The sequence below is a fragment of the Dioscorea cayenensis genome, chromosome 7 (genome assembly GCF_009730915.1).
Source record: "Dioscorea cayenensis subsp. rotundata cultivar TDr96_F1 chromosome 7, TDr96_F1_v2_PseudoChromosome.rev07_lg8_w22 25.fasta, whole genome shotgun sequence".
Lineage (NCBI taxonomy): Eukaryota > Viridiplantae > Streptophyta > Magnoliopsida > Dioscoreales > Dioscoreaceae > Dioscorea > Dioscorea cayenensis.
The window spans coordinates 25,636,883-25,708,971 of record NC_052477.1 but is presented as its reverse complement, the minus strand read 5'-3'; the positions used below and the strand labels follow the sequence as shown (position 1 = coordinate 25,708,971).

At 34.3% G+C, this 72,089-nt stretch overlaps 4 protein-coding genes across 5 annotated transcripts; 2 read left to right on the top strand and 2 right to left on the bottom strand.

Moving 5' to 3' along the window:
* Nucleotides 1-7,043: 7,043 nt before the first annotated feature.
* LOC120265240 lies at nucleotides 7,044-8,203 on the bottom strand. Its single transcript, XM_039273121.1, has 3 exons — nucleotides 8,067-8,203; nucleotides 7,492-7,837; nucleotides 7,044-7,376 (listed from the first exon to the last, which is right to left on the bottom strand). Exons 1-3 carry the CDS (start codon nucleotides 8,201-8,203, stop codon nucleotides 7,044-7,046), a joined length of 816 nt encoding a protein of 271 aa, XP_039129055.1.
* Nucleotides 8,204-17,108: 8,905 nt separating this feature from the next.
* LOC120264833 (histone-lysine N-methyltransferase, H3 lysine-9 specific SUVH1-like) lies at nucleotides 17,109-28,944 on the top strand. 2 transcript variants are annotated; one of them, XM_039272691.1, is made up of 4 exons: nucleotides 17,109-17,294; nucleotides 17,860-20,336; nucleotides 20,917-21,082; nucleotides 28,666-28,944. In XM_039272691.1, exon 2 carries the CDS (start codon nucleotides 18,023-18,025, stop codon nucleotides 20,279-20,281), a length of 2,259 nt encoding a protein of 752 aa, XP_039128625.1. In that variant the 5' UTR covers nucleotides 17,109-17,294; nucleotides 17,860-18,022; the 3' UTR covers nucleotides 20,282-20,336; nucleotides 20,917-21,082; nucleotides 28,666-28,944. The 2 variants fall into 2 exon arrangements, with proteins under 2 accessions (XP_039128625.1, XP_039128624.1); XM_039272690.1 differs by lacking the exon at nucleotides 28,666-28,944 and having other exon boundaries at nucleotides 20,917-21,824.
* Nucleotides 28,945-31,430: 2,486 nt separating this feature from the next.
* LOC120265239 (oligopeptide transporter 5-like) lies at nucleotides 31,431-34,307 on the bottom strand. Its single transcript, XM_039273120.1, has 6 exons — nucleotides 33,783-34,307; nucleotides 33,489-33,586; nucleotides 32,783-33,355; nucleotides 32,402-32,660; nucleotides 32,133-32,315; nucleotides 31,431-32,051 (listed from the first exon to the last, which is right to left on the bottom strand). Exons 1-6 carry the CDS (start codon nucleotides 34,305-34,307, stop codon nucleotides 31,431-31,433), a joined length of 2,259 nt encoding a protein of 752 aa, XP_039129054.1.
* Nucleotides 34,308-41,688: 7,381 nt separating this feature from the next.
* On the top strand, nucleotides 41,689-47,419 carry LOC120265238. Its single transcript, XM_039273119.1, has 8 exons — nucleotides 41,689-41,813; nucleotides 43,229-43,247; nucleotides 43,710-43,751; nucleotides 44,887-44,937; nucleotides 45,012-45,123; nucleotides 45,606-45,654; nucleotides 45,739-45,834; nucleotides 46,977-47,419. Exons 1-8 carry the CDS (start codon nucleotides 41,689-41,691, stop codon nucleotides 47,089-47,091), a joined length of 609 nt encoding a protein of 202 aa, XP_039129053.1. The 3' UTR covers nucleotides 47,092-47,419.
* Nucleotides 47,420-72,089: the final 24,670 nt, after the last annotated feature.

Genomic DNA, 72,089 nt, shown 5'->3' with positions numbered 1-72,089 from the left:
ATGGATAGTATTAATAGTGTGTCTTGTTCACTTTGTTTAAATATATATATATATATATATATGCATATATAATAACAATGATAAACAATCATTTGCCCCAACTATTAAGGATCGGTAACATGAGCTCTTCTTTTTTGTGTTGCTCTATCCACTACCAAAACCTAGATAAATCAATCAATTTTTCTAACTATATTTGAATATTACTTAGATTAATTGGGATGTTTCTTCTTTGGTTCATTGCCACACATAAACCTAAGTAACCCAAGCTTGAGGAATCAATTACTACGGTCAAATGAAGTCTTGATTTCACTACTAGAAACTCTACTCAGTTCGGTGTGATAATAACTTTGGACATAAAAGAGGGTTAACTCTTGGGTTTGAAGGTGCCTTTGCAAATGGATGATACTGAAAGAATCATCTCCTAGGTGTTTGTCAACTTTGTTCCCTTCATTTAAATGTTATATAGAAATTTGTGATTTATCCACTAATAATATAAAAAAAATTATATTTCATACAATTAGGCTTTCTAGGAAGTATATGACGATTATGAATCATTTTTGCCAATATAATAATCATATAGCTATTTATTCTAATTAAAATTGCCGGCTTAAACAAAATCTATACCAGTCAACAACTTCGCAGATTGGTTTGATGGTGTTATGGATATTTTCACAAATATAATTCCTTGAGACCTTATTAATTAATTTAATAAAGAGTTAATTTAAAAAACTAAAAACCTCAACTACTTTTACTATCAGGCAAAATCTGGCGTTTGCCAGCTCCAGGTTCCCTGATCCTCCGAACCACCATCAAATGGTAGCATGGCTGACGTTTCCCCTTTTTCGGCGCTTCACAAGTCCATCCTCCTTAGTCCTCAGTCCTTAGGTCTATGGCCTCTATTCTAGAGTCCCTTTTTTTAGTTTGTTCTGTTTTTAGTTTTGCTTTTGTTTGGTTTCTTTGATCCCATGTTTCATCTCTAGTTAGCCAAGGGCTTTGTTTTCTCTTTTTTTGGTTGTAGTCATGTCATGTCTGTTCAGTTTCTTCTTTCACTTCCTTAAAATTAATTCGTGGTTTATCCACTTTTCAAAAAAATTAAAAAAACTTTTACTACCTTGTATTTTATTTTTTTCATAAAAGTGATTACCATAAAATTAAGTATTTATCATAGAGTTTTTTGAAATTTAATTTCTTTTCTTTTCTTTTCTTTTCTTTTCTTTTTTTTTTTTTATTTTTTGAAACAACCGCCTCCATAAAAAGAGTTCGAGACAATTAATTGGTAAAGGATTATAGGGTTATTCTTTTTCATCTTGTTTCCTTGCTAGTTAGAGGTTTTTCTTTTTTCCTTTTTTTAAATGAATTTTTTATTTTTTTATTTCTTTCTTTTATTTTAATGCTTCTATGTTTGTTTGTTATGCACTACTTATGTTGTTTATCACTCAGCAGTTAAAATGATTGATCAAGTTTTTTTTTTTTTTGAAATGGATGACAAACGTCTGTCTCTATGGTACATGAGTATGAGTTGCAACATCACCTATGAGTTAAATCCTTCAACAAGGATTCAAACCCTCACCATGCCGCATATCGCACAAGAGATTTATTTTTGATACCACTAACCACTTGAACCAAGTGGCTTTGACCATTTGCTAAGAGTTTATGGTTCCATTTTGAGCACATTTCGGACTCAAGTAATGCCTCAGTTCGTTAAAGAATCTATGGGGTACTTGGAGACATGGCATTCATCCTCTACTCAAAGAGTTGGAACTTTGTGGCCAAAAAATTATCTAAAATATTTTCGAGAATGAAATGCTCATTTTTTTTTCAATTTAAAGTTCCACAACCTATCTCAATTATAATTAAGGTTAATCACATGCTTTTACTTTGAGTGGCTACAACTCTCGATGAGAAAGACAAAAGCTAGATGGTTCGATTAATTCAGTGAAAAGAAGTCTAAACTTTATGTCCATATGACTAGTGCAATTGATCTTAGAGAGCATATGTGCGGGCTAGGAATCACCAAATCAGAGCTAATTCCATTAATTGAACTTGATTCTGTCTCCTTAGGAGAAGCTCCTTATCCCTAGGGCATCTGTATCAGTATCTACGCGTGTGTTGCTGTGTGGATTGGTGTAGGGCAAAGATGGGGAAGGCGAAAGGGGCCATGGCCCCCTTGATTTTGGTTGTTTTCTTAATTATATATATATATATATATATATATTACATACTACATATTAATGCATATAATATAAAAAAATATTTGTGAAAATTTATTATTATTTTTTTAAATATTTATGAATTGATTTATATCTTTTTTTTTTTTTTACAAAAAGTTTATTGTTCGGCCAGTCAATTTTCTCATAAATTAACATAAAATATCTATAAATATTATAGTTTTAGACAAACATATTTGTAAAATTTTATTTTTTTAGCCTTTTGACATTTAATAAATAGGTTATATGCTACCAAAAAATGTTCTAAAAATTTACTGTTGGGCAACTTGATTTCCTATAAATTAGTATAATACATTATTAACATATATATAGTAGACAAATATTTATGAAAATCTATTATTAATTTTCCACCTACAATTTTTACTTGTCCTCTAAAAAAATAATTGTCCTTCTAAAATTTTTTTTTACCCCTTAAAATAAATTTCCTGGTTCCACCGCATAAGTGGTGGAGCTAGGATTTCAATCTTTGGATCCAAACTAAAATCAAATATATTATACACATAATTCTTTTAGTATAATTTATCTCTTATATATTACTGTTGTATGAAAAGTTTTAAAAATTTTATTACATATGGCATTTCATAAATAAAAGCATAGACAATATGCACAAAAAGAAATCTAAATATGAGAATAAATAACAAAATCAGTACCTTAAAGTGTACACGACCTTCGACCTTTTCTCAAGAAAATAAAATCTTCATGTACATATTTTGAGTCAAAAGTTTTGACAATTTCTCTCTCAAGCTTTGTTTTTTTTTTTAAAAAAAAAAAAAATCATCAATGAAAGTATATTTTCATTGATGAAAATTACATTTTCAAAATTGATCAATAAGAAATATAATATCCACCAGCTATGATCCATTCACAAATAGTGTACAATAGTATCAAACACTGCTAAATAATGTCACACAGTAATATTATATAGTATTCAAATTAGCAATATTCATTGAATCATCATTCAACGATTGTAATAAAACATATTTAGTAAACAATGTATTTGTGTATGTAGATGACCAAAACCCAATTATATATATAGTTTTTTATTTTGTCAAGGATAGAAAAACTTAACACGATCTATGAATGGAATTTTATTTTTTTGTTTTAATATATACAGTTATCCATTTTTTTAAAGGAAAGAAAACCTTATCATTGACTACGAAAGACATTTTTTTTTTGTTTTCATTTTGATAAAAGTGGTTGAACCACAGTCTATTGGTTGCATTTGGTACATGGGAAAGTAATAAAATGGATTTTTCTAAAATTAATTTTTTTTTTCATTTTTAGGGTTTTCTTAAACACATAAATATTTAAATAAGAAATATTTAAATAATTATAATTATAAAAATAAGTCATATTTTTATAATGTATTATTATTTTAAAACATTTTATTTATAAAATACTATTTATTATTACTATTATCATTATTTAATATAAAATTAAAAACTTTTTATACATTTAAAACAAATTATTTTTATGTTATTATTATTTATTATTTAAAATATTTTATTTAAATATTTAATATTAAAAACATTTTATACATTCAAAAATATTTTATTATTATTTTAATATTAAAAATTGATTGACAAGTAGAATAACAAAAGTGTATTTCTGTCGTTATGCCAAAAGATTTCCAAGAATATTTTTTAATGCCAAACACATAAATATTACTTTCCCATCAATTTAATCAATTTTTTTCCAAAACATATCTAACAAGAAAATGTTATTTTCTCATAAATTACTTTCCCATCAATCAAATTCCATCATAACATTCCTATGATAAAGCAACACGCAACTTACACAACTTTGAAGTAGCTCAATAGGTTAAACTTGAGAAGGCATATAATGTAATGATCCCCTTCCTTTTGTTACCTATCATCACCAGAAGACCATGAATGGCTTCATCTTGAAAACTTACGAGATAGCCAACAAATTATTATTTGCAACTATCAATGATCAAGTGATCTATTGGTAATTGGATCCCTACACTCTTTCACAAGTGGTGAGAGTTCGAATCACCGGTGAGGGCGCATTACTGGAAGTGTGAGTAATGGTTGTATATGGTGGTTCCAACACCCAGGTGTACAATGTACGCGGACCCTACCCCCATTTACTCCGTTGAGCCTTGTGCATGCCCCCATTTAGGATGGCGACGGGGCTGGGCGGGGATGGGGCACACCTCTACCATCCCGGCTCCGGATGGCAATGGAGAGGGGCACGCCTTTACCATCCCCCGCCCCGCTCTGCCCCATCCTTTTTTTTTATTTATAAATCGCCCATCCCCGCCCCCGCCCTATCCTACTCATAGTTACAAATAAGTAACTAAAATTCCTAAAAACATTTTTAAAATAGATTTTTTTTATAAAACATATACTTATAAAAACAAGTTCATAAGAAATTTATTGAAATTTAAAAAAAAAATTCATTTACCCCTACATTATATAATATTTATAATAAGTTAAGTTAATAGCGGGGTGGGGCGGGCGGGGCATGGATCGGGTCGGAAGATATAGGTCGGTTCAGTTTTTTGCCATCCCTACCCCCATTTACTATTTTTCACACAAATTGAAGATAAAAATAGACATAACCTAATTTAAAAACATTCTTCCAATATAATAATAATAACAACAACAGTTTTTTTGCCATTTTAGATTTTTTTTATGTTGGTGATTATTTTTTAATAAAATTGAAGAAATCATTTTTTAAAAAAAATAACAGAGTCTTGCAAGATAGAAAGGTGCTGATTATCTTTTTCATATAGTATGAATCGGAAAAGATTTATCATCAGTAATTATGATATAGTTTATATATTAATAAAAAATTGTTGGATAAATATGAAAAATATAGGTTAGATTATATATATATATATATATATATATATATATATATATATATATATATATATATATATATATATATATTACCAATGTTACAATAATTATTTTATTTATATATAAAAGAAGAGGAAAAAAACTCAGACTCAAACAATAAAAAGGCTTATACAACATCAATGTAGGCTTCACAATAAGGTAGCGTTTGGATTGGGGAATGAGAATGGGAATGGGAATGAAAACTTTGGGTAGGGGATGGGAATGAAAACTTTAGGTAGGAGGATGGGAATGAAAACTTTGTTTGGTTGGGGGAGAAATTTATTGGGAATGTAAAAAGTTAGATGAGAATGAATGAGAATATTACTATTATACCCTTGGTATAAAAATAATGTTTATAATTCACAAAATGGGTTTATTTTTTTAATATTTAAAATTAACTATAATCATTATAATTAATTATTAAATTATGTAATTAACTATAGCCGTTATAATTATATATTATAATTATGTATTAAATTATGTAATTAACTATAGTCATTATAATTAAATTTTAAAATATGTATTTATCATTCAATTAATACAACCATATGAACACAAAATCCAATCAAACAAACCACAAAATTCATAATTCATAATTCATAAGTCTTATAATTATATATTAAAATATATAATTCATTTTATAATTATCTATTAAATTATATATTATAATTACATATTATCATAATTCATTTAATTAAAAAAAATTCATATGAAATATTATCAATCTCATTTTGTTCAAATTTGTTTCACACACTCATTAAAAAAACACAAAATACAATCAAACAAAACAAAATCCCATCCAAGTAAAATTCTAATATTAAATTTGGTCCCTGTACACTATTCCAGTTAAACCTTAATCTAACAAACCAAAACACAAGTATTAAGCTAAACAGACCAAACATTCATTCATAACATCATCCAAAGTATTAAGGTAAAATATATAATTCATCTTGTTCCTTGACAATTATCAACCAAACACAAGTATTAAGATAAACAAACCATCATCTTGTTCCACCTACAGGTGCCACATAGAAACACACAAAAAAAACAAAACATTCATTCATAACATCATCCAAAGTATTTTTATGTAAATACCAAAATATGAAGAGAAGTTCCCTTCAAACACTACTACATCATTGACTTGTTACCAAATGCCAATTCCTTGCTTCCATTTCTACGTCGAGAGGTGATATTCGCTTTTTGTTCCTCCTTACTGTATAAAAGATCAAATTAAAATAAAAAAATAATAAAAAAAGTCAGTTAGGAAACATAAAAACAAGCATAAAAAATGTGATTAACTATAGCTATTATAGCTTTGATGATACAAAATTCACGTGACAATCATCAGTTTGTGCATGAAAACTTCATCATTAGAACCCACTATTATAGTTTGATGAAATAACAAGGTGCTGAGAGCTTTAAAAAAATGAATTGCATAATATATAAAAAAAACTATGTGAATGAAATATCAATTGAAAGGCAAGTTGCATGGAAATTTTAATTCATGGAATTGCTTCTAGTCATATACAAGAGATATGAAATTAATGATAAGAAACTTATGAAAGGCAATACGACATGCTTACCAGGTTGATTTACACCACGGGAGGAATATACGGCATTTTGGCTAAATATATGCGACAAAACCGTAATTTCTTGTCATTTGGAAGGTCCCAGAACACCTTAAGTTGATCCTCATCTTTTGCCAACGCTTGCAACATGATTAGTGCCTCATCGTCATTAAGTCCTTCAATATTAAAAAAAGTACTTGACTTAGTAATTTTTTTCTTTCCTTCAATTTCTAGCCTAGCTTCTTCTCTAATAGTTGCAATTTCAAGATTATGCGACAAAGTGCATCGAGCATGTCGAGATGCGGATTACGCATTTCTTGTTGCCGCATCAGCCAAGATTTTAAATTCTGGACCAACCATTTCTACAAAACTGCGAAAATTTACTGAAATTTGGTCCATAGTTGATTCTGTTGGAATTCCTTTTCTTTTTCTTTGTGTAGATGTCTTTGAGTCACATCTTTGCTCGATTCCATAGGTGTTGCCAATGGAGTTTCATCATTTTCTTGAGAAGGCATAGAAAATTCCTCAATAGACACTTGAGAAAAACCCACATCCTCCTCGAAAATATTATCGTCCTCATTTTCCACCTGTCTTGCCTCATCTCCGATATCAGCCCTTGCATTGCCATAAGCCCTATCTTTTGTAAAAACTGCAACAAGATAATTGAAAAATGGAAAAGACTTCCCATACAAACCAGCAGCTTCCTTATGTGCCTGTGTTACATGAATACCATACAAACCATGAATATCAATTATAAGAACGAAAAATTAATACCATAAATAACATGTATAGTTCATAAGAAAAATTACTCAAAATAATTATTTATACCTTGACATATTCATCATATGCACTTTTCTCACACATGATGGTACTACGTTCATAGTTCCAATCAAACCCACTAACACGTAAGATATCAACAATTGCAGTAGTTTTAGTTCTCAATAATTTTACCCGGGATTCAATATTCGGCACAGCTTTCAACATGGTCTGTGGAATTTTGTCTTTTATCATTTTTTCCAACTGAAGGAGATATCCACCTCGAAACCCATTTTCAGCCCTCCAAATGGGATTGACAGAAAGCTCAACCAAGGCATCAATTAGAGCCTTGTCTTCTTCTGCCGTCCAGTATCGTTTATTTTGTCCACGACCCCTTTGTTGAGATTCTGAGTCCATACTATACAAAAACATAAAATAAATAAAGTAATAAGGTAGATGATATCATTTGGGAAATTAAGAACCAATATAAAATATATGGCACACAAATACAAAATATCTCAAACATGTTTGGCATATATAATATTAAAATGTACGAATACAATACCAAAGGAAAAAGTTTTGCATTAAAGCATTCAAAGTACATAAATAGCTAATGAATCACTTGGCTTGATCGCCAAGTGTTGAACATGTCCACAGCCATTTGATTCCTTAATTCAGTCCACTCATTTGTTGGTTCAACAGCTGTGATATTACCAATTTCATCTTCTATGTTTTCTTCCAAAGATAGAGTGCCCACTTCATCTTCTGCAGGGTCTTCAATCATCTCCTTTCTAATGAAATTATGTAGCAAGCAACACACATTGATAATACGCCGTTGGGTGGCTATGCTGTAAAAGCTTGGACTAGCTAGAATTTTCCACCTAATTTTTAAGAGGCCAAAAGTCCTCTCGATTACATTTCTAGCACTGGCATGTTTCATATTAAAAAATTCTTCTGGAGTTACTGGTTGATGGCCATCACTCCAAGAACTCAAATGATATCGTTGACCTCGAAAAGGTGCAAGAAATCCTGGGCAATTTGCATATCCCGAATCGACCAAATAATAGAAACCTAATAAGAAAATATATTTGTATTACATAATATTTTTTTGTGAGATTAATTTAATAAACTTATAGAAATTTTGTATACCATTTGGGACCTTTTAGTCCATTAGGTTTTCGTAATAGCGTCCCCTAAGAACTCAGCCATCATGTGCGTAACCCTCCCATCCGGACAAGACATATATAAATTGCATGTCGTGATCGCAAAACACCGAAAGTACATTAGTGGTTATTTCAGATTTCCTTGTTCTATATCGTGGTCGATCAACTCTAGGCACATTCACTCGGATATGTGTACCATCCAATGCTCCAAGGCAATTCTAGGTTAAAAAAAAAAAGTTATCACTTACACTATGTCCACTAATAATAAAATGAAATAACAAAAATAGACGAATGTTGTTACCTTGAACCACTTCCACCTATGATCATTTGAATTTTCATTGAGAGGTTCAGGCTTCTTAAGTAGAACACCATGGCATAGAATAATTGATTTTAAAACAGCATGGAAATGTCGACTAACTGTTTCGGCAGATCGCAAGAAGTCAAATTTAATTATTCTATTTTTTACATGATGTGCTATAATGTTTAGAAACATTGCAACCATCTCCTCAACTAATACATTTTTCGTGCCCCGTAACCCACCGTTGGTGGTTAGCAATCGACATAATTTATGAAAACATTGACGATCCATGCGCAGTTTGTCAATGCACTTAATGTCGCTTTCGTAAACCACCCTGTTCAAGTAATCATATTGTTTACGACGTCTACTTGATGATGACTCAATCTCGCATTGAATCATTCTACCTCTATTGTTGCTTTCCACGTTTGCACAAGTAGCAATCATGATGTTCAAAACATAAAAGTAGCACATATAGATAGCAAAATATAGCCGGAGCTCCTCAATCTCATCCATTTCTGGAAAATGAATTACACATGGATTGTATAAGCATCTCATACAATAATGTCTACAAATTATTATGCATATGTTGTTATTTTCTGCTTTATTAATTAATATATGAACAAACAATAAATGTCTGACAAGTTCTATGCCTATGTTGTTATGTTCTGTTGTTTTATTGAATACATCATGGACATGTTCTCCAAAAAAGTCAGAATACTGTAAAAAACATTAATTTAATAAAAACATTGCTTTGTTGTTGGCAAAACATTGTTTGCAATCCAAAAGAACTAGAGTACTTCAGAAACAATAAATTATGGAGAAAGATTTTTGTAAAAAAAAAGGTAACAATTAATCATGAAAATCATTCTCGAAGCATTCTTCAACTTGAAAATTTGGCTTGAAGTAATATAAATATTAATACAATTTCACCAAAGTGATGCAGACATGCATTTTCAATGAATTTCATAAATATAGTATTAATATTATTTAAATATTGAGTTCGATGGAGCAAATAAAAATATATAGACCAAAAATAAATCTTCCCACCCACTTCAAATTTGGTCCATAATTGCTTTAAAGTTGATAAAAAAAAAGCAATGTGACATTTTAAAAAAAATAATTTGCTTTGCTGATCTTGACTTTTGTTGGAGTTCAAAAAGAAAAATGAAAGTTCCTGGTCATTTATATGGATGGGCATTTACTAGCTCAAGTCTTCCATTATGCAAACAAAAGCATCAAAATCGGTAGAAACAATTCCTACCATCAGTCAACTCGTAGGAATTGTTGAAGGTTCGACGTCACACACACACCATCGTGAGAACATCAGTCAAATGTTTGGTGCCATGCTCGATAGATATGCAGGGAAGATACACAAGGATCATGATGCAAGTATTACCTTGATGTTTGCGTACCAGAGAAAAAGCGATTGAAGTTGCTGAAGGTTTAGACCTCACAAATCCACGCGCTCCTTTGTTGATGATGATCAATAATGGTTGATCTGTGCAGACCTCCAAGATTAACGCATTCCTTTGTCAATCACAAATTCTCAGCTGGTGAAATTCTTTAGATGGGAGGAGGAGAAAGGGTTTGTTGGATGGAGAGGAAAGGAGAAAGAAAAGATCTGAAAAATATTAATAAGGGGCAATATGGACTTTTAAAGGTGCTAGAATGGCCATTACCCCCAATATTGGGGGGTAATGAGTATTACCTTCCCCAAGTGACTTCTTAGCCCCTCTCAAAGGTAATCAAGTTGCTCAATGGATACCCAAACATGGGTATCCATTGGGATTAGTAAACATCCCCCTCTAGAGGGGGATGATTACTTGCATCCAAACGGGCTGTTACATTAGTGATGTTTTCGATTAATAATAATAATAATAATAATAATAATAATAATAATAATAATAATAATAATAGTAATAGTAATAATTTCTAGGTTCATTAGTGATGTTTTGGAAATAAACATTATTGAAATAAACATTACGAAGAAATAACATACTAACTATATATATATATTTTGAAAATACTAACTCTATTTCAAACAAATGTTGTTTTAGCTAATTACTTTTCCAATGTTCTTATAATACCAATTTCTCCAACTTCACCAATTTTTTATAATACCAAGAAATTATTTATTACTTTTCCCAATTATTTGTTTTTATAATACCAAGAAAGTATTTATTATGAGCTCTAAGCAATTTTATATATCCAAAATTTATTAATCGAACCTACACATATGTATCAAGTACTAATATAATTTTAAATAAAAAGACTATGCATTAATAGAATAAATAGTCCAAAAAGGGGCAATTTAATCCCATAATTAAATTTTTATAAGATTTTAAGAGATTTATCAATTTTCTTATCTTTGGGCAGTACTCACTGCAACAACTTACTTATTTGAGAATAGAGGGTGTAACATTTTTTTCAACCTCATTTTTATTTAATGAAAGATTTTTACAATTTTAAAACAATTATGAGAAATTAAGCCAATGACCTCTTAATTTATTGGCACAAATTTTCTCAGATGTTCATGTCCTTGCTGAAAAGATAGGCTCTTGACATGGACTGTCCACAGTTCATAGTAAAAAAAAAAAAATTGATGTTCTAAGAAAGAGAATTTTAATAAAGTACTCTCTCTGATCCTTTTAATTGTTCTATTTTAAAAGGTTTACTCGATCATTTTCACATTTCTATTTACAAAATTAAAGAAGCATTAAATATATATTTTTTAAATCTATTCTATATATTGGATGTATATGTATAACTTTTAATAAATCATGTCCAACTAACACTTTTTATTTAATAAGGGTAATTTTGAAAAATTAACTCAATTTTTTATAAATTTTATATTATCAATTAATTTTAATTCATTTTTTTAGGAAAAATTACCTAAAAGTCCCTGGATAGTTTCAAACTTCCATTGCAGTCCCTCTGACAATTGCATTTCCCATTAGATCCCTCCTTTTTTAATCCAAATTCTTTTCAGCCCTTTGTGTTACTTCCGTCAGTTAAAGGGAAGTAAAATGTCACAAATGCCCATGTACCCATATGAGATGGAAAAAAACAAAAGAGACAATTTTCCCTTCAAGTCACATCACAATTAATGAAAAGTATGGTCATATCTTCCAATGAAGCTTTTTTGTCAGAAAAGAGAAGATATTTCACTCATCCTTCTCATTCTTGCCATTTTTGTTGAACTTCTCCTTATTCATCTTGGTTTGTTTGCCGAAACTTCAACTTCGTCTTTTCCATCTTGTTAGTTAGTAGGTTAAAGTGAAGATATTTACACGTAAGATGTTGTTGTTGTTGTTGGTGGTGGTGGTGGTGTTGTTGTTGTTGTTGTTGTTATTCTTCTTCTTCTTCTTCTTCTTCTTCATCGCCTTCTTCATCTTTTTCTCCATCTTCTTCTCCATCTTCTTCATATTCATCTTCATCTTCTTCTTTTTCTTTTTCTTCTCCTTCTTCTTCTTCTCCATCTTCATCATCATCATCATCGTCGTCGTCGTCGTCGTCGTCATCTTCTTCTTCTTCTTCTTCTTCTTCTTCTTCTTCTTCGTCTTGTTTGTGTTATTTTACATGTTTTTGCGTCTGGAATATAACAAGCTTTTTCACTTTTGTCATTCTTTTGTGGATGTGGATTCTTACAAGCTTTTTGAAATTTCATGTAACTGTCATTAACAATGGAAACATTTTCCGCCATAGCGCGATATAAAGGAGAAGGACGTGTGCTTCAATTCACTGTCTTAAATTCATGGGAGTCAGTTATGGGTGAGATATGTGCGCATTGAGCCCTAAATATTTCTTAAGTGAGAGTGAAGCATACAAAACATTTTGCCTAATTGAGTCGGACGCGGATTTTCAACGCATATGTCATATATACTATAGTTTCAACAAATTTGTTGTGGACATCATAATCGAGGAAGTGAGTGTGCCTGCAAATGGAAACTCGGTCTCCTGAATCCCATTGTAATACAACAATCACTGCTATTGCTGGTTACTTGTCTTTTATGTGTTCCTATGTTCTAGATGTCAGTACTGTGAATGACAATCATTTCCTGTGTATTAATATAACTTATTGTCAATTATTCATGGTTTTTGTGTACTCTACAAGCTTCCTGTTTATTATTCTAATTTCCCGTGTATGATATATGTTTTCCATGTAGAATATTTGTTTCCTATGTAAAATATTTGTTTCGTGTGTATTATTATTGATTCGTGTGTATTTTGCAATTTTTTTTTCAATACAGAGAATCCTTATCAAGTAGCATGAACCCCAATGGTAATAGTTTTCTCTCCTAACATAATTTTTCTGGGCATTTTGACTTTACATTTATAAAAAAATGATAAAATTTGGGTGCTCGTAAGGTGCGCTGTTTCAGAATGCAATGACAAGTGCATGCTTTGAAAGAGGGAAATGTAGGCACATTTCAACTAAAGACAATTTAATTAACTCACATTTGCGGTGGAGACATTGGTACGACAGCGCATCCAAAAGTAAGCAAGAAGTGGGTTTCTAAACTTATCATGTAGAAATTGAAAGAACAACCATTATATAGAGTTATTGACATATCATATGTGTCATCTAGTTTCGGGATTGTTCTTGCAGAAGATGGGAAGTACATGGCCAACCGTACAAGCATGCATGTGCCACGATCATTCAAACAGACACAAATGTCCATTTTTATGTATACAATTAATTTACAGTTGAATGGTATTATCGGGTGTATGCCAACCTAATATCCTCGATTTTTTGACAGTGACAAGGCATTTGACGACAAGTAGGAGCTTTGAATTCGGCCGCCAATATCAAAAAAATGGTCCGACCATCCAAGAAGGAATAGAATCGAGTCACAAGCCTTCGATGTCTGCTATTTACATTGTAGCTGGTGCCATCAAGCTGGACATAATCGTAGATTTATCTAATGTAGTCATGGCGGACTAAACATTCTATCCATAATGGTAACGTAATTTATTTGCTTTTACCGTTGTAATGTTTAGTTCCTGTCTGATATAAGCATGAATTATGTTTGTTTTGTTGTTGTTGTTGTTGTTGTTGTGTAGTTTTCTTTTTACTTGTGTATTAAATTTGTTTCCTGTGTATATATTTAGAGTACTATGTATTATTTTCGTTTCATATGTAGAAAACCGGCTTCCTGTGGTGTGCTTTAGTTTGCTATGTACTATATCAGTTTCCTATGTGTTATTTCGAGTTGGTGTGTATTATTTACATTTCTTGTGTATCTTTAACTTTTCCTATTTAGTAAATTATATTGATCTGCATTATTTTCTGTGTACATTTTTTATTTAAGGTTGATTTTGTAATTAATCATGATACTGCAATGTTTTTTTATTCACAAAGAACACACACAAGTACATATATGAAAACTAAAGTTATGAAAATGTTATTGTTCACATGAATATGGAATACATCAACATTATGACCGTTTTGAAACGGCTTCATTGTTTTCAGCAGCTTTTTTTTTGCTGTCGATCTCCTAACCATCAACAACTCTCTTTGTCACTAGCTAACACAAGTTCGAAGAATTACAAAGCAAACACACAACAAATACAATGTTGTTAAAACACTACACATTAATTATTTATGTTTTCCTGTGTATTGTCCATATTTTCCTGCTTAACATTCCATTTGATGTGCATCATTTGTTGAGTACATTTCGGATTTATGACTGATTTTGTAATTACAAAAAAAAATGACAAGTAATAATAAGGATACTGAAGTTCTTGCAATGTTAATGTTTACATTAGGTACTGATGTCAAAGCCCTACAGATTTATCTCAGGTTTGACGTTTAAGTCTACCGTTGTCTCCTCCATCATGTATAACACACTATTAAAATTAAGAAAAGCTTAATTTATACAGTTAGTATCCATTATGTATAACACACCATTAAAATTAAGAAAAAATTAATTAAAAATAGTTAGTAAACATGTATATATATATTGCATAAACCAATTTTTAAAAATTATAAAAAAAACCAAATTACAAATTCAATAATTCTTCAAAATTGTAGAAAAACTTAATATATTTTTGTATTTTTCTCTATGAATAACGATCTAATTAGATATGCAATGAATTTTTTTTATAAAGTTGAATAAATCATAATTTCATTTATAAAAAATTATAACAAAAAAAAAAACAACAAGGTAGCATGACAAGAAAAAAGCAAAGAAATTGGGATAAATCATTAAGGCTGTGTTTGATTGGCAACATGGAAAATGGATGGAAAAAAAAAAAATTCCATTGAATATTTTTCCATGGAAAAATTTTCCGTGGAAAATGAAAAATAGTTGTTTGAATGGCATTATTTTCTAGCTAGAAAATTAAAAAATTTCGATTAAAAATTCTTATTTTGTTGTTTGATTGCTCTCATTTTCCACGGAAAATGTAACATTTTCCGTGGAAAAAACATTATTTGTTGTTTGATTGCATCAATTTTACCCTGGAAGTCACATTTTCCATGGAATTTTTATTTTTTTATTTTTTTTTTTGTGGATAAACCACAAATGCATTAAACAGAGGGAGCAAATACAAAGTACAAAAGGCAAACAGCTGGAAAATTTTCTCCATGGAAATTGTATATATCCATATATATATATATATATATATATCATCCATATATATATGCACAGTACATATATACCACACTCTTTTTCATTCAGATTATATATATCCATATATATATATATATATATATATATATATCCATATATATATATATATATATATATATATCCATATATACATATATATGGACAATACATATATACCACGTGCTTTTGCCGAATCAAATCATCTCTATGACATAATCTTGTTAGTAAAGAAATTCTAAATCAATGGAGAATCAAAAGCATGCCATGAAACTAGAATAACAAGGGTTACGATTAACGAATATCTGCAAACCGAGAGCGATCGAGAGGAGAGAGCGGATAGGGATTGAGACATGCAAAGCGGGTGGTGAGGTTCTAGGGTTTCGAAACAAGTTAGGGATTTGGGGTAAGCATAGTAGAGAAAATATATTTGCCTTGCATGTTATTTTTTTCACATAGGCCCTTACATTATTTTTCACATAGGGTCCCTATGTTTTTCCCTGAAAAAAACTTTTCCCATGGTGGAGGCGGGAAAAAAATTTTTCCACTAATTTGAGGGAAAAATAAAGGTCACGTGACAGGGTTTGTGGAAAAATTTTTCATGAAAAATTTTGGCAAACAAACAGCTTAAATTGATGGAAAATGACCCGTGGAAAATTTTTCCAGGGAAAAAAAGGGCAATCAGACACAGCCTAAGAGTGATTGATATTCTTACAAAATAAAATAAGTTTGATTAACCAATTTAAAAATAATTCCATTAATTACTTATAAAATAATAATTAAATATTATTTAAAACTATTTTAATCTTTAAACAAAATTAAAATACTATAAATTTAAAAAAAAAAATTTAATTTATTATCTTTAAAATAAAAAAACCAAAGTTTCAAACCCAGTTGTTCCCAAGGAAAAATGCAGGGTTAAAAGCGTCATTTTCAGTCGGTTGAAATGATGGCCAATTAAATCATCTCACAGGTTATCTCTCAAGGGCATTAGTATAATTTCACAGGCCATTTAACTCTTTCGTCTTCTCCGCTAACAGATATTGGGTTGAAAAGTAAATTCAAGAAAAATGAGAGACCCATGAGGAAACTCAATACTTTGGGGGATTAAATAGAATTATTCAAACTATTGAGGGATTTTTGGGTACTTCCCCTTTTTTTTTTCCAATTCATATTAAATAGTTAAAATATACAAGTAAAAAAGAATGAAGAAAGTAACAATTAAAAATATCATATATTATATCTTATATTTTAGTGAAATGGTCTTTTGTGTATAGGTGATGGGTAGCTTTATCTAAAATGAGTCACTCAAGACCAAGTATGTAAGTTACTTATATGGTTAATGTCTTTATTGTCAAGTTACTGTAGTCTGTAGAGAGGGTGCTTTGGTTATTATTAATGTTCTTGTGAAATAATTAAAAATTCTATCATTTAAGCTATTAAACATTTACTTGGGAGTAATAAATAACAAATAACAAATAATAAATTACACTGGTAAATGAATTATCATTAAAAATTTGCAAGGAAATCATTGTGGAACTCAAGAGTGAAGCCCAGCCCAATCACCATTCACAACCAAAAAGGCATGTCTGAACTGAATCCAAATCTCGAGGAAATCAAAAACAATCCTGACCAACCACATCATCTTCTCAAACCCTCTTCGTTTTCCGAGAAGCAAAGCCCGGAAAACCACTTCCCCCATTTCTCAAGATGCCATCAATCGAGAAATTGGTCAATTCTTGTGTGTTTTTCCTTCGATTTAGCTGATAATCTGGGCCTTTTGTTCGATCATTTTGATCCCAGGTATCAGTCATTCTCTCTAATTCCTCAAATCAGCTTTTTTTTTCAAGTGATTTTGATGTTAAAATTAGTGAAATTTTGATTTCTTTGGTTGCCTGTCTCATCTTGAATCTAGTTTCAGTGGAGGTAATGCTTTTGTGCTGCTTTCTTTTGTGTGATTCTTGGTCTTGTATTGTTGTTTTTCCCATTTGTTTCTTGATATAGTGTATTTCTCTTTTATTTCTTTCTATGTTTTGTGTTTCTTTTTCATGATGGAATCTATTCCTTTTCACGTGAAGCGTGCATTGCTGTTATTTTGGCATTTGAATGATCTACATGTCACACTAAAGTTCCTTTTTTTTTTCCCTTTTTTTCTATCCAAATTTTGTAAACATTTTCAAGCATCGATGCTGTTTTGTGGTTATTTTGATTTTTGGTTGTGAAGAAAAGAATTTAATTTGTTGTTTAGAAGTTTTTCTTTCATTCTCAGCCTTCAGTTCTATTTGTTTTCATTGAAATACACATAATTCACTGCAGTTGTCTTCCCAGTTGATTTTCTTAATCAATTAGAATTACTTTCTGTATTCAGAAGCAGTCATACTTTTGGAAAAGCTCAAAACTTGAAATTTGAGTTTACAAGATTGTCAAGACATTTGGGTGGGTTGTTTTTCATGGATGCTTAGTGCTTGTAGAGATAGTTCATTGCTTTGGTGCTTTGGTGTTTTCATCTGGTATTGTTTTAGTGTTCTCCGATGGAGGAGAATACGAAATGTGCTCCATCTTTATCGAAGGAGATGGAGGTAGTGGATGTAAAACCATTGAGAACCTTGACTCCGATGTTTCCTTCTTCACTGGGTTTGGATTCATTCTCCCCTCCAGCCTCCTGGCCCTTTGTTTTCATTACTCCACATGGCTCATTTACTCCTGGAAATGAAGTCAAGTTTCCCTCAAACTTTTGCTCCCTCTACCCTACTACATTTTGTCCTAAAGGTGTGAGTGAGACATCAACAAAGTCATCCCTGGTTGAAAAGAGCAGTGGAACTGTCCATGATGGAGTATGCAAGAATGCAAATGGCCATTTGCATGATACAGCTGTTGCTCATTGTCCTCCTCAAACAATGCCTTTGATCACTGTTCTCTCTGATAATGAGGAGGATATGTTAGTCCATAGTGTCCCTCCAACCACTGACATGAAAATTGAGCGGCCAGCTCCAATGCGAAGCTGTAATGATGTCCCACCGACCATTGACATGAACATTGAGCAGCCAGTCCCTTTGAGAAGTTGCACTGGTGTCCTATCAACCTCTGACTTGAAAATTGAGGAGCCAGTCCCTCTGAGAAGCTGCCCGATGGGTGGTGGTGAGATAGAGGGTAGTGATGTGAAGAAACCTAAGCGCAAGCGGCTTAAGAAGGCTCATGACCCTGAACTAATGATGTTACCTTCCTCATCTTATGATGCCAGGGAGTCTGTGGAGGCAATCCTTATGACTTTTGATGCACTTCGGAGGAGAATCTTGCAATTGGAAGAAGTTAAGGATGTAACCAGGAGGTCATTTACAAAAGCTGGGAGTGTCATGATGGACCATGATCTTCGAGCTAATAAAGTCAAACGGATAGGCCATGTACCGGGTATTGAAGTTGGAGATCTTTTCTTCTTTAGGATTGAAATGCTGTTAGTTGGATTGCAGGCTCAAAGTGTTAGTGGAATTGACTATATGACTGTGAGGTTTGGGGACGAAGAAGATCCTGTGGCTGTTGCTGTTGTATCAGCTGGCGGCTATGAAAATGATGATGAAGATGTGGATGTTCTGATCTATAGTGGACAAGGAGGCTCTGGTAAGAATGACAAGAAACAAACCGATGACCAGAAGCTTGAACGGGGCAACCTTGCCCTTGAGAAAAGTTTGCACCGTGGGATTGACATTAGGGTGATCCGGACTGCAAAAGACACCGGCAACCCTGGTAACAAGATATATGTCTATGACGGCCTCTATAAGATTGACAAGTCTTGGGTGGAGAAAGCAAAGTCAGGCTTCAACGTCTTCAAGTACAGGTTGGTCAGAGTACCAGGGCAACCTGACGGAATTGCTACGTGGAAAAAGATTGAGAAGTGGAGAAAGGATCCCTTATCAAGGGGCAAAGTTATCCTGCCTGACATGTCTTCTGGCGATGAAAATCTACCTGTCTGCCTTTTTAATGATGTTGATGATGAGAAGGGACCTAACCATTTTGTGTATACCACTAAACTTCATTATTCCAGTCCTATCGCAAAACCTTTGCCTGGTTGTATGTGCCATAGTGCATGTCTCCCAAGTGATGCCAACTGCTCTTGCTTGCAACAGAATGGTGGTGACCTTCCTTACACCTCAAATGGTCTTCTTGTCAGTCATAAGCCTCTTGTTTATGAATGTGGTCCTTCTTGCCAATGCACTCTTAGTTGTCGGAACAGATTGACTCAGAAGGGTGTTACACTCCGCTTTGAAGTTTTTCGGACGAAGGATCGGGGATGGGGCCTTCGCTCATGGGATCCTATTCGAGCAGGTGCTTTTATCTGTGAATACACAGGAGAAGTTACTGATAACTTCAGAGAGGATGAAGATGGTGAAAATGAATACATCTTTCAACCAAGAAGTACTGATGATAATGCATCCAGCTGGAATTATATACCTGAATTACTGGGAGAGCCTAGTCATCCCGAACCTAGTGACGCTATTAAGCCATTACAAATCATCATTAGTGCGAAGAATATGGGCAATGTATCCCGTTTTATGAACCATAGTTGCTCCCCGAATGTCTTTTGGCAGGCAGTTCAGCATGATCATGGTGATGAAGGATATCCCCATATCATGTTCTTTGCGATTAGGCACATTCCTCCCATGACAGAGCTGACGTATGACTATGGTCCATGTGGATATGAAAATAGTAAGGAGGAGGTGCCATCTAGTGATGGGTCTGGAAGGACGAAGAAGTGCTTATGCGGATCGCCAAAATGCCGAGGTGTTTTTTGCTAGACCAATGGCAAAATACAGCAGATTTTCTGACTGAGCTGTCAACAGCTCTAACAAGGTTAGAAGTTATCCTCATCTTGAATGCTTGCTCTTTTTCGCCTGTTAGAAAGTACTTATAGAGTTATTTCTGATCATGTTGTGCTTCTGTCCTTCAGAACAATTGAAATATTATTATTGTGTTGCTCTCTTCCATAATGATTTTTGTCATAAATAAGGATAGCCTGTCTAAGAATTCGACTAGCCTTTTGTTTAATTTTTTAAGCTTGCCATTTGCCTTATTTCTGAAGGAAAGCAAGTTCTTTATCAATATTGAATTAGGCATGACAGTATCAATTGTTGGATGACTCTAAAAAATGGCTATCTAATAATAGATAAAAATTCTGATGGGAGCCCTTTTTAGAAGTATTAAGAGTATTTTGCCCTCTTATTAATATTTTCTAAAAGGATCCCTCTTACAATGTTTTGCTTTCAGATAACATAGTGTGTATAATCTACTTGAGTAAATCAAGGTCAACACATGCATAGATCACCTCCATATTATCTCTCTTGTTCTTCTTATTGCTCTATGCTTTAATCTTGAACTATGTTTCATAGAGCTGGATTTAACTTGCATGTTTAAACTTCTCTTTTTATTTCAGTGAAAGTAAATCAGCTGATACTGAGATCTCGCTGACATCAAGTGGTTGTGCCACTTCTTCTTTGATTTATTCACTAGTCTATGGGAAACATATTGGAGAAATATGTTGACATATTATGACATCAATTATCATGGAGAGTCAGCAACTGATGGATATGCAGATCAAGGTAAGGTTTCTGGTATAGCTTTTGGGATTTGCCACCCTAATTATGTTTGGCCAGATATATAGGAATTGTCATGATTCTTGTGCGTTAGCATAAAGCTATCCAATTTTGGGATTATCATCAATCTGTACATTTATGATTTTATACTAAATGTTGCATTCAAGTGAATCTTTGGCGCTATTATATTTAGTTCTGGTGCATATGGGAACAAAATGTGACCTCTTTTGGGAAGTTTGTAAGGTGATTTAAAGATGTTTAATGAAGGAGATGCTGCAGTCATTTGCCCCCACTTTTGATTCTATAAAACGGAAGTTATTCATTTATTGGCATTAACATATATTACATATCAAATTGACCTATCTCGAGGTATACTCAAACAAAACTAGTTTGAGCTTGAACGCGGGGTTCACACGTCACACTGAGTTGTAGCTTTTAACAAGGCAATCTCAAGTTGAGACTGAGCCAAACTGATATTTGTTTAATCAAATACTCAAATGTGTATATGCAACAGTAAAGTGCAGAAATGCTGAATGATTGAAATATCAGCAGTTTGCAAAAACAGTTGCAAGTTAAATGAGTAAGAGCAGCTGTCTGAAAAGAAAAAGTGAGTAAACCTATTTCATAACCAGTTGTCTTAGAGAAATAGGAGGGATTGGTAGAGATATTTGCAAGTGTTGGATGATGTTTGGAATGATTATTCCATCATTCTGCTGGTCTGTGGATAAATTTGTGAACTACATCTGCCTGTAAATGTTTTGGCACTGAATCTCAATGATTATTCCTGACATACTTTATTTGACATCTTTGTATTATTGACTAGGTCTGATTTAATTATTTAGTTTGTGAACCTGACATTTGTGCTACTTCCACAAGGTGAGCTAAGCAACTTTTGTTAAAGAATTGACTTTTGATATTAGTTGAAAATTCTCTCATTGATTTTATTCTGATTATCACTGACATTATGAAGAAGCACCTGCAGAAAATGAAGAGGTGGTTAGAAATTTTAAAACCTTGTTTTAGGGCATAAAAATGCTGAACATACAATACTTACCGACTTTCTATGACAAATTGACGAGTGAGAAATTTGAAGTAGATTGTTGTGCAAGTTATTTAAATATATTCGTAGTTATAGAGACAGGATTGACAATGTTGCAAGCAAAATGAGGATAATGCAATCAGATATTTTATAAAAGTCATCAACAATGAAATGGGAGAAAATATTCTGGTATATGATTGATATTTTAATATGTTAAGATTTAATTCATTTTTTCAGATTGGCATGGAACCTAAACTAAAGTTCAATGGATAATAACAAAGTAGAACTTGATTTAAAAAAAAAAAAAATTATACAAACCTAGTGAATTATTTGCATTTGAAAGAAAAAAATTAAAAGAATTGCAGCTTTAGAAGAAAGCAAGAAATATACATCTCAGGGCGCCATCCTTGCAGGACCCCAAGTGGTGACAGGGAAGTTGGCGGTGAGGAGATGGGGAGTCTCCTCCGTGATCTCTGGTTTGATGGTGGCGGTGGAAGAGAAGTAGGTAGGCAAGGAGCGGGCGGTGGCGGTGGTGGTGGAGGATCTGACGGTGACGACAAGGCTGCCACTTCTCTGGTGTCTAGGGCGCCATCCTTGCGGGACCTCGTGATGTATGCTCAAGCTGTGTGTTCGCCGTCATCAGGTGACCGTATTCAGGTGAAGACGAAGACTAGCAAGAGCCCGAAAGATGGTGGTATCAAGCTCGTAGGTGCGAAGCGACCACGTTCTCTGATAAGTCCGACGTACGGTCGTTGCTTCAGGACTTCACACTCGACGGTGGAGTGTAGACACCAAGTGGTGAATTTGAGATGCTCAGGAGTTGGACACCTGGCGGCCCGATGTCCGGTGGAGATGCGTCACAGCCCTCGTCATAAACGGATTCATATATGCTCTAAGAGGATGGCCATGCCAGAGGGACATGAGGAGACCCAGGAGGTGGTTATTCTTGGTACCGTGAGAGTGCCGAAGGTTCAAAGTGTGGCGGAGACCTCAGGGCGAGGGAGGATATCGCAACCTCTCCGTGTCGCTCTATCTCTCCCGCTTTCACCGGAGGTATCAGATATTAGGGAGGAGCTAGCGAAGGTGGCTGTTCTCTCCCACGTGGATGGCTTTGTTAACGAGTCAAGTATTCTGGAGGTCGCTTCCTCCATCATCAATTTTGAGCTTTCAGGGCCCATTACACCGTTGAATGACTGCATGTTTTTGGTGCCATTGAAGAATAGAGAGGAAGTTAAGGAGGTCTGCAAATTGGGTGAGTTCAAGCTGGCGACCAAGGACGGCCCTTGCACCCTTAAACTCGCTCCTTGGTCGGCGGATGTAAAGGCTGATGGACGGGCCTCTGGCGAGGGACAATGGATGCATATTTGGAATCTCCCCCTTTATTGGTGGTGCCGGGGTATCATTGAGGAAGTGGTGCGTGTGGTGGGTGAGTTGGTGGCATTCTCTCAGGCGACTGTGTCGCATAAGCGCTTTATCTCGATGCTGATTAGACGTCGAGCCGGTGTATCTTTTCCTTTGGAGATCGACTTTAGTTTAGGGATGAGTAAGTACGTCGTTTTGATCACTGGTGAGCGTGGGACGTTTCCAAAGTTTCAAAAAGGCTTGGGAATGTATGTGCTAGTAGGGGAGGAGACTGATGCGGGGACTGGCGTCTCGCCTGAGCGCCGTTTCACTCACGAGATCCCATCAACGGAGAAAGGCAAGACCCAGAAGTTGGCATCCTCTTCGGTGTTCGAGCTCTGCTCCCGCCCTAGCGACAAGGATGTGTGCTCCGAGCGGCGGCTGGCGGGGGATCGGCCCCCGATGTCCCGTGAGGTGAACCGATTTGGAAGCAGACTGATCCCTTAGACAATGGTGATCGAGCGTAGCTCCCACACTGGAGGTGAGGACGCGTCTCGTCGGCAGATCTCCCGCCGATGGACCACTGGGCATTTGGATGTCCACGTTCGGACTGAGGGTCGGAGGGAGGCTCGGTCATCCGGGCGTGATGGTGCTGTCGCACCGAAGGTTCTGAGCTCGAGATAAGGACGTGTCGAGCAGTGGTGGGTTAGTCCTCCGAGCAAGCATGCTCTTGCGGTCTCGACAGGTGGCGAGCGGGGATTGCTCAACGAGGTCTCGTCCGAGGTAGCAACTTCCAAGGTGGCGTTGTTGCATGTTCCTCCAGCCGAGGTTTTATCTGAGCACAACGTGGAGGGCGTGTATTCATCCGAGATGGTTCGCCCCACGTGCGAAGCAGGTGTTGTTCGCTGCTGAGAGTCCAGTGGACTTGGATGATGGGCTAAAGCTTAACTTGGGTCAGGAGAAGGAGATTACAAACTGGGATGCTATCTCGGGGGACCCTTTGCTGATATGCGAGGTGGGCTAAGAGTTGGCCTGAAGGCGTGTGAGGCCTCTGCTCCGATTGGGGGTGTCTCAACGGGCTTGGGACCTGGTTCAGAGTTGGCTACTGATTCGGGCCCAGACCGAAAGGGTTGGGCCTGATATTGGGCCGGAGCTGGATGCGCGTGAGCTAACAGTGGCCACTGTTTTGGATGGGCCTAATTCTGCTGGGCCACCAGCTGTGGGTAACTCCGGTTGTTCAGGAGTGGACTTTAGCAATGAGAAGGTTCCCCTGGTAATGGTTCCACCTCCTGGTTTTCACTGGCAGTTTTTAGCAGGTGTGTGGGCCTTGGTGCCGGCTCTGGTTTTAATAGTTGTAGGGGTTGAGGGGTTGGAAGGAGAGCTGAAGGATTTGGAAGGGATTGATACTCAATCCGCGGATGGTGCATCGCCATACCATATTTCTAAGTCTAATGAGTCAATGTCTGAGTTTGAAAAGAATCTTCGTGATCTGTTGCCAGACCTTCCGGTTGGAAAGAATTCTTATACTTCTGATCAACCGAAAGGCATCAGAAGAAGCGGGAGACCAAAGAAACCTCTCTCGAGGTTTGATGAGGAGGTGGAACCACCTAAGTCCTTCAAAAAGAAAGTGACAAGTGGGGAGGCTTTGGAAGGTACTTCTCTCAAACCTCTCCTTATTTTGGATTGGTCTAATGAGTAAATTGCAAATTATTGTGGTGCATGTGGTGTTGATTTTTCTGATCCTGTGAATATATGCATTGATCATATTCGATTGCTTGAAAGCTCCCGTTCTGATAGGGATGTGGCGGAGATCTCTTCGGAGGTCCGCGGTAATTAGTTGTTCATGAAAATTGTTTCTTGGAATGTTAGGGGTCTAGGAAGACCGAGTAAGCGTTTCTTAGTTAAAGATTTTTTAAATTTGCATTTCACGGATGTGTGTTGCTTACAAGAATCTAAGCTAGAGATGATTTCTTCGATCTTTTGGCGGGAGATTGGGGTTAGTCGATTAGACCACTTTGAGTTCCTCCCTGCTAGGGGTTCGGCTGGGGGCATTGTGGTGGGTTGTAACAGTGTTCTCTTCACCAGTAAACTAGAAAGGGTGGGCTCTTTTAGTTTGACAATTGAATTCTGTTCCAAAAATGACAACTTGACCTGGCGTTGCACTTCGGTTTATGGTCCAAACGTGCGGTCTCGTAAAGTGGCGTTTTAGGAGGAGCTGAGGGAGTGTGTTGGCACGACGAATGTTCCTTGGGTGGTTTGTGGGGACTTCAATGCAATCTTTGCTTTGGAGGATAAACCATCGGGCGCCCCTAATTTGGAGGATATCCGACAAGCCAATGCCATGATGTTTGACCTGGGACTATTGGATCCCCCGTCTGTCGGTTATAAGTTTACCTAGACTAATGGGCAGGTGGACCCAATCTGGGTTAAGCTTGACCGCTTCCTTGTCAACTATGCCTGGGTGAATAAATTCCCGAATAAATTCCCGATACTTTTCCAAGACCATTCCGTTTTGAACTGATCATGTGGCTATCTAGCTTGAAGTAGGCACGTTTTGCTTTATTCCAAGACCATTCCGTTTTGAACTGATTTGGACAACTACGGATTGTTTTCTGGAGCTGGTTGCTAAGTGGTGGACGGACCTCTCTCCGAGAGGTTGTGGTGCTTTTATCCTAGGCAAAAAGGTTGCTTATCTTAGGGGACAGCTGCGACACTGGGCTAAGTTTTCTTTTGGGTCGATTAAATTGAAAAAAATTGGTTCTTTTTCAGGAGATCGATGTATTAGATTTCTATAAAGAGACGCGGCGTCTCTCGGCATTGGAATTTAGACAGGAGGTGATCCTTTTAGATTGGCTTGAGGAGACCCGGAAACAAGAAAAGATTTATTGGAGACAAAGATCAAGGCTACAGTGGCTGAGGGAGGGCAATGAAAATACCAAATTCTTTCATGCTGTTGCAAATGGGCGGAAAAATAGAAACTTTATTCCTTGCTTACAGCATGAGTGGGTTGTTTTATCTAGTACCAAGGACATCGGTAGGATTTTCACCGATCGCTTTCTTCAGCAGTTTGGCATGAAGCGGACGTCTATATTAAGGGTGGATCTTCTTAAACTTTTGGATCACAAAAGTCATGTCAACCTATAGTTTCTGGAACAGCCTTTCCTTTTAGAGGAAATCAAGGAGGCGGTGTCCAACTTAGGGGGGATAAAGCCCCGGGACCCGATGGCTTTCCCATGCAATTTTTTAAGACTTTTTGGGAAACTATTAAGTTGGACCTCCTAAGGTTGTGTGAGGATTTTTATTTTGGTAGGGCCAACTTAGAGCATATCAACTGGGCTAATATTGTACTATTCCTAAGATTGATTCCCTTGAGTCTCCGGGGGACTACCGGTCCATCAGTCTTATTAATTCCTCTCTTAAAATCTTATCGAAACTGCTAGCTAACCGTCTGAGCAAGGTGATAAAGGATCTTGTCGACCCTGACCAATCTGTATTCCTTAAAGGGCGATGTGTCCTTGATAATATTGCCACCGCTGAAGAGCTGCTCTTCAGTATTCATAAGCGAAGATTATAGGGGCATATCTTGAATGTTGATTTTGCCAAGGCTTTTGATTTGGTTGATTGGGGCTTCCTCTTGGATCTTCTGGTTGCTAGGGGATTTGGTGGCAGATGGGTTGGTTGGATTCATAAGATCTTGCACTCTTCTAAGGTAAACATTCTGGTGAATGGGTCCCCCAATGGCTACATTCAATATCGGCGTGGTTTGTGACAGGGGGATCCGCTTTCCCCGTTGTTGTTTGTCTTAGTCACTGATGTGTTAAGCGCGATGTTCTCGCACGCGCTTAGGTCTAAGGTGTTAGTCGTCGTCCCATTGGGAGATTACGGGAGCAAGTGTAATTTGCACTACGCGGATGATTTATTGGTGTTCACTACGGGGGGAATTGAGGACCTTAGGATTGTTAAGATAATCTTGCTCCTGTTTGAGGGCATATCAGGTTTGGCTACAAATTTTAATAAGACCTGTCTCTTCTCTAGTAAGATGGGCACTCTACCGGAGGATAGGGCAGCAAAAACTCTTAACTGTGGTGTGGGCCTGCTACCTGTCAAGTATCTGGGGATTCCTATTTCTGGGAGACGGCCCTGGCGTCAGGACTGGGAAGGGCTTATCCTGAAAGTTAGAAGGCGTCTCTCATCCTGGAAGGTTCAACATTTGTCTCTTGGAGGTCGACTTACCTTGGTGAACTCGGTTCTTTCTGCCCTCCCTACTTTCGGGATGCCTATCTTCCGGCTATCGAGTTGGGTCATCAAGAAAATTGACCAGATCAGGAGAGACTTTCTTTTGTCTGGTCCTGACCTTGCCAACCAGAGTTGTCGACTGGTTAGTTGGAAGGGCATTTGCCGCTCCTGGAAGCAGGGGGTTGGGGTATTTTGGACTTGCACAACTTCAATCAAGCGCTCTTGAGTAAATGACAGTGGAAGTTTGCCACAGACTCCAATTGGTGTGGTGCGCAGGTTATCAAATTTAATTATGGTCCCTCGCATTGGAATTTACGGTCGGGCCATATCTCCTATTTCTGGAAAGGGGCTTCGTCCTGCTTGTAGGCGTTTAGAGGACGTATTGCAAAAGATCTTGTCTCAGGGGAGGCGATGTTGTCGACTAATGACGGGCTTGTGGTGGGTTCGTATAGATGGATGCTAACAAAAAACGGTTTATTTTCCGTGAAATCTTTCTACAATTTTCTGAATGATGGTGGGTTGTGATATCCGATTGCGAAATTCTTCTGGAGCAACACTTGCCCTTGGAAGGTCAACTTGTTCAATTGGCTTGTGTGGAAAAATAGGATTATCTCCCTTGAGAATTTGGCAAATAGGAGATGCAACAAGCTACCAACGGCAACCTTTGTGCTCTGATATTCTACTACAGAGTCAGCTGACCATCTTTTCCTGCTGTGTCCTTTCATTTGGAATTATTTTGTTAGTCTGTTCTAGTTGCCTGCGCCGCCTCCCACCATGGGAATCCTGTGGGATTCATGGTGGGCGTCGTTGAGTCCGGCTGTTAGGATCTTGGGGGATTTAGTCATTAAAGCGCTTGTGTGGAATGTCTGGCTTGTTAGAAATGATTGTATTTTTAATGACATTTTCTTGCCTGCTCATGTGATTATTCTGAAAGTTGACCGCATGCTACTTTCCTGGTTCTCATCTTTTTCAGCAAGCAACAAAGAGAAGTTGGAAGATTCCATGAAGACCATTCGCAGAAGCCTCGAGTTTCTGGGACCTCGTGTTGGGAATCTGGAGGGGGTTACAACATCTGAGGAGTTCCCATGTTTGAGCACGGGCTAGGGTTCTCTACTGGAGTAGTGGGGAGCTTTGCTCCTCAGCTGGTTTGGGTTTGCTTTGATTTATATTACCACTTCTGGTGGTTAATTTATCTTGATGTTTCGTTTTATTTTTAATGAATGTGGTTTATCCCCTTTTTTTTTTAAAAAAAAAAATACATCATACAACCAAAAAAGAATAAACAGACTTCAAAAAAAAAAAATTGCACATTGGAATGGAAAAAAAATCAAAACTGCAGTTTGGAAACAAAGCAGCCAAGTAGTGTTTGTCATACTACAAAAACTTAACCATCAAAAGAAGAAAAAAAAAACAAGGCTGATTGAGCAAACTACAGTCTATTTGAATATTTTAATCTACCCCACATCATGACAATTCCTTTTTTTTTTACTTCATGCTTACTATTGTTCAACTTCAAACTTAACCATTTGGTCTATTGGCATCGGGTCCCTTGTGTAGGGTGTTCGCCTCGAGTGTCAAGCGTGGCTCCCCAAGTTCGATCCCCATCTCGCGCAAGGTGAGGGCACGGTTCGGTGGTGAGCGCTACTCCCCCACGTGTTCAATCCCTGGGTTCCGGCGCTTGTCGTCTTTCTAAAAAAAATCAAATAAAAAAAAAAAAACTATTGTTGTGAAGCCTATACCCTTTATTATTATTATTATTATTATTATTATTATTATTATTATTAACTAAAGAAAATATACATCTGAGATTTACATAACCATATTTTTATTTAATAAGGGACACAATACAACATGACATACAATGATAACAACAGAACAAAAAAACATAACACACTGTCGACAAACAACATGAAACACTAGACATCATAACACTAGGGTTCCAACAACGACAACCAAAAAAACATAAACTCAAAGGCATAAAGAACAAACACAAATTAATAGTACTGCTATTTGAAGCAAATTAGTGACACCAAACTAAGGGCTATTATAATAAACCCTAGCTCCTTTAACCTGATGTGCATTTGCACCGCAACATGGCATCTTGTTGATGCAACAGTACTGCTTTGACGGTGGCATGCTAGCGCTGGCTGCGTTTGCTGAATTTCTGAAGAGAAAAATGATCAGCATAACAATGCAGAAAAATAAGCGACCTTTGTTTCCAAGCATTTTAATCACAACAATAATATTAATATATCAGTTATGAGAGGGGTGTGAAAAAACACTTAACAACAGTGGCTTTTTATAGAGATGAAGATGCTTCTTGCATTGGATACCACGCCAACCCATCACATGCTTTCATCATTATCACTCCTGTTTTAAGAAAGAAAACCAAAAATGACAAAATGCTACTTTTGCAAATTCACACCCAGTACACAAATTTAGCAAGTAATAATTGTGCTGCAAAATATCACATGTTGCTAAGCATACGAATTTAAAATTTTATTTTATTTTCTTAAAAAATAATTAAATTTATGGGCAGCATTTGAACACATGATTGTTTTTTAAATAAAATATCAATTATAATTTTTTTCTTTTTCTTTTAAAGCCTCCCTTATTTTTTAAATTAAATATTATTTTGTTAATTAAATTAAAAATTCAACAATTGAATGTTACTGGCCATTTAATTTGTGGTAATCCGAAAAGTTTCAAATTAACATGTAGAATTAGTGGGGTGGTAACATTGATGTGGTAATATGTGATTAACAACTTTGAAATTTTACCAATAATCTTGGTAATCCTATTACCACAAAAAACAAGTGGCTATGTTGAATTACTAAATAAATGATAATCTGAATTTTTTTTCACAAATATACTTTTTTTAAAAAAATAATAATTTTTATATTTTATTCGTTGGATAAAAAAATTAATTTTGGATAATGTTATTTTAAAAATATCTTCAACTTCAAAAATTATTTTTTTTTATTATAATTAATTTTTTTAATTTTATTTTATCTGAATTTTTTGTGTGCTCAAATTTTAGATATAAAGATATTTTGAAAAAATACCAAAAAAAAATAAAAATTAATCTTTAATGTTATAATTCAAATCTCTAATGGGGGTAAGGAATGCTGCTAAGCATGTACAAGAATATAAGACGATATCTATTAGAAAGATGAAAAGCTTCATTCTAAATTTGGCCAACTCCGCATAACCCTACCTTCTGCTTTTCACTTGGGACCTTTATTTCATTGTTGATACTAACAATCAGATTTTGATTGCACAAGCAAGGAGGATTACAATAGGTACTAATCTAAATGCAAAGGCCAAAGCTCTAATCCTAGGTTTAACCACTGTAAGGGACCAAACCTTAGGACTAAATTAATATATATCTGTACAGACTTTGTGGAACTCGCTTGGAGCACCGAGCTGTATAGATAAGATATTGAATTGGAGATTAGAACTATAGATCATAGATGGAGAATCTATGTGTGGAACTTACCAAGGATTTAATTTCTAGTATTTTGTGTTATGTTCTTTTTTGTGTTTGGGGAGGTTGGAGGCCCGATTTTTATGTTATCTGTTTTTATTATAAATGTTTGCATGGTAGAATCTATATATTTTTTGTATTCTTAGTAGAGACTCCAAACAAAAGATTTTCTTTTCCAACATAATTTTATGGTTATATTTATTTCTTAAAAGAAAAGAATTAAAAAAAAACACCATTATTATTAGATAAACCTATAAGTTTGGACAACCATCAACACTAACACCAGGAATTGTAGGACAAACTGCCAAAGGGCAATGGTCATCTAAGTCCAACCCCCACCAACTCAACCCATAAACACCACCCAACTGAAGACTGACAGAAAGCACAAGCCCAGCAATGACACTTCCAACATCCAATGCAACTGATAACAAGAACCCTTTCTCTATCCACTCAACACCAAACCTCCTCAACACCACAAAATGAAAGAAAATACCTGTTGCAAACCAAGACCAGTAGTTTACTGCAGTAACAGGCAAAAGTCTTGCGCCCGCACTGAAGATGATCGGAAAGTTAATCAAACGAATCCATTTTCTCTCTGGAAACATCCTGGTGAGCAGCCATACGACAACCGGCATTATAATGCCGATGAGAAAGAAGTAATACATGGAGCTATAGAGGCCATTTGGGTAGTAGAGACGCTGAGGACCGACAACTCCCCAGCTGATAATATCACTGTAGTAGACTCTATCACCTGGACATGTCCATTGGCTTCCTCTGGGGAGCTTGTCTGGGTGGCATATATTCTTTATGGAGCTTAGCAGCCACCAGTTGCAGAAAAAACTGATTGAACTTGAGATTACAACTCCTGCCATCTATATATATATCACAATATTACTGTAAAAGATATACATGTGGGCGTGTGCAGGAAATTAGTTAGTTAATTAATTAATTACCTGAATAATGAAGATGGATCTTGGAGGGATCTTCATGTAGTGGCCAATTTTAAGTTGGTAGAGATAGATAATAGCAACTTCCATGCTAACTGAAGTGTAGGCTCTGAAAGTCATGATGGCGAAAGGTCTTCCAGGATATATGTATGAGATTATCAACTGTTCAAAGGCTGATATTGATGCTCCCTGGTGATGCATAGTAAATGAAGTTCAGTTAATTATTGGTTGCAGTTAAATTACAGAAAGAGAAAAAAAAAAAAAAAGTTAATTACTTTGCCAGAGGATGCAAGAATGACACCAACTGGAGGGAGGAAAATGAGAAGGATGAGACAAGCCAATAAAACCCCCCAGAATGGAAGTTGGAACTCTCTGCCAAAGCCCTCACAGACAGCAAACCCTAAGCCCAGGGAGATGGCAATGATAACATAGTGCCACCAAATAGGAATCGCTTTGTATTTTTTCATCAGATGATTGTGAACATCTTCTTCCTGATTATTGTTATATGCTTGAATAAATTGTTGCCATATGGACCTGTAAAATCAATCAATATAATATAATTCTTTAAGATAAACTTGGGATTTGTGAGCTTTATATATATATATATATATATATATTATCCTTCAAATAAATTACTTGGATTGAGGATATATTACCTTCCCATGAAGAGTGCAACATGAGTAATTGTAGCAACCAGAGAAGCAAAATCAAACCCTGATATGAAAACAGCAGAGATGCTTTGATAGAGCTTCGAGTAGTTGTTGTAAGCCTCAACATCAAGTTGATTAGATATAGGATTCAGAACACGAGAGACATTGTATTTTTGGCCATTATAAGCAAAAACATCATAAGAGAAGATGGGAAATCTCTTTGCTTCAAATAAGTTAGAGCAATAAGTTATTGGGACTATGATACAGAGTATTAAGATAAACCCAGCCATTGAATTCATTATGGTAAACAATGGCAAAGCCATGGGGCTACCTAAGAATCCAGAGATAGCATTCCAATCAAGGGCAAAGGAGCCAAGGCCAAGGCCATGAAGACCTGAACCTATCTGTTGTGCTGTGATTGACCTTTTCCATATCAAACAGAGGAATGAAAGTGCAGTTAAAGATGGGAAGAAGAAGTTGGGTATTATATAATATGCAAAGCTTGAGATTGCTGCCATCATGAGGAACTGAAACTTGGATGTCTTTCCTTTCACCTTCTCTTCTGTTTCATGCATTGCTCTGAGGTATTAATTAGAACAAATTAAAAGAAGAATGATATGTAAACTCATGATAACTTCCAACACACACACACACACACACACACACACACACACACACACAGAGAGAGAGAGAGAGAGAGAGAGAGAGAAACCTGAACATAGTGACAGTAACTAAAGAAAATGGCCACCACATGTAGGGTGAGTTAACTAGCAATTTTGTAAACAAACCACCAATGCCATATCCAAGTATCTGTCAGATATACTCACAATTCTCAGAAATGAGAACTTACATTAAACCAAAAGTAGCTGAATATAAAATTTCAAAGAACTATAGAAACTTTGCATACACGCATATATGTATAATAAAACATTTAATTATTCTTAAAAACAAAAAAAAACTCTATTATTACTAATAAAGATACATAAGTGAAAAGAGGTACACTCACTTGAGTTGATATCATCATCATGAAACTAGAAATGAGATTGACATGCTGGGAGAAGAAGACTTTCTTGGAGATGATTATGCTCAGAAATAAAGGGTACCCTCCAGCAGACGCCATCAAGCTTGCAAGGAGATGTTCCTTCATGCTGAATGGCCCTGGGTTTAGTGAGAAAGAAAAGCCAACCCAAGGGATTCTCACAGGTTTCGTCGGAAGTGTAGATGCCATAAACCTTCCGACAGGGAGCATGAGCATCTGAATTAGTATTTCGCTTATATACACTGGGTTTTGCCGGAACCCAAAGAAGGTGGTTGTAGGGTAAACGATGAGGCATGCTGTGATTCCCAGCAACCATGTCCTGAAGGTCAGTGTTGGGACTGTAGGGTCATCAATGGTTGGCACAGTGTGACGGACTTGCTCTATTGGAGACTCTTTAGGTTCATCTGGAAGAGAAAAAGAAGAAGTGAGATGATCAGTGTGAGTATTGTTATTGTATGTGCGCAAGGTTTGAGTTTTGTGGTTCTTGCCCATGCATGCAAACGTGGGGTGATAGATATGGAGGATTGTCGGATTATTATTATTATTTTTTATTAAAAAAAAATGAATCACGTTTTTATTCAAACAACAAAACAAGTACAGAAACAGAAGAGAATAGAGAACAAAGAAGCAGCCATGATCTAAACGAATTAGAAAGATATCATCTGCACTTTCAAGAAAAAAAAAGATTAGTCAAAAAGCACTAGAACAAAGACGGACTCAAAAGCTAAAAGAGGAAGAGCCCCAAAATATGTTAAAGGTCTTCAGCAGCCAACAGGAAGAGGCGGAGGTGAATCACTCCCTAATCAATTTTTGTGCATGTGATTTGTGTGGAATATTGGATTATGGAAAAAAATTAAATGGAAATTGATTCATTGCTTTATTTTTGTTTATTTTGTTGCCAGAGAAAGTGTTGAAGATATTGGTATTGACTGTTTGTTTGTTTTTTTCCTTAAAAATGGACGGTGAATATTATTATGATTGATTTATTCAAGGAAGGAACTAAAATGGAATTTCATTCATTCTTGTATTTTATTTTACTTACCATAACAATTTGCTTTAGATCTTGACAGATGTTCATTCAATTGTATTTGGTCGGGATATAATTTATTCAATATATTTGTTAAGATATTTAAATAAAATAGTCTATCTAATAAATCAGACCCTGTACGACATTGATCAATAATAAAATATTAAAAAATATATTACAAAAATTAATAATAACCAAATATTATATAAAATATAATTATATATATAATAAATAATTAACTAAATTTGATATTTAAATTCCTTTCATATTCAAAACAAACACATCCTAACTAAAACAAATTAATTAAAAATATACGATCAAAATATAATCGCAATTGTTTAAATATTTAAATATAACTAATATGTGATAAAAATTTGATTCCACATTCAAAACAAAAACACAGCAAGTCAAAAATATGATCACAAGATAACCACTATTACAAAAGAAAAAAAAAACTAGATATAAAATAAGGTATTAAAAATTTTATCAATATATATATCTATACACACATATACAAGACGTTATAATTAAAGAAAGAAAGGTAAACCAAATATTCTTAAAAAAAAGGAAAAAAAATCAATAATAAAACCTTGTTTTGGAGGCACAAACATCCTCATTTATAACATTATCATGAAGCAACAGTTTCCATCATCCTATTGATTCTTTCTTATTTCCTTGTTCTCGCCGTGGTTGTCTTCGTGCCTCGCCATCAAATCTATATCGTCCCTGCTATATCCAATGACCACGTAACATCATGTGGAGAGAGAGAGAGAGAGGAGAGAGGAGAGAGAGAGAGAGAAGAGAGAGAGAGAGGAGATCCACAAGGGCTTTAGAGAAATTAGAGATTGTGCAAGAGAGAGAAAGGAGATTAACCCTTGCAGTTTGACCCGGTTGATCCGGCCATGTCAAGGGGGCATATATATCGGACCGAGCACACGGCCTATTCCCGCTTTTTTTGGTTGAACCAGCAGGGCCTGTTTGTGCAACCTTGCTAATAAACAAGTTAATAATATTAAATACAATTCATTTTGTCTCATCTTTAAAATGTAAAAATTAATTTATTATTATCTCATAATAAAATAATTATTAGAAATTATATGCGTATATGTTGAAGTAGTGGCCTTGTTTTTTGAGTTTTTTTTATAAAAATACAAATAAATTATTAGAATTCATACGAGTATATGTTGGTGTAGAGGCCTTGTTTTTTGAGTTTTTTTTTACAAAATGAGAATAAATTATATGTTAAGTGTGTGGGTTTTTTAAATATACCACGCACTAATTGTTAGGGGATTTGTCCCCTACTCTACACCTGCACACACAGGGATCCAATGTCAAAAGGTTATGAATGCCATTGGAGGCATAGTTTGCTATTATGTGAAAGCAAAAACAAGAAAAATAATAATTTGCCTCTTTACTATTTTTTTAATGGCTAAATACAACAGAAAAATAACTTAAGAAGTCTAATGCACAACAACAATAAATGAGAGATTCACACATTATTTTATTTTATTTTTTTTTTTTGAAAAGGTGGATAAACCACATTCATTAGAAAAATGCCAGTACAGCAAAATACATCAAGGGGCCCACTAGATATGGAACGCCAGAAACAGAAACAAGATACAAGATAACAAAGTGGGGACAAACCGTCTCCACAAGGCCACTAAGGCCACCGCTGAAACCCACTAGCTGGGACTGGGATCCACAAACGCCTCGGAGGCAGGCTCCTCCCTCGTCTCATCTGCAATAGAAACAGGAAACTCCAAGCTTCGTCGCACAATTGACATAGAACCCTCCATCTTCTCCTTCACACTGTCAGGTGCTACAGAGAACCAGGATAAAAGCATATGAATAATCTTCACACAAAGGGAGTGCACAGGAATCATAGAGGCATTAAAAATGCAGTCATTGCGTGCAAGCCTAATATTCCACACAACTGCCTTAACCACTAGGTCACCCATAACTCTACGCGAAGGCACTAGAGATAGTCTCCAACTACTCCAGACCAAAGCCAATGACATCGGAGGGCCAGGCAACCCCAACAAACTCCCAAAGAAGGCCCACACCTGTCTAGCAAAAGTGCAATGTAGAAACAAGTGATAGGTAGTCTCCAAGTCAGAATAGCAAAACACACATGTTGCCGTAGGCAAACGGTTGCAGCGACACATAGCAAGATTAACTTGAGAGAGAATTTTATCCTTCCAAGCCAGCCAATTAAAAAGATTCACACATTATCTAAGTGTTAATTGTCATTAAAAACTTTTGAACAAGAATGTTTTTTAATTTACAATATCGACAAGCCATCACCATTCACACATCCACTAAATATTTAACCATATTTTGGGAAGGAATCTAACTCTCGACCTCTAATATCGGAAATATACTTACTACCATTCGGCTATTTGCAAATACACATGTTTAATGTCAATATTCAAGTACATGATTTTAATAACAAACACAAACTTACAAAAATTTAATACATAAAAGCATCCATATTGATCGAGTACATTGATATCAATTACAAAAACTAATTTAATTGCCATGCGTTGAACATGTCCGCGGCCATAGTGTGCCTAAATTAGGTCCACTAGTTTGTTGGCTCAACAGCTAAAATGGTCTCAATGTCTTCCTCTATGTCTGGCTCCAATGTTAAATTGCCCACTTCATTTTCTGCAGGGTGTTCTGTCATCCCTCTTCTAATAAATTTTGTAGCAAGCAACATGCATTAATAATACGCCTTTGAGTGGTTAAATTATAGAAGCATGGATTGGCCAAATTTTTCAAATGAATTTTTAGAAGACCAAACGTCCTCTCAAGTACATTTCTAGCTCCAACATCTTATATATTAAAGAACTCTTGTACTGTAACTGGTTGACGGCCATCAGCCCAAGAACTCAAGTGATATTGCTGTCCTAAAAAAGGCGCAAGAAATTCTTGGCAATTTGTATATTTTGAATCAACTAAGTAATAGAAACCTAAAAAAGGGACAAGTGTTCTTTTTATTAGCTAATGGTGCTGGATCCATTTATTATTATGAAAAATTTTAAATTATGATTAAAGCATATTTTATTTACTGTTTGGAACTTTTAATCCATTGGGCTTCATAATAGCATCTTTTAGAATTTGGTCGTCATGTGCTAAACTTTCCCAACCGGATAAGCCATATATAAATTGCATATCTTGGCTACAAATGCCAAGTACATTGGTTGTTATTTCAAATTTTTTTGTTCTATATCTTGGATGATCAATTTTTGGAACATATAGTTGGATATATGTTCCATTTAATGCTCCAAGACAGTTCTATGTTTGCCAAAAACAATTATTACATATAAATTGGCCATCACGTAAAAACTTAAAAAAAAGTCAATGTCAATGTCAATGAGAAATTATCTTAAACCACTTCCACCTATTATCATAAAAATTTTCATGTACATGTTCAGGCTTCTTCAGTAACACTCGACAACAAAGAATGATTGATTTCAAAACAATATGGAAGTGTTGACTAACTATTTCGGCAGATTGAACAAAATCAACCTTTATTATTCTATTTTTGACATGGCGTGCGGCAATATTAAAAAATATTGCTACCATCTCAACCATGACATTCCATTTGCCATGTAACCAACCAATAGTGGTCAGTAATGGCATAACAATGAAAGCAACATTGATCCATGCATAGCTTATCGATGCAGTTAACATTGCTTTTGTAAACCACTCGATACAAGTACTCATGTTGCTTGCGGCTCCTTAAAGATGTTGACTCAATCTCGTACTCTATCATTTTGTTCTCTAATTGCACATAAAGCAATAGTAATGTTTATAATGTAAAAGATGCACGAGTATATTATGTAATATAGTCTCTCTTCATCAACGTTGTCCATATTTTCATTAGCCATATCTAGAATAACAATGAAACATACATCAATTAGATTAAGTTTATGACAATGCAATCATGAACATAACATCCTATAATAAATTTAACTTCCATGGAGCATGGACTAAATAATAACCCTTCATTAAGGCATTGAGAAGATGTTGTCATAGTAATAACTTTTGGATTTTAATTAATAACCAAATAATAATTAGAAAAAAAATTAAAACCAAACCTTTACAAATCATGGAAAGCACTTTGCTGTTTTGCTTTGCAGTAAAACAGTAACACAATTACTATAAAAAAGTACTCTGATTATTATGGTAGCTATCACAAAATTATCTAATGATCTGCTTAATTTTTTTTGGTTTGTGTCCATACCTTTATGGATTTTTGACATCAAACTAGGACTAAAGATAGGTAACACCATTGGCATGCATAAAATCTGGTCAATCATTCATTAATGCAAGTCATTGTGCCACATTCTCAACATTAATATTTAGAACTGCGGATTTGATTGAAATGACGTGACAATTAATCAAATTTTAGGATGCCATTCCATAAACAACAATGCTTATAGAATGACATATGCATGTTTCTCATTAGATCTAACTCAAATCACATTGTTTGGGTACAATATTAATCTAAACTACTAAAATTTCATTATGTATCACATCAATGACAACTGCATGTTTCTCATTAAAACCTACTTTGTTCACATTGTTTTGGTACAATGTTAATCTAATTTTCATCATACTATATATGCCATCATGAAATATACTATTATTGATAAATACATTGTCTGCTAATTTTTAACTGATCTAATAAAAATAATAACCAACCTTTTGTAGTTGAAAAATCCACAGGAGTTAGCTCACCATTCATGACTTTGAACCTAGTCGCCACCCTATGATGCTAGGATTATAACAGCAAGAAGCTAGGTTTAATTAATAAATATAACCCAAATCATCATCAAAATCATTATAATCATCATTATTATAAAGATTCATTTACATTTTTAATTGACAAATTCCATTGGAATGATTTTATGGGAATGAATCTATAGATATATACCTGAAATCTTCTCTTGTTGAGTTTGTTTTAAGCAGGAAATATAATTACAGTTTTGAACATAGCAAATGGAGAGAAGATTTAAGAAAGTTTAAGAAACAGCTAAACATTTCTTTCTTTGCATAACTGATTATCAAGAGAAAAACAAAATAAGTAATACCCATCAAGAAAATTAAAAATGAGATGATCAACAATGTCAAATTTAAATATCTTTTAACAAGCTTCTTGTTGCTTTTTCTTTTATATCAAATCTGTGAACTGATAAAAAAAAGACTGTTGAAAGTGTTGAAATGGGAGAGAAGAGATGCAGATGGGAGAGATGAGATGCAGGATAAAATGGAAAGTGTTGAAATGAGAGAAGTACATTAAGAGGGATAAATTTGTCATTTCAAACTCAAAGAATGAGATTCCTCTCAAAATAGGGAGGGATGAAATGCAGGCATATGGAGGAATTCTAATCCTTCACATGAATACAATAGGATCCTTTACTTGATACCAAGTAAGGTGTAATAGTGGGAAGGAAAAGTATTAATTTGCTAACAGTTCATATTCCCATCATCCAAACACACTATTAAGTTTCTTCATGTTGGGTTTCAACACATTTTGGGCTAAAACAATAAGTCGGGCTTTGGCCCAATATAAAAATGAAAAAGAAAAAAAAAGAAGCTATGTCGTTTAATGGAATGTCAAGGGCAAAAGGGTAATCACATGTGAATGCTTTATTTGTGTAAAACTCAAGGTAAGAAAATGAGAAGGATGAGACAATAGAGTGGGAGAAGAAAAAAACCAAGAAAAGGAAGGAGAAAGGGATTAAAGCTAAGTTTGGCAAGAAGATCGAATAGCGATCAGCACCGGATTTCATCTACATTCTTGGGTAGAGAACATCCTTGCAAGTAAGGTTCATAATCCTTTGAGTTGATCTCCTTAAATCCTTCTTGATGTCATTGTATCCATCTTGGGAGAAGATGATGTATGCATGTCTTGTTGAGTCTCTCAATGAGTACTCTTGTCTTTGAGCTTGTATACCTCTAGTTAGCTAGAGAAATATTTGTAAACTCCATTATTTGACATAATGGAAGCATTGTATTAGGCTCTAAGGAGTCCCGTGGTTTTTTCCTTGATTCGAAGAGTTTCCATGCTAAAATTGGTGTCTTGTATTGTATGCTTGCATTTTCATCATCTTTGTAGTTATTACCTACTTCAGGTCACAAAGAGGGGTTGTAATCACACTCTTGAGGGTTGTATTTGACCTAAAAGGGTCTTGAAACCATATAGAGGTCGTATGAAATTGTTCAGAATACATATGGGTGTTATATGGGCATATGAGAGGCATATGGGATGTCATATGCGCATATGAGAGGCATTGAGGTCATATAGAAATTCAGAGAGCTTTGCCTCGGGTATACGGGTGCCATATGATTGGTATAGAGGCCGTATAGATTTTCCTAAGAATTTACACTAAATCATACGGGCGGCATGCTGACCGTATAGAGACTGCATGCATAAATAGTAAATTATTACAGTAACAAATCCCAAAAACCTCCATTTCTCTTCCCCATGTTTGTATGCATGGGCAAAAACCACCAAACTCAAACCATGAACACGTGCAATAACAACACTCACACAGATCATCATCTCACTTCTTCTTCTTCTGCTTCTTCTTCTTCTTCTTCTTCTTCTTCTCTTGTAGATTAACCTAAAGAGTCTCCAATAGAGAAAATGTGTCACACTGTGCCAAACCAATGATTCGAAGATGCCTGTGTTGACATTCAGGACATGGGTTCTTAATTGGAATCTCAGCAAGTTTCATCAAAAACCTCATAGCCACCTTCTTTGGATTCCGGCAAAACCTAATCATCATGAGCACTACACTTGCCTAGATACTCATGCTCCCCGTTGGCAGGATCATGGCCTCTACTCTTTCGGTGAGGCAAGTGAATATTCCTTGGGTTGGCTTTTCCTTCTCCCTAAACCATGGGCCATTCAACATCAAGAAGCATGCCCTTACAGACACACTTTTTGTTGGTGGAGGGTATCCTTTCTATCTGCATATAGTTACATTGAAGAATGTCTTCTTTATACAAAAAATTAATATGATTCCAAGTTTCATGATGATAACATCAACTTAGATATGAGTGAATTTTGTTTTCCTTTAAAGTTTGTTTGTGTTTGAGCTATTGTTTACAAGCTAATCATGAGGTTGACTCATATAATTGATAGTTACACGACAAGAAAAAATGCCATATGTGACACATAAATTTGTGACACATAAAAGTGTTGCAAATTTGCGACACAAATCGCAATAATTTGTGACAAAAAACTAATAATGTTGCAGAAAGAACCACATTACGTCACAAAAAATGACCATCCAAGAACGTCGCAAAATGTGTTGCAAAATTTTGGGATCTAGCATGTAAATTGTCTGTGACACAGATTACAACACAATACTTGCGACAATCTATTAACATCGCAAAATATGTCACAAAATTTTGAAGCCCAACATGTTTGTGACACAGATTGCGACATAATATTTACAACTATCTATTGCTGTCGTAAAATTTGTCACAAAGTTTAACAATAAAAAAAAATATATTTTTCGCAACCAAAAAGATGGGTATAGTTTGTGGGTAATTGCAAAACAAGTCCTCCATAGACACTTGTTTTCAATCCTTTAGCTTCATCATTTTTCACTTTCTTCACAAGTTTTGGCACTTTTTTTAACAAATACGCATGATTATTTGGTATTAGTGCCTTCAAAACTCTATATATATTGATTTAAATTAGTATCTCTCTCTCTCTCCTTTTCACTTTCTTTAATCTGCATTTAGGGTTTTGTTTAGTATATTTACCAACTTTATATGATTAACTAGTTAATTTTCGTAAAAGAAACATAAGATTTTTTTTATTAATACTAATTATATACCACCAACTATTGATTCAACCGACATAGATTTGTATTGATTAAATAAGTATTTTTGAGTTTGAATTCTTGTATACACACATTTGGAGAGAGACCCACTCATTATAAGACACCTCACTGTAAAACCGAGTCAAATATATATATATATATATCTATAAAAATGTATATTTATATAATATTTCTTTGCAAGAGTTAGTAGGCCCAGTAGGCCCACAACCCAACATAACTTCAAAACAATCCCTTCAACACTTTATCGGATCCCACGTCCCATCTATCTCGACGGTGTCACCACCATCGCCATGGTCAACGATCACTCCCCCTCCCCAGTGTATATCTTCCACTCCGGCGGCAACCTTACACCACTGCTCGTCCCCCACCGACGCCCCCTGGTCCAATGAGTCCCGCCCCATTCGCTCCCTCGCCATCAACGCCCCCGCCTCCAACACCACCGGGATCATCCTCTCTCCTGTCCCCCAAACCCTCCCTATTCGCGCTCCATCGTGAGACATCGGAGCTCATTCTTCGAGTATATGCTCTAGATCTCAGGTGAGAGCCTCAATCGTTCTGGCCATCCATCCTCAACAAGAGCATCCTATGCTCTTTGTGATCTTGAACCAATTCATGTTCGTTTCTCCCATCATTTAGAGATCAGTGTTAACTTTAATCTACTTTTAGTGTTTTATTGCTGAATTTTTCTATCTAAGGTTAGTGATCGATCACAGATGGTCAAATTCATGTTTTTTTTTTTGTCTTAGTATTGCTTTGAAGTTAGGTTGTTTCCCAAAGGATCTTATAGTTAGATGCCTTTATTTATAGTAAGCTTAAGGTTTTTTTTCCAGGCTGATCTAAATCATGAAATTTCAATGGTTTCATATTATGCTTCCTCATCTGAACCTGCCTAAGTGCATGAAAAAATTGTTTATATTCAGTATTCAAATAGGCAAGAAATTGTCAATAACATGAGCTCTGGTGATGTTGTTGGTAATGTCTTGCTTGTTACTATTGAAGGTGTTGAAGCTGGTGATTGTCATCATTGATGTAATCTATTTGGTGAGTCCTCTCCCAATTCTCCAAGTCAGCCAATTAAGTCTTTATCCTTTTTGATTTTCAAGCTTTTGCATTCCTTTGGTTTTTGATATTGTTGATAACGGTAAGGGAGTGTGTGTGTCAAAACAATCTATATATCGATGGTTATAATCCTAATTGATTATAATCCTAATTCACATGGATTCAAAACTATTCTTACTCTTGTATTTCTTGAAGTCCCTTGACTATTTGCCTTTCAGTAGAGCAAGGCCAGCCTAATTGATTTTTTTTTCAGAGATAATGAATCATCCCTAAATATATCGATGTTTATTCAACTCTATTTTATGCTATGAGTTGATTTGTTTTGTTGCTTTGATCACTAATGTGTGATTCTTTTCTTTATACTAATAATATGTATCACTCTTCACTATAAGGAAACATAGTATTATGGCTCCATTTTTCTTTTAGTTTTCTATAGTTTGTATAGTTTGTTAGTATTTATACTATTTTGTGTTAGTGTATTCTTCATATTGCCCATCCATCCACCCTAAGGTAATGTTGTGTCAGTAATATATATATATATCTATATATATCTATATATATATCTTTGATCTTATAACTCCCCCACATCAACCCAAAAGTGCCATTCTAGCTATAAGATTAAGTATATATCTTCGATCTTAACATGACTGCCCCACATCAGCCCAAAAGGGCCATTCTAGTTATATGATTAAGCATCAACTCCTATTAAACAAAATAGTATAAAATAGTATAAGATTAAGCATATATCTTCCATCTTAACATGACTACCCCATATCAACCCAAAAGTGCCATTATAGCTATAAGATTAAGCATCCAACCAATTCATAGAGTATACCCTATGATCACTTGCTGAAGAAGATTTATTCTTTTCTGCTAGTTCAAATGCTCAAGAAGATGATTCAGAAGGTTTTATTTCATGAGCCAAACTATGATGCCAAAATTTTCCAAAGTTATCTGCCAGTGTGCTTGAGTCACCTTAACTGTGAGAAATTAGAAAATTATCAATTATGAAAGGTATAAAACATAAATTTTCTTTCTAAAACTCCTTGTACTTTTGTGCTGAGCCTCTTATCCATTAATACCATCATTAAGTACTTATATTATCGTACCATTTCAGTTTGATGCAGAAGGTTCTCTTCTGAACCTACCATTACCAGAATGTTGGGTGGTAAGTTTCCTTTGTCATTGGCCTCTTATTTATTGTAATGTACCAGTCAACAACTTAGAAATGCTTAATTGTAGGTATCGAAATTTCATGAGCTCATTGACTCTATAGCCACAAGCTATGACAAGTTTTTCTTTGGGGATGATGGCAGAGAGATCTATAGTTATTTTGGGGGGATTTTGCTAATTGGTAAGATGCATATATGACTATCATGTACATATGTTAAGTTTGTTAAATAATGAAACATGTGGGTTTTCATCTACATTAACTTTTTGCTATCACGCCTTGAAGTCAATGACACCATGCATAATGACTCAATAAATTGAGTCAACTGAAAAGTAGAGTAGATGTTTTGGTCGGCCAGTGATACACATATGTTGAAGGATGTCTAGATAAAATTTTCTCACTCATATCAGTGAGTGTTTAGTTTGCATCGTATTTTCTGGAATCACATGTTAGATTTGACAGAAGTGTTGATTGTTGGATTATGAAGTCAGTGCGCCCATAGGTCCCATACATCCTACTCCTCTTGTATGAAATTTGCTAGAAATTGAATGCAAACTCCATTGAACCTTTGAGTGAGATAAACATTTGTTTCTTGTTTTAGCTCAGAATATGTACTGATTAAGATGTCAAAATTCTCTAGGCTTTGATACAGTTCAGTGATTCAGGAACTGCCTCTGAAGCAAGAAATGCTTTGGTCGGAAGAAGTATTCCAAGGTCCTATTCCTTTTTTTCCATAAGACTTGGGACTTGTGAGTGTTTCTCTTTCCTAAGTTCTTGAATCAATCTTTTGTTTTCTAGGTACCTTCTGCCAGAGCATGTTACTTCTTGTCTGTTGCATATCTCATTTTCTGCTCATACCGACTTGAATATCAAGTTCCAATCACATATTAGCAGGTTTGTGCACATGGATCACAACTATCTTTTAGAGTCATATATTTTGTTGTACTTAACATTGCATCTTAACCTCAGTAGATATTTGTCTGATGAGTAGCATTTAAGGAAACTGTATTTCTAAATATGTTGCACGGAAATGATTGAAAATGTGATTGTGTGCCATGTGCTCCATAATAGGTTCTATCAAATTTGTGGTTTGTGTGGCCATGATATCAAATTACTTCTGCCATTTTCCCTTTGCATTTTCATTTTTTATCACTCTTTTGCCTTTTGCCCTTGAATCCATTGTTCTACTTAGATAGTAAAATGGTCTAACTTAATTTTGTCTATGACTTTGGTCAATTTTTTAAGTGGTTTTGTCACACTATATGATGATATCTCTATAAAGAAAGAAGCTCAATATATGACAAATTTTCTTTAATCTGTACCATGCTTTAAGATGAGATAAGACACAAGAATTTGTGTTCCTACTTGTAAATTTAATAATTTACCATTTTGATTGAATGAAATTGCCGTCTTTCTAGTCTCTGCATGTCACTTCCATGTTTGAAAAAAATAAAATGTCCTGCACATCTGGTTACGAGCTATAAGCTTTTCTTTTAAAGAATTTGCTTCCTTCTTTGGGTGGTCTTACCTAGTGTTTTGATGCGAGCTTCATGTTAGTCCTTCCAAGACACATGTTAGAGCAAGAACACCTGTATTGGCTTGCTAGTCTTACTATCCACTTGTTATATTATTTTTCTCATTGTACTTTTTTTTTTCTTCCTAACAAATGTGGTTCATCCTTTTTCCCAAAAAAAAAAGAGAAAAGAAAAGAAAAAAAAAAAGAGAATTTTTAGATGATTCAGCTGGAATATTTGGCATTAGGTAATGTCGTTACATTTCAATGATCTAGAAAGTTGATTATCTTCAACCTCCTTATGTTTGTGTTGCAATTTTTGCTTGGTAATTAGAGAAGCCTGCCTGTTAGTTGCTTCTTTTGTCTCACAGCGGATATGGTCTTTGTTATGTCTAATGTTAAGCATGTTTCATTAGCAAAATTGCAGACTATCCCTTAGATAACTCATAAACTTATTTGCATGTATACTTGCAAAATAGTGGAGCGCTTCCTCTTGACCATTATGTTTTCATGGTTGATCCAGGTTAGACATTATCGACTGTCGCATTCCCAACTGTTTCCACCTTCAAAGGTTGTGTGAAAAGCCAGGGCCCCTCTTTACTGCTCAGAAGATCACCGTTCTCTCTCAGCTTCTCTAAGAGCTACTCAAAATATTTTGGTCTAAAGTCATCCAATGGCTTCAAGGCAACAACAATGGCAGTTTATAAGGTGAAGCTCATTGGACCAGATGGTCAACAGCTTGAATTTGATGCACTTAATGACACCTACATTCTCGATACAGCTGAGACCGCAGGGGTGAGTTACCCTACTCGTGCCATGCTGGTGCAGTTCTACTTGTGCCGGGCAGCTGAAATCTGGTGATGTGAATCAATCTGATGGATCATTCCTTGGTGACTCACAGGTAAGCAAAGGCTACGTCCTAACTTGTGTCTCTTACCAAAGATCAGGCTATGCCATTCACACTCACAAGGAAGGTGAGCTCTATTGAATCTTCATGCATTTGAACTTTCATTTTAATCCGGTTTCTCAAAACTTTTCAATACTTCCTTCTATTCCTATTTGTAATTTGCTGGATTATGTTAAATAAAATATTTATTTATGATTTGAAACTGACTTTGTCATGCTTTTCTATGTAACAACCTGAAACTCAGCTTTTAAAAAATCAAATGAGTTGCTATTGATTTGAAATGACGCAAAATATAGGAAATATTATTGCTGCTTGGGGAGTCTGCTTTCCAAGCCCCTCGCACTTCAGAGGATATTGAATAGCCTCAACCTTCAACCCAATAACAAGATTAGGGTGTAGATAAAATTGCAATAAAATGAATGTGATGTTTTGGATTATTACATTAAATACTTTTATAATTTTCTATTGTTATATTAGATGTTTAGATTATTATATTTTGCATTTGATTGTTCCATTAAGGTGGCATTTGGTTAGATGTAATTTTAAATGCAGTAGAATTGTAACTGGAAATCCTTGATTTTCAAAATATAGTGCAGTCAAATTTTGTCTTTGGTTGGATGTAACTGAAATTACTGTATTATAAAATTTTATATTTGTTTGGAAGAATTTCTAAATCTGGAATTGAAAAACACATGTTTAGTTGGATGTAGTTTGAAGATTTAGTTACTCATGGTAAGATTACCCCCTTATTTTATTATATATCAATTTATTATGATATACTAAATATTAAATATTTATTAATTATCAACTTTAGTATTTAATTTAAATTATTATTTTTTATGATATTTAAAAAGTTTATGTTTAATAATTAGTAATAATAAATTAAATCATTGATAAATTAAAAAGTTAAGGTGGTGGTTAATATATTATTTAATATTTTTATTATTAACTGATTATTATATTTATTTACTTACTCTAAAAACATTTTTTTTAATAAAATTGCTATTTATCATTAACTTTTTATTATAACTAGTTATTATATATTTATTAACTTACTCTTATGTTGTGCTTATTTATTAATTTGCATACACTTGCTAGAAAAAGAGGAAAATTAGAGAAAAAAATTTCAAGCATGCTTAAACATATAGATCACAAGGACAATAACAAAATTAAAATTATACCATGTATTGTCAAAATGAACAACACATGGAATGCCCATCATATATTCTTATTTGAGTTAACAATTATGAACCATCTTACATTGCCAAAATGAACAACACATGGAAAATGTCCATCATCATAATTATATAAAGTTTGAGTAAAAACCTAGTTTTCATGTCATGCATGCAAATAAAATCTCAACAAAGTCATCTTCCTATATAATACATAATTACAAGCAAAACAACATGTGATTGGTCTTGATCATGATTCCAATCTGAATGTTTCATGCTAAACAACAAAAGAAAAATGTCTCAATAGTGCAAATTCCAATCTCATCATTGCAACCAACAATCCTTATAAAAAAAATGATAGATCAAGACTCAAACACAATTAAGTTCAAAGTTTCATACTTAACAACACAAAAATAACTCAATAATCAGTGCACATATAAAAAAAAACATTCAAAATGAAGAAGGCAATCATTACATAGTCAAATTTTAGAGTTTACAATCTCATGCTACGTTTGCCGTCCTTCAACACGATAAATAACCTGTACATATGGAAAAAAAAAAAATCAATTTTCAATGTTATGAAATAATATATGACAGCAATATATATATATATATATATATAAATGACAAAATTATTTACCAGTAGCATTCTTCTTGGTTTCATTGCTAAACTCATGGCTAAAAAAAATTTGAAACATAGTAGGTACATAACAACATCATAACACACACGGTTTAATTGATATACAGGTCCTTATAATTGTGTACTTTCTGTCCTTTTAGTCTTTATAATATTTTTAGGTACAATTAAGTCCTTATATTTAATCGAGTTGAGACATTCTAGTCCGCGGTGTAGATGGGCAAGTGTAAATTGCAAGATCTTAATTGTACTTAAAAATATTGCCGTGGACTAGAACGACCCAATTCGACCAAATATGAGGACTTAATTGTACCTAAAAGTATTAGAAGGACTAAAAATGCAGAAAGTACACAATTATAGGGACTTGTATGGCAATTAAACCTAACACACACACACACACACACACACACACACACACACAAACCAACTTATATGGGACTTCAAAAATATTCTTCTTGATTGTGAATTGATTCAAAGAAGTCCTCCACACAATACTTCCTTAACTCTTCATCCTTTGCTAAGAAACCCATAGCTCTACTATCAACGGTCATTAACCAATCATAGGCCTTATTGATTTGACGGCCAGAGTAGCCATATACTTTCAATTTCATGCACTCACCAATCAATTCCTTTGCAAATTCTAAATTTTGAGTAGACTTTGTTACTAATGCCTCTTTAATTGTGTTATTCATCTCCTTCATTGCTTCAACTTTAGAGGGCATTTTCCGTTTTTCGTTTTCCTTTTATTGATTGAGTGGAAGATTCCGCCCTATTTTTAGTACTCTCTGATTGGTTGTGGGTGGGCAGTGGTATATTGACATGATAATTAGTGTCCTTACACATGTCATCAAGACTGTCAGTCTGAGATGGACGGCGGTACTCGACACTGTCATCCATATGGGTGGCAATTTCATCTCCAAATTGTGCAGCACGCCGTCCAGTTGCTTGATCATTACCGCAAACAATCTCAAGCAAGTTATGATCCTCAATTATTTGTTTAAGTAGGGCTCATCTTGTGGATGAATCTGGTATAGAGTAACAAATTATTTGAATGATAAATGAAACTTATTTCATAATTAATACATGGACAATGTAAATAGAAATAAATTAGAAATAGATTTGTACCTTTATGTAGTTCTTGAACTCTGATTCTCCCATGATTATCATCTTCAGTTTGTTATCCCACCCCATTCCACTTAACTCTTTCAATTTTTTAATTCTTGCCCATCTTTTACGAATTGTTCTCAAGTGGTTATTCACATTTTCTTCAATGACTATAATCTTGAACTCATTCTTCATTGCAATGATTAATGCATGGAGTGCTTGAGGTTTGAAGCCCTTATCAACTTTCAAGCCTTACTCCACTTGAGAAGCCATGAATCTAATGAAAAATTGACTTTCGATAGTGATCCATCTTTTATTGCCACCTGATCTTTTGGTTGGGGTTCTCATTGATGACATTTGACTATCTTCTGACGTCCTTGTGTTATCCATTCTACAATTGCCACATAAACAAGAAATTATTAAAATAACAAAATTAAACAAACATTCTAAACAAGTAATGTTATTATGACAACCGAAATTTGTTCATAAAAATATAGAAAAATAATTATCAAGTACAAGCTAGAAAATTAAACAAACATCCACATATTTCCATAAGAACAACAAATAATTTTCTACTTGTTTGCCCACATATCACATGCAATCTGTTCTCGACGTGCCACCCACTCTTGGGCATCCTCCCTCTATTCTCTCACGTTACTCTCTGAGGGTGGTCGTTGTGGTGTCCATTCTTCTTCAGAGGGTATGAACATATCTTCGCCGCCACTTATAATATAATTATGCAAAATACATGTACCCAAAACTAGTTCAGCTTGAGTTTTGAAAGGAAAGAATGGTCTTGATGATAAAACTTTGAAGTGTCCCTTAAGAGAACTAAAAGCTCTTTCAATGGCAGTTCAAGCTAATGAGTGAGGAAGATTAAAAAGTTCTTTATGGTTTACCGGTATCCACAAGCCAAACTCTTTTAGATGGTATCTAATACACTTATAGGGGGATATGAAACCCGGTCTCGTTGCATACCTGGCATCAATCAAGAAATACTTTCCTAAGAAAAAAACAGATGTGGTAGTTAACAAAATTATAGTGTTTAAGTTGTTCTTATATATTAACCTATATATGAATAAACTAAACAAAATAGATACCTTCAGGGACTGATAGACCATTTGGTCTCTCTAATGCATCACGTAAAACTAAAGCTTCATGTGCTAAATCTTCCCATCTAGCAAGGACTTATGTAAAACGTAAGTCAAAATCAACAGCAGCAAGCACATTTTTTGTGGGGTATGGTTTTCGCCCACAAAATGCTGCAACTTCAAATGTAGGAACAGAAGCATGAATGTGGGTCCCATGTAACGCTCCAATACAGTCCTATAATTAACAAATTATAACTAAGAACAGATTATGATATAACAAATTATTTGAATAAAAAAAATTATTTAATACCTTGAAATAAGGATATAGTGTGGTTCGAGGCTATATATGCTAAAGTTTGTGTACTAGGTGGATGCACATATTCATCAAGCAATTGGCAGATTGCATATAGAACATGATTAAAATACCTTCTAACGGTCTCACTGGATCTAAGGAAATTGTGTGCGATAACACGATTACGCTAGTTATGCCTTATAATTTGTAGAAACATTAACAATTGTTCTTCAATAGTGATGTGCAAAGTATCTCGCATAAGACCTTTTCTTCTCATTATTGAGCAAAGATTGAAGAAGGTTGACTTGTTCATATGAACCATGTTGATACTAGTAGTGTCATTTCCATATATTAGTCTTGATAAATATTGTTCTCTAATTTCTGATCGACCATGAGAGGGTTCTTTACAAATTCTACATCATTTACTGCACAAAAGTAATGTGACGGCAAAAGCCACAACAAGGATTGTAACATGAGCATCATAAAGGTTATATGGATCAAGATAACATAACACACAATGTTGGTAAGATATTGTATCCCATAAAATTAGTTTAGATATATAAAAACAGCCAATATAACATATAATATATAGATCAAGATCATTGAAGATACGATGGAACCACCACCACATATATAAAATCTAAGAATAGAAAAATTTCAAGCAACCATTGAAATCAAGGCCATGCTACTCATCTTCATTTTCAAAATCGTAAGAAGAAATTTAATCAGAATTTGGTTTTGTTTCCATTTTGAATATGAATTTCAAAAATCAATGAACCTGGACAAAAGAGAAGGGTCACAATAAGTAGCTAATTGGGTAGAGGATAAAAAGGCAGACTGTTTAAAATTACATACCTTAGAAATCACAATAAGTAGCTATTTAAAATTCTAAATTGCTTTGAAAATTACTCAAGGACTGAGATTAAACACCAAGCTATTTAAAATTCTAAATTTCTTTGAAAGTTACCCAAGGACTGAGATTAAACACCAAGCTATTTAAAATTCTAAATTGCTTTGAAAAGTACCCAGGACTGAGATTAAACAAAACTTCACCAAAAACAACACCAAGCTCTACAGTGGAACTTCTCATCTTCATTGAGAACATGTTCAAATAATACATGAACTCAGGAAAAAAAATGTCACGCCCTGAACCTAATCGGCACGTGGCAACCGCCACGACGACAAGAAGTGGGTCCCACAACGGCGTCACCTTCAGGTCGCCGTAAGGCTCAATATAAACCTGTTATCACAATTACATAGCTAGAAGACAACATAATAATAATAAGATCACAATAGGGTTTCCTGATATTAGGGACCCTAAACACAAGTAGCATCAACACCAGTACAAACCAGAGTTTTAGATACAACCAAAAATTACAAATACATCAACAACATATAAAGGTCAAGTCTAGTGGATCTATAAAGTTTACATACATACTATAACAAACCTAAACAAGGAGAATAGACAAATTACTCTACTACAGCAGATCACAACTCTGTCCAACGTCACAGTCTGAAAAAATAGAAGAAAAGAGAGTGGTGAGTAACAGATGTTACCCAGTGAGTGGTGTCAGCATAGATGTAATAGAGTGATAAAGTATTTCAAATAGTAAATCCACACGAATATTAACATATAAAATCAATTCCAAGTTTTCAACATATTAACAAATAACACAAGGTTCATCAAAAGCAAATAACATTTTAAAACACAATGAACATAGCTCCAAAATATAGGCTGGTCTAAAACAATTCCCACGCTAATCGTGGCCGCGACTAGCTATGGGACCACTAAGGAGTTTTTAAAACATTTTAAAAATTTAAAAGAGTTGCCTTTCCTTGGTGTTGGCAACTGAGATCCCCGTGTGGTGATCCCGGGTTTCTCACATAAAAGAACCCCCTGTCAATGGCTCCGCGCACCTTTTGACCAGGGTAAACCAGGGTTAACCACGCTGCCTCCCATCAGGCCGGACCGTGGACCCCCACACTGCAGTGTCGGACTAAAGTCCGCCGTCACTATCAAAACTGAATGCCACAATATAATTCTTTCCAATTTCCAATTCAAAGAATCCATCATACAATGTTTAAACCAGGAAATGTACATTAAACCATATTCCATTTGCATATAAATACGGAAATATACATCAAACCATATTCCATTTGCATATAAATACGGGAATGCAAGTAAATATGTTTCTTTCAAAATAAATAGGTATAAGCATTCTAGGTTTAACCATTTCAAGTAAATTCATACTCAAAATATATATCAAGGAAACCAATTTATCATCAAATTTATGTGATAAAACACATGAAGAAATACTTTAGTACTTTTATTAAATCTATGCGATTATAAATTTAACCACTCACAGAACCAGTCGTCTCTTCTTGGGACGCGCTCACTATTCGGCGAGTTCCTTCCCCTTAGAGGATGTTTCGCCACCTAAATACAAGCAGGGAATTCAAATTCTAATGAACACAAGAATGATAGCCAAAATAAAATACATAAAAATACAATTATACATGTCTAATACGAACCCTTAGGGTTTTAGGGCAAGACAACGTCATTTTGGATCCAAACGACATCAGAATGGAGTAAACCTAGTTCCAATGAGTTCAGGGTAAGGAGAGCTTAGATGTGGACCAAAGAAATACCATAAAAGGCTCAAAAATTTTCTTGGTGCTACAGTAACTGAACCTTTTACTATGGTTTTCTCCCAATTTACAACACTAAATCAAAAAAAATTCTTCAACAACATTCTCATACATGAATTATAAATCATTGGCTTCAATTTGAGCCTATAAATCACCAAATCCATGGAGAATTCAAAGTTTTTATACATTTCTAAAAACAAGGAAATACGGGAGAAATACAAAATAAAAGCATTGGATCTAAGGCTTACCAGATTCAGGAGTGAGGGAGGAAGATTTTTGGTATTTGAGTTCGCCGGAAATTCTCGCCGGAAAAAAAAATTTCTTCTAAGGTTAGGGTCGGCCGAACAAGAAACAAGGAGAAAGAAATTAAGAAGGAGAAGAAGCTAGGTTGGTTTCTCTCATTCATTTCTTTTTTTTAAATATATATAGGAAATGACATAATTGCCCTCTTAATAGAAAAAAAATCATAGAAATTGGATCCAAATAACATAATTGCCCCTGATTTTTCACATAAAAGCTACTATGCAAACATGCAAAATGGCACTACTGCTAAATGACCATTTTACCCCTAATGCAAGCATAAAAATCTAAATAGGCCCGAGATCTAAATCAGGACAGGGTACAACAAAAAAGGTTATTATGTGCATAAGGTTTTCCCTTCTAGTAAAAGAATATCATTTGCATAATTTAAACAAGGAGCATAAGTTTTCCTTGACTTATGGGGTGCAAACTGAATCTATTGCAGAAATGATTGCTAGTTTCTGGCAAACATAAAAATTGATAGAAATATAACAACATCATAGTAAGTGGGGAAAACGCTATGTTCCACATATTTAAAATGATGATGAAAAATTAGAGATTGATCATGGATCAGACCAAAATCATCACCATTAATAGCCAAAAAAAAAAAAAACAACTTCAACCTTCCTTAGATATCAAAACTTGTACAACTTAATAGAGAAACTGACCATCTATTATACAAACCAAACAACAACAAGCAATCCAAGCTGAATCGTTTAAACTAAATTAACATACAAAAATCTAGCAATTATTTTTTTTCTGTATTGTCTTGATCTAATCACAGAAATGAACAATTTCATTAGGAAACATAGATTAATAATCACTATCATCAACAAGCAAAAGAAATAAAGACTCTTTACTAAAATATAGGCAAAAGATCATAAAACACAAAACAAAGAAGAATCTCACAATCATAGCATTTAGTCATCTAGTCTAGGGATTAAAGGGAAACCTTGTGAAAACTAGAAGCAATCCACGAGCACTATAGTCAAGCAATGTCCGTAATTCCACAAACTGAAGTGCCGTGGAGGCTCACGGTTCCACAAACCAAGAGGAAAATTCAAACAAAATTTGCAGCCACCTCCACAAATTAATCAGCAAAATCAATAAAAATAATAAATTAATGAAACAAAATTGATTAAACAAAAGCTCTCTTTTGTGGGTGTGGACTAATGTTGAGTACCTAATGAAGACTTCTGATCGAGTAAAGTGTTGGGATCTTATCACTCTAATACGGAAATTATTATGCGAAAAATACATGCCAAAACGCCACGGATAGCAAAAAATTTTAACGGCAAGTAAACATGATAAAACCCTAAAGCATGGCAGAACTAGGATTAAATTCTAAATAAATAGATAATTAAAAGCTATACCTTTCTTTTAATGATGATTCTGAACGCACCCTTGTTTCCCCGAAGTCGAAAGGGACTGCGAATCGCGACTCCCCTCTACTATCACATACACACAAATACCTCTAGGAATCAAGCATGTATGTTAGTACCTCAAGAAACAATACTTGTTTCTTAGTTCAAATAGCAAGCACCCAAGATTCAAGAGAAAAGGGGTTGTTAGTGCGGCGGCAGCGGGTTCCGACGGCGAGATCCGATGGTGGCGGCCAAGGGAGAAGATTGGGTAACGGCTAGGGTTTCTTAAGAGACAATCTCTCAATCACTTTATTTTTCTCTCTATATCATAATAGGGTTAGACCATCTATTTATATTGTAAACCCAAAACCCTAATTTATGAATAAACCCTTCCCTCCTAATCAAATTAGGAATCTCTTCTTTACTTGATTAATTAAACCATTTTAATTAACCAACTCGATTAGATTAAACCAACACTTAATAAGACCCAACCCGAATAAGCTATTCGCTCCACCTAATTTAGGTTTTTCACCAAAACCCTAAATAGGTGGTCCAATAAGTAACAAATATTGAACCTTGATCCCGGTATTCTTAGTGTACGATCCTGTAGGTCCATTTAACATTTTCAATGAGCTTAAACAATTTTAACGCTCATAAATCATAATTATTCTCTAGCAAGATAATACGACTACCCAATATTAAATGAAGGTCAATTTTGAGAATTAATGGAACCTATTGCAACATCATACAATCCTTTGCCACTGAATATCTTATGTAGCATAAGGCATAAAGTGAGTCACCCTTATTTTAATGCTAATTAATTTCTTGATCTCTTAGTGGACTAACTAGGTCAAGTAAATGATAACTCTTATCATTTTTTCCTTGGGCATGGCCATGCACTACTCAGTCTCACTAAACAAGTAGCCGGTGATATTCACTCTCTCTACAGAGAGGGATAATCTCTTCACTTCACTCATGTCTCTCAACATAAACCGCGACATGCCCAAACATACCCGTACTTGCCACTCAGTTGTGAATGATGTTAGGCATAAGTTAAAGCATGTAAGGATTCATCCGAGATCCATAGTGATTTTAAGTCGAAGGATTCTAGTACAAGAATTGCTTGAAAAAAAAAACGCATATGACTTTACAACCATGTAGTGTTCTTAAGAGCTGATCAATCTAAGTACATTGTTTCCTAACATGTATCTATGTTCTTTGATTGATATCCCATATCCTATGACCTGTAAAACAAGGCCATCTCACAAAAGACATACTAGTCTTAATTTATTTTCATTCCCATAAAAATAATCGAGTACGGACATTGAGAATATTGTTCTAGTTTATACTTCAAGATTTTACTATCCAAATCACGTATTTGATAACTTGAGCATAACCAATATTCAAGGATATTTTATTTTATTAAATATGCACAGAAATAATAATAGATAAAATGATGCCTCATAATAACTATCTAAATAATAAGAGTTCATACAATCTATTGGGGATAGGGCTTACATTAACAATCTTCTACTAGCACCAGTCCCAATCAGGCATAACTCTAAGACCAAACGACCTAACATGACGATCATGTTTTGGCCTAGCAAACTACTTGGTCAAAGGATCAACTACATTGTCTCTCAAGCAATCTTGCAAACTTTCACAACTCCTTTATTGACGATCTCCCGAATAAGATGGAATCTCCTGAGTATGTGTTTGGACTTCTGGTGAGATCGGGGCTACTTGGCCTATGCTATGGCCCCGTTGTTGTCACAAAAGAGGTTTACTGGATCTAGGATGCTTGGGACAACTCCTAATCCAGTAAGGAACCTCTTAAGCCAAACTGCCTCCTTAGCAGCATCTGATGCAACTATATACTCAGACTCTGTGGTAGAATTAGTGACGGTGTTTTATTTTGAGCTATTCCAGCTTACAGCACCTCCATTAAGACAAAACACATAACCAGATTGTGATTTACTGCCTTCGATATTGGTTTGAAATACAGCATTAGTGTAACCTATTACATTGAGCTCATTCTCACCACCTTACACTAAGAAGTAATCTTTAGTCCTTTGCAAGTACTTAAGAATACTCTTGACAGCAGGCCAATGGTGTTCCCTTGGATCCTATTGGAATCTGCTAGTTATGCTTAGTGCATGTGCAACATCCAACCTAGTACATAGGATGGTATACATGATAGATCCTATAGCAGACATGTAAGGGATCTTACTCATGTGTTCCCTTTGTTCTTCAGTCTGAGGACAATCCCTTTTACTTAGAACAACTCCCTGAGATATGGGTAAAAATCCTTTCTTGGAGTTAGACATACTGAACCATTTCAATATCGTATCTATGTACTTTTCTTGACTTAGTTCCAAAAGCCGTTGTGATTTATCTCTATAGATCTTTATACCTAGTATAATCTTAGCTTCACCTATGTCCTTCATTAAGAAACACTTCCCTAACCATTGCTTAACATTTAACAATGTCAGGATGTTGTTTCCAATAAGTAAGATGTCATCGACATATAACACAAGGAAAATGACTATGCTCCCACTAACCTTCTTGTACACACAAGACTCATCCTTATTTTTGAGAAAGCTAAACCCTCTGACTGCCTCATCGAAACAGAGGTTCCAACTTCGAGATGCTTTTTTGAGTCCATAAATGGACCTCAGCAGCTTACACACTAGGGTTCTTCTAATAGACAACCCTCAGGCTGTGTCATGTACACATCCTCAAATATATAGCCTAGTCATGTATTCAATGCTTGTCTCTTGTGTCTGATCTATATATTATAGAGATTCTTCATCTCATTAATGCTTTTCAGTTGTATATGGCAGGGACGGAACCAAGGGGGCTAGTTGGGGATTCAACCCCCCCCCCTCGGTATTGGCATTCTTCCTTGTTTGGCTAGATGACACAGAACCAGCCCCCTTCCTCTCGGGTAGGCTAGCCCAACCAATAGCCCCACCTCGGCTTGAGAGATTTGATTCCTCCTCCTCAAGCTCTCATCTCATAAGAGTTTAACCAACTATGAACGGATGAAGTCTTGAAGATGATGGGACTTGGAAGTTAGAAGTTTTGGAAGGAGAAAAGCAAAGTCTAGTCAATGAAATGACAGTTTTAAATGATTGTTTGGGCAAAGAAACGTTGGCATAATGGTATTGAATGAGAGTTTTGGCAATTTGCATGGAATGAAATAATTTTAAAAAACTGACTTGCCAAAGCTTGATCTTGTGTGCAATTGTGTCATTGTGTGGGGGTTGTGGCTTATGGGCTAGCCAACCGGGCTTTAAGTTTTCAAAACAATATCTGTGTTCTTTAGGCCAAGTCAGATGTATATATATTATGTTTACTAATTTGAAGAGTTACAATTGGTTGGTTTGAGACTTTGAATCTTGGAGATAATAGTAACTAGTGAGTATATTAGATTATTAGTATTTATTTTTATTAATTATTGGATCATTCGATCATGTATTACTTTTTCATGAAAATGAGAATGAATGTATAAAATTTATGGGTGAATTAAATAGATCGTGAATGCTAAAGTTCATTTTTATAAATATGCCTACAATGTGTTCAATTAAATGCCTCAATGAGTTAAAATGTTGAAAATATCAAATATCAATTATTAATATGTATCATAATGTATATATGTATAACTAAATAATATTTAGTGTTAAATCTATCTAGCAAAATGCATAACAAAATAGGTTTCTATAATACTAGCTATACCAAAGGTTTCATTTTCATAAACACATAATAAAATTGGATTCAATATGACTATACCAAAAGATACAATGACATAACAAAATTGGTTTCATAAGACAAATTCAATCATTTAGATGCATGAATGTTAGCACTACCATGTCCAAACAATTTTGTGGGCTTGATTCTTCTAATGATCATGGTTGTGTCATGATAGCAACGTAATGTTAGCACCTTTAATATTTTGCTTGTTATTTTATAATCTGCAAAAAAAAAAATTTCTTATTAATTTATAGATCATGGACAAATTTTTTATCAAATGACCAAGGAGTGAAGAGTCATCAAATACTCCTAAACTATCATTGGACTCTAAATCAAGCGAGAAGAACATTAATATAAATTTTAATGACAAAGACATTGTTAGTGACCCCAGATTATGAAAACTAATTGAAGACTTTGATATTTGGATTAGAGATCAAGTTAGAAGAGAGTATTTGACTAGAGGCCCATGTCAACCAATTGGCCACAATTTTCAACAGAAAGATTATGGCAAACAAAAAAGAAGTTTTCAAGATGCTTGGTTTAAACAACATCCATGGTTGCAGTATAGTATGAAAAAAGATGAGGCATTTTCTTTTTGGTGTTATCTTTTCAAGCCAAGTAGAGGAAGCCGAATAGGAGAGATGCATTCACCAAAATGGGGTCCAATAATTGGGAAAAAAGCATTGGAAAAATTCATAGAACATATTGGTGCCGTAAATAGTGGGTATAATAGTGCGAGTACAATTTCAAGGGTTCCAAAGTCAAAGATTAAGTGTGTCACACCAATTGCTGCACATTCACGTGAGATGGAGATTGCATATTGTATTCATTTGACAACGATTTTAGATGTGACTCATTTTCTATTGAAGCAAAGTTTACCTTTCTGTGGATATGATAAGTCTTCAAACTCACTAAACAAAGGCAATTTTCTTGAGTTGCTTGAGTGGTATAGCCTATGAAATGAAGAGGTTTGGAAGACATTCAATTAAAAAGGCCCTGGAAACAATCAATTAACTTCCCCAAAAATTCTAAAAGAGTTGGAAAATGCTTGTGCAACAGAGATTACACATGTTATTTTTGATAATATTGTGGATAATTATTTTTTTCTTATGATTGATGAAACCCGAGATGCTTTAATAAAGAAACAAATGGAAGTTGTTTTGCGATATGTGAATAAGAATGGACATGTGATAGAGCAATTCCTTGCATTGGTTCATGTGCCTGATACCTCTGTAATTTCTTTAAAGAATGCCATTGATTGTTTATTTATTAAACACAAGTTTTCTCTTTTAAGGTTAAGAGGGAAAGGATATGATGGGGCTTCAAATATGCGAGGTGAATTCAATGGTTTGAAAGCACTTATTTTAAGAGAAATCCCATATGCATGATATGTACATTGTTTTGCTCACCAACTACAATTAGTAGTTATTGCCGTTGCTAAAGACAATCGAATTGTGAGTGATTTTTTCCACCATGTTAATATGATTGTTAATGCCACCGGAGCATTATGTAAAAGGAGAGATCAACTTTAGCAACATGATCATGATAGATTGGTTGAGCAATTGGAGAAAGTAGAGATAGTCAGTGGCAAAGGAAAAAAAAATCAAGAATCCAGTTTAGCATGACCAAGCGATACTCGTTGAGGATCACATTACACTACAATTCTTTGGCTAATTTCTATGTGGATCTCAATTTTAGAGGTACTCCAAAATGTGCATGATGATGGGGCTTCTAGTAATAATAGAGGCATAGTGGCAAGTTTAATTAAAAAAATGGAGAATTATTAGTTTGTATTTGTGATGTACTTGATGAAGCATTTATTAGGGATGACAAATGAGTTGTCACTTGTCTTACAACAAAAGGATCAAAATATTGTTCAAGCCATGCGATTGATTGAAGCGGTGAAAGCTCATCTTCAACACTTTAGGGAGACAGGATAGGATGAGTTTTTGGGAGAAGTTATCTCTTTCTGTAAGGAGAACTCAATCGATGTACCTAATATGGAGGACTGATACTAGCAAATATACTATTTTTTCACTAATTTATCACCTTATTGAGTTAGTATTGGTTTTACCAGTTGCGACAGCTAGTGTTGAGAGGGCATTTTTGACAATGAATATCATGAAAACTGACTTGCACAACAAAATAGGAGACGAGTGGATGAACGATAGCATGATTGTCTATATTGAGAAAGAGTTTTATGCAACTATTGATAATGAAGCGATTCTACAATGTTTTCAAAAAATACAAACTTGTCATATTCAGTTACCTCCTCTGAGTAGCATGCATCGTACAGATGGTAATTCTAGCTCGAATGTGCATAGATAAACATTTTATGTTTTTTGTGATTGGTTTTATTAAATGTCTCAATGTCACACTATTTTGTATTGAATACAATTGTTATATTGACTAAAATATTATTTTGACATTTTGCCCGCAGCCCCCCCCCACCACACCAAAACAATCAATAAATCCTGGTTCCATCCCTAGTGTATGGACCTATTGTACTATACAAACCGGCCATGTGGTACTGCAGTAACCACCAGCACTGTTGCTATTCCACCTACCAGTGTATTTTGGACCATTAGATCAAATCAATATTAAATACATAAACAACCCCCTTCCCCTCTTCCCCTCTTCCCCTTCCTTTCATATAGTAAAGTATAGTAGAAAAGAAGAGATAGATAAAAGGAAGAAAGAAGAAGAAGTAAATTATCAAGGTGTTTGGTAATGTTATGGTTCTTATTATTCTTTTTATACTTGAAATATATTCATGGAAATTTATATGTATATATATATATATGTTTATATTAAAGATGAATTATTAGTTGCTTATACAATACGTTATCAGCACGAATCTGCTCCTAATCTTGTTTTACATTTCCATTTAACTTTAATGTAACTATATTTCAAGTATTCATATTTTTCTCCTTTCTTCAAATCATGTAGTATATTTAATAGAAATTGATATTCAATGGCAAATATCACAAAAAGAAAATTCGAGGCTCTTCATATTTCTGGGAGCAATTATATATCATGGAGCCTCGATATCAAGCTCCATTTGAAAGCAAGGAACCTGGGCAAAGCTATTGAGGTTAATAACAATGAGTCCAATGATAAAAAGGCAAAAGCCTTTTGATGATAGCTTGAAGAATGAATATTTGATCATTGAGGATCCACAGGAATTGTGGTTATCCCTAAAAGAGAGCTTTTAGAATAGTCTAACAAGACTTTAAAAGCGTGCAAGAATATAATTTTGAGCTATTTAAAATTGTTTCAGTTCTACGTCTCTGTGGAGAAATAGTGACTGAAGGTATGATGCTCGAGAAAACATTTACAACATTTCACACCCGAAATATTATACTACACCAATAATATAGAGAAAATAATTTCATAAAATTTTCTAAATTAATTTCTTGTCTTCTTGTGCCAAAGCAAAACAATGAACGATTGATGCAGAATCATCAATCTCGACCATCTAGACTGGCTAGTACCAGTTTTAAAAACCACTGTGGGCACGGATATCATGGCGGTCGAGGATGACATGATCATGATGGGGGGCTAAAATTATATTGGACCACACGATAACCAAATTGATGTACATCAACAAAAGAAACAAAGGCACAACATGGGGTCAGAAACAAAAAGGGATACCTGCTATTGTTGTGGCTTGGAAGGTCATTAGTCTAGAATTTATAGGACCCCTAAGCATTTTGTATATATTTACCAAGAGTCATTAAAAAAAAAATAAGAAAAGTAAAGATGTTGAGACAAATTTTGTTGACAACCAAATAGCTGATCCGATTGAGAATAATTCTACAAATAATACAAATGTAACTAAAAATACATATTTAGATGTATCAGATTTCCTGTTAAATTAACTTGTAATATATCTCTATATTATGTTTTATTAAAATTATGTTTTTTCTTTGTTTTTTTAGAAATATGGATGATGATGAATGCATTTTTGATTGCGGGGCAACGCATACTATTTTGATAAAAATTATATATATTATCTCCTTATCAATAAGAAAGGCATGTATAGCCACAATAACAGGGCCATTAGACATGATTGAAGGTACTAGAGAAGCAGTATTAATGATGCAAATGGGACATCCTTGCAAATGAAAAATGCTCTATATTCTTCCAAGTCTAGGAGGAACCTTCTCAACTTTAAAGATATACGTCTCAATGGATATCATTTAGAGATGGTTGATAAGAAAGGAAAAGAATATGTTCATATTACACAAATTATTTTATACCAAAAACATGTACTTGAAAGCTTTCTATGTATATCTTCAGGATTATATTTTACACGTATTATTGTGATGGAATCACATACGATATTAACCCAGAAGGTTAATGACCCAGGGATATTTAAAATATGGCATAAAAGACTTGGACATCCGGGTGCTATTATGTTGCGTCGGATTATTACTAGTTCTCATGAACACTCACTGAAGGATTATAAAATCCTAACAAATAATAAATATACATGTTCAACATGCTCAATGGAAAAGCTAATAACCATACCTTTAACAACTAAGGTGACTGATGAATCTCCTAAATTTTTAGAAAGAATACAAGGAGATATATGTGGACCAATACATCCATCATGGGGACCTTTAGGTATTTTATGCTTTTAATCGATGCATAGACTAGATGGTCCCATGTTTCACTTCTATCTATAAGAAATGTATATTTTACAAGGTTACTGGCACAAATTATGAGGCTTAAATCACAATTTTCAAATTATCCCATAAAGACAATTTGTCTTGATAATACTGGTGAATTTTAATCAAAATCATTTTATTATTATTGTATAGCAGTTGGAATACATGTTGAGCATCCAGTAGCTCATATATATACCCAAAATGGGTTGGCGGAGTCATTAATTACAATACTCCAGATTATTGCTCGTCCAATGTTATTAAGGATGAAACTACCTACAAGTTTGTGGGGTCATGCTATTTTGCATGCTGAAGCTTTAATACATATGCGACCCACTGCATGTAATTTATATTCACTACACCAACTTGTTATGGGTAAAGAGCCTGATATTTCACATATAAGAATATTTGGTTGTGAAGTATATGTACCAATAGCACCACCAAATCATACAAAAATGGGTCCACAACCCAGACTTGGTATATATGTTGGTTACGATTCTCCCTCAATTATACAATATTTAGAGCCATTAACGGGGGATATATTTACTACAAGATTTGCATATTGCCATTTTGATTAATCCATGTTCCCTTCATTAGGGGGGAAAATAATTACTCAAAATAAGCCAAAAGAAATTAATTGGAATGCATCACAATTGCATACATATGATCCTCGCACCAATGAATGTGAACTTGAAGTTCAAAGGATCATTAAAATATAAAATATTACAAATGAAATACCTATTGCATTCACTGATACTAAAATGGTAACCAAGTCATATATACCAGCTGCCAATGCTGCTATAAGAACTGAGATTCCTAAGACTCCACCGAAAGAAAAACAAGTAGAAAATAAACCATGACAAAAACGTGGAAGACTAATTGGCACCAAAGATTCAGTTAATACAAAAATGAAGTAGAAAAATAAAGAGAGGGATCTCCTAAGTGAAATGGGAGAGGAAATTATGAAACCCTCATAACAAGAATCAATGGGGAATGATATTTCGGAAAATATTGAAAATTCAATTTGTTATGTTGATGATGATCAAATAATGAATCGGTATGAAACAGAAATAAATGATTTATTCATTTACAATGTGGGTACAGATATAGAAATAAATACAGATAATAATCCAGAGTCACGATCTATTGATGAATGTCGATAAAAAAATGATTGACTAAAATAGAAAGAAGCTATCCAGGCTGAGCTAAATTCCCTATCAAAATGTGAGGTGCTTGGGCCGATAGTGCCAACACCTGAATGGATAAAACCAACCAGTTATAAAGGGTGTTCGTGAGAAAAAAAATGAAAATAATGAAATTATGAGATACAAAGCAAGACTGGTTGCTCAAAGTTTGTATTAAATGTCTGGTGTTAACTATGAAGAAACATATTCTCTTGTAATGGATGGAATTACTTTTTGATTTTCAATTGCATGGCAACAAGTTATAAATTAGATATGTAGTTGATGGATTTGTAACAACATATCTATATGGATTACTTGAAAATAACATATATATGAAAAATCCCTGGAGGATATAAAATAACAAATCGACATTACAAATCACTAGCATTTATGCTCTATTAATTACAGAGATCTATTTATGGGTTAAAACAATCTGGACAGATGTGGTATAATCGTCTCAGTGAATATCTTATAAAAAAATGTGTACCAAAATGATAATTTATATCAATGTGTGTTTATTAAAAGTTATACTAATGGTTTTGTTGTAATAGCACTATATGTGGATGATTTAAATATTGTAGGCACTCCTCCTGAAATTGTATTTGCAATTGCAGTATCATATCTGAGGAAGGAATTTGAAATGAAAGATCAAGGGAAGACCAGATTCTGTCTTGGTATACAAACTTAGCACTTATCTTATAGAAATATTTATCCATCAGTCAACCTATACAGGAAAACTGCTAAAGATTCAATATGGAGAATGCTTATCCATTAAGTACTCCAATAGTTGTTCGAACACTTGATGTTCAGAACGATCCATTTCTTCCGCCTGAAGAAAGAGAAATTATTCTTGGTCCAAAAACTTCGTATCTAAGTTCAATTGGCCCAAGTATTATTTTCAATTGGTTTGTTTAGGAAAACAACACTCTTGTATCCAATTTATTTTTTCTTTTTGAAAGTAACAACATTCCCTTACTATCAAGAGATGTAACAAACTTCAAACAACAACATAAGCACTCTTTTATTTAGTGATTGAAACTGTTAACCATCTCTATCTTCACTATACTTTCTCTTCTTGAATATGAAATCATTTTGGTTTTATATTTGGGATTATCTATAATCTCATGTCTATAAGTGACCTATGGGCTTCCTAGAGGAATTGCCTTGAGCATTGAATTTTTAATTCAAATTTTCTATATTAGTTTTGATTATTCTCAAAATTAATCATGTGTTCTTGTTTTGGATTTCTGGAATTACTAGTTCCCAAAAACAGCTAAGGCCAAAAAAACTAAGTTCGAGGGCTTAGTTTCCAAGAGAAAAAACTTTGAATTTCTAGGGTCACATGTGAGCAATCTTGGGGAATTGATGCTTTGATCAACACCAATTTTGTCTTAAGGCCTATTTAACTTAGAGTATTGTACCACTTCGATGGACTATGCCTTCTTGTCAGTCTCCAATGTTTCATGTTACTTCATTTCTTACTACTGTTTTTCTTTGTTGTGTCTTGCTTTCGTTCACTCTTATGTTTTTCCTATTTGTTTTTATCTGTATTTTTTTATTTTAAATAAATAAATGATTTATTTATTTTTATTAAATAATAATAATAATTATAAAGGCAAGCTATGAAGTTAACTTTAATGTCAAGCATTTAAAAGGTCGGATCATTGATATTGTTTGATGATGCTCAGATTGTTATATCAATTTACTGTAGCAGTTAATGTTCATGTATACAGCCTCTATACGGCCTTGATGCTGACCGCATGACTTAGTGAAAACTTTCTGGAAAATTGATGCTGACCACCATAGGGCCGTGTGTACCCCGTATGGGCTAGTTCAACCTCTCGGAAATTTCTATATTAACCTCTATATGGGTCGTATGGACCCTGTATGACTCCAAAAAAACTTTGAATGGTTTCTATACATGCTCAAGACCCTCCTAGGTCAAATAAATCCTCAAGGATGTGATTACAACCCCTCTTTGTGATCTAGAAATAGGTAAAGACTATAAAGATGACAAAAATGCAAACAAATCATACAAGACACCAATTTTAGTGTGAAAACCCTACGAATCGAGGGAAAAACCACGGGACTCCTTAGAGCCTCTTACAAAGCTTCCACTATATCAATCAATGGAGTTTACAAAGATCTCTCTAACTAACTAGATGTATACAAGCTCAAAGACATGAGAGTTCAACAAGAGAGTATACCAATACACACATTCATCATCATCTTCACACAAGATGGAAACAAGGACTCCAAGAAGAGATAAAATGGGAATCAACCCAAAAGATTAGGTGTCTTACTAGCAAGGATGCCCTTCTCATGAATGTGATGAGGTCTGGTGCCGATCGCCGAATATCTTCTTGCCAAGTATGCCCTAATCACCTTCTTCTTCTCCTTGAGCCATATCTTTCACTCACTCTCTCTCTCTCTCTCTCTTCTTCTCTTCCAATTTCTTTCTCACTGACTTGCCCTAGCCAACTTCCTCTCTTGTCATCATCCCATGAATGAGACTTTTACTCAAATAGGACAATCACCTAAAATGACGCTTTTGCCCTTGACATTCCATTGATCGGCATAGCTTCATTTTTTTTTTTCAACATGGACTCCAAACCCACTTATTCCATCCAACCCCCAAATGGGCTGGACTCAACAATTTATTTATTTATTTAACAAAGGTAATAAACCATTGAATTAGTTAAAAACACTTGCGCAACACACCTTAGGTTATTGAAGTTCGTAGTATTCTCGTGGAGTTAATTTTTTCATATGGGATTTGAATTTTTGTCACCATTCTCTCCACAAAAGACTTAGAGTTAGTGCCGCGAACCACCAAATTTGGATGGTTTTGGCATGATTTCTTTTTCTTCATAAGACTACAAGTGGTTAATAATATTTTTAAATAACAGTAGTAACTTGTTCAAAAGTTAAGTAGTTTACCTTTGAGAACTATATAAATTTGAAATACTTTCTGTATGTAATACTTTTTGTTACTAGTATCTTTGTCCTTAATATAAATAACTCATATGTGTTTGATCATCTATTTTCTTTTTTTTTTAATAGAATGGATCAAGAATCACAACTTAGGGGCATAGGACTGAACAAGCACTTTTGCACAGTTGAAGATGACAAAGCCCTAATTGAAGCCTTGGTTGAGTTATCTACAAATACCATGTGGAGGGCTGAGAGTGGATTTGGAAATGAATATCTACATCAGCTAGAAAGAATGATAAAAGAAAAGTTTCCCCAAACCACACTCAAAGCAGTGCCAAATATTGAGTCAAGGGTGAAACTCTTTAGAAGTAAAACCACTGCAATCGCTGATTTATTATATATTAGTGGTTTTGTTTGGAACCATGAAAATAACACTATCAAGTGTGAAAAAAGCGCATATGACAAATATATTAAGGCAATATAATTTATCTTTGCCAAATGTGTGAAGAATTTGATATGTTATTTTAATATTAATTTTCTTTTGTAATACAATACAGACTCACAAGGAGGCAGCTAGTATTTATGGAAAAAGTTTTCCTTTCTTTAATGATCTCGCCCAGTTTTTGCAAAGGATAGAGTGTATGGAAATGCAAGAGGTGATCTTAGAGACAATGCAGATCAATATTTGCATGAAAATATTAGCTTAGATAAGGATGTGGGCTTCTCTCAAATGGCAGGTGAAGATTTTTCTTTGCCTATGCAGGAACCCATCAAGACCTCAGCAGCTAGCTATGATAGCAGACCCTAGTATCTCGAGAGCATTTGGAGGTCGTAAAAGGAAAAGTCTTGCTAGTGAAAAGAACATGGATTCAATTTCTAAAAACTTCACCAATTTATTAAAATGGTTGGCCCAAGATTTAAGATGATGGCTAAATGTGCAATTCATAATGCTGAAACCAACGCATGTAATGCTGAAGTTAACGTTCTTAAAGAAGCAACATGTAGAGAAGTTGAAGAAAGGCAGAAATTTATAAATGAAGTAATTTTCAACATAGATGGGCTTTCGGAAGATGAGGCATTAGCCATAATGCAAGTTTTACGAAAAGATGAAGAGCAATTGAACATATTTTGGGAGTTGTCGGATGATAGAAAGCTACGTTTTGTGGTTTAATTTTATCAAGGATGCCATATTATCCCTCTATGTAAATCATCTCAAAATGCCTTTTCAAGTATGTGTGCAAGGCACTTTGGAAACTTCCCTATTTTATGGTGTTTGATGTTTTAGCTATTTGTTGAATTGAACCTTTTGTTAAATCATGTTGTATTGTAAGCTATATCATGATGTTATGAATTAGAATTTGGTATATCATTGCATGCTCTATCATAATGTTTTGTTATGGTTTGGTATATCCTTACATGTATCCTTACATGCTTTATCAGGATGCCATACACTATGATGGCACTACAAAGAAGGATGAGTTCATGAACTAGTTTAGAAAATGAACATGGAAAAGTTTTAAGCAATATTGTGCTGCATGACAAGCTATATCTTTTCATGGTTATAATTAGTTTTCTAAAGTAACCTTGAGCTATAATGCACATTCAATAAGATAAAGTTTGATGAATACTACTTGAGAATTAAGACAATGTTTGACAAACTAATCCATGCAAAATGTTTTATTTAATAATATTATCATCAATGATACACTTCTAACGTTTTTTTTTTGTTAGATCAGATACTTGGTTGATGATTGAGTATGAAGGCTTTGTACTTAAGCATGACTAGCTCTTTGTTGTTTATATAGACCTTGGATCTATTCCTTTTTGAACTATTATTGTATAGTTGTGTGCTTGTGTTTTATGGTGTAATTAAACTGTGATGCTTACCGGCTATCTTTTAGACATCAACTTTAAATTAAGACAATGGTTGTCAAACAAATCCATGCAAGAATTTTTTAGTTAATAATACTATCATCAATGATATATACATTTCTAAATTTTTTTCCTTTTTTTCTTTTCTTTTGTTTTTGTTAAATCAGGTGTTTGGTTGATTATTGAGTGAGCATGACTAACTCTTTGTTGTTTATATAGACCTTGGATATATTCCTCTTTAAAAATTCTTAGCCTTCATGAGATTTTATTGTGTCTTCATGAGATAATGTTGTTATGTAAGAAATATATATATATATATATATATATATATATATATATATCTTGTTGTTTTTTTGAATTGGATAATACTCACTTATATTTTATTGTTAATTATCTAAATAAAATGAATTATTTAATTAAACTATTTACCCAAAACAATTAAAATGTATAATAGTTACATGAATTAGTTTATTTAAATATTTTATATAATAATCAAAAAGGTATAAAATTAATTTAATCAAGATATATAATTATAATAATTATTCAAATTATTTTATACTATAATAATTTAATTATAATTAAATATCATCCATTATTTTATATAATATCATTTATTTATTGTAAGGGATGCATGTAATTTTACCACAATTCTCTTTCATACTTTTCCTATTCCACACTCACATTCCCTCCAACCAAACAATGTTTTATCACTATTTTATTCCTCTCATTTTAATTCCCCCTAATCCCATTCTCTTTATTCCCATTCTACAAACCAAGCGCACCCTAAATGGAAACTGATTCATTGCCTTATTATAGTTTATTTTATTGCCATAGAAAGTGTTGGAAGTTTTTGGTGTACACTAATTGTTTGAAAGAATATAGAATTTATTATGATTGATATATTGGTTTAAGGAAAGAATATCAATGGAATTTCATTCATTCTTGTATTGTATTTTATTTGCCATAAAACTTGTTGTATATCTTGATAGATGATCTTTCAAATGTATTTGGTTGGAATATGATTTATTCAATAAATGTGTTAAGATATTTAAATATGAAATTGGTCATCTAATAAACAAGTTAATATATTTAATACAATTCAAATTCATTTTGTCTCATCTTTAAAGTGTAGAAATTAGATTGTGATTTTCTTATAATAAAAGAATTATTAGAATTCATGTGTTGTTGGATTAGAGCCTTGTTTCTTGTTGTGAGAAAGCAATAGGAAAAGAGATGTTGGCAAGAAATGATAATTCTGTAGTTTTGAGTCATTTGTCCACTTTATTAGTAGTAGTAGTAATAATAATAATAATAATAATAATAATAATAATAATAATAATAATAATAATAATGATGATGATGATGATGATGATGATGATGTAATTATAATAATTGGTATATTTCCACCAGGCCAATAAGTTAGTGGTTAAAACACTTCCATAAAAGAGGTCGAGAATTCGACTTCATATAATAATAAATGTGTATGTTTAGGATGGCTTGTCCACATTGTTTAAAAATATATATTTTAAAAAAAAATTTATGGCTAAATACAATAGAAAAATAATTTTTTTTAAAGCTTATATATATTAAAACCTAGTATTTTTTTTAATAGGCAAATATATATCTTACTTGATTTAGTATATATTAGAACTTCAAATTAAAAACTCTAATTCAAGACAACAATGAATGTGAGATTCACACAATATC

What these genes read in the sequence shown, in the direction of transcription:
- LOC120265240 (XM_039273121.1), bottom strand. Translation starts at nt 8,203, where the DNA reads ATGATTGAAGACCCTGCAGAAGATGAAGTGGGCACTCTATCTTTGGAA. An exon ending in AATCAAATGGCTGTGGACAT is followed by an intron (nt 7,838 to 8,066) that starts GTTCAACACTTG and finishes GTTTTTGTATAG; the next exon opens with TATGGACTCAGAATCTCAAC. An exon ending in CATATGATGAATATGTCAAG is followed by an intron (nt 7,377 to 7,491) that starts GTATAAATAATT and finishes CATGTAACACAG; the next exon opens with GCACATAAGGAAGCTGCTGG.
- LOC120264833 (XM_039272691.1), top strand. Translation starts at nt 18,023, where the DNA reads ATGGAGGAGAATACGAAATGTGCTCCATCTTTATCGAAGGAGATGGAG.
- LOC120265239 (XM_039273120.1), bottom strand. Translation starts at nt 34,307, where the DNA reads ATGGGCAAGAACCACAAAACTCAAACCTTGCGCACATACAATAACAAT. An exon ending in TTCTTGCATCCTCTGGCAAA is followed by an intron (nt 32,316 to 32,401) that starts GTAATTAACTTT and finishes ATGCATCACCAG; the next exon opens with GGAGCATCAATATCAGCCTT. An exon ending in GATCCATCTTCATTATTCAG is followed by an intron (nt 32,052 to 32,132) that starts GTAATTAATTAA and finishes ATATATATATAG; the next exon opens with ATGGCAGGAGTTGTAATCTC.
- LOC120265238 (XM_039273119.1), top strand. Translation starts at nt 41,689, where the DNA reads ATGGCCTCTACTCTTTCGGTGAGGCAAGTGAATATTCCTTGGGTTGGC. An exon ending in TCATTGATGTAATCTATTTG is followed by an intron (nt 43,752 to 44,886) that starts GTGAGTCCTCTC and finishes GTACCATTTCAG; the next exon opens with TTTGATGCAGAAGGTTCTCT. An exon ending in TTCCAATCACATATTAGCAG is followed by an intron (nt 45,835 to 46,976) that starts GTTTGTGCACAT and finishes TGGTTGATCCAG; the next exon opens with GTTAGACATTATCGACTGTC.